We start from the raw sequence: 72,089 nt of genomic DNA, 5'->3' as shown, positions 1-72,089 counted from the left end.
GGTTGAAAGCTATAGAAGAAGAATTAGATTAGATTGAGAAAAATAACACATGGACCTTGGTTCCCCAAAAAATAAAAATGTTATTGGAACTAAATGGGTTTTTAGGAATAAATTGAATGAGGATGGTCAAGTTATAAGGAATAAGGCTAGATTGGTTTGTAAAGGATATTTTCAGAAAGAAGGAATTGATTATGGAGAGACTTTTTCACCTGTAGCTAGGATTGAAGTTGTAAGATTATTTCTTGCCTATGCTTCTTATAAAAACTACAAGGTTTATCAGATGGATGTTAAATGTGCATTTTTGAATGGGGATCTTGATGAGGAAGATTATATTGAGCAACCTGATGGTTTTTCACTATCAGATGATACATATATGGTTTGCAAGTTAAGGAAAGCTTTATATAGATTGAAAGAAGCACCTAGAGCTTGGTATCCAAGGTTGGATAAATATCTTTTGAAGCTTGGTTTTACTAAGGGCAGTGCTAACAATTTTTTATATTATAAGATCATTGATGATGATATACTGATTATTGAAGTATTTGTTGATGACATTATTTTTGGAGGTGAAGATAAGTTATGCATAGAATTTTCTAAGAATATGGAGAAAGAATTCGAGATGTCTATGATTGGTGAGATGAAATTTTTCTTAGGTTTGCAGATTACTCAGACTGACAAAGGTATTTTCACCTATCAAACTAAACATGCTAAGGAATTGTTGAAGAAATTTGGTATGGGAGATTCTAAACTGGTAGGTACTCCTATGGTTACAATGAGAAATTAACAAGAAAATATATTTTTGCACCGATAAATCCCACAAGATATAAATCTATTATTGGAGGTCTGCTTTATTTGACTCAGACTAGGCCTGGCAATATGGATGTTGTTTGTATTGTTTCAAGATTTCAGAGTGATCCTAGAGAAAATCATGAGATGGCAATGAAAAGGATTTTTAGATACCTGCAAGGTACATTAGAATATGTCTTGTGGTACCCTAAAGATGATAACTTTACTTTATGTGCATATACAGATGTTGATTGGGCTAGAGATGCTGATGACCGAAAAAAGCACTTTCGGTGGACCTTTCTTTCTTGAAAAGAAGTTGGTCTCATGGATCAACAAGAATCAATCATGTACTTCTTTATCTATTTTTGAAGCTGAGTATGTTGGTGTTGCTACTAGCTATACACAAGTTTTATGGATGAAGCAAATTTTGAAGGATATAAAGGTGGATTGTGATGCACCGATAGTTATTCACTGTGATAACTCTGCTGCTATTGATATATCAAAGAATCTGGTATTTCATTCTAAAACAAAGCACATATATATCAAGTATAACTTTTTGAAGGAAAAGGTGGAAGCAAATGAAGTTAGACTGGTTTATGTGAACACTAAAGAGCATATTGCAAATATTTTCACTAAATCTTTGTCCAAGGAATCATTTTCATACCTAAGAGACAGATTGGTAATTTCTGCCCCTCCGGTAGAGACTTGATTGATGTGGTTTGACATCAGACCAGCATGCATTATCAGAAATACTATTCATTTCGAGACTAATGTGGGATGCTATTGCATAGGGGGAGTAGTCTACTTTGTGATTTAGTGGTTTATGTTTTTGCTTTGATATTTCTATCATATTTTTGACATTAATGTCAAAGGGGGAGTGATATTGATGTGAAAAAGAAAGAGAAATTTAGAACTTTACAGAGATACTATTCACAGGGGGAGAGATATTGATATTCAAAGCTGTATGTGAGAGATTGTTGGTTGTCCTCCATTGGGGGAGACTTGTTTGGCATTTCTTGGTACTTAGATGTTTTTCACATCTAGTGTTTCCATCAATGCCAAAGGGGGAGATTGTTGGCCATTTGGTTGAATTGATTATGTGTTGCATTGATGTTTTGTCATTGATGCCAACACTAGCTATTTGGATGCTTTATCGACACCCTTCTAGTCTCGGTAGGTTGAGTGGTTTCTGGTTAACTTGGATCCAGCATGGTTCATTAGGCTCCGGTATGGTTTGGTGATGGAATTGTCTTGTTCATGATACTCTTGCTCATATTTGGACAGTTGGTTTTGGTCTGGTGATCAAATGCTATCTTTCTTGCATAGAAGCTTATTTTCTAGTTCCGAGGAGAGTTTCACCGGCAGAGCTTTTGGTGGAGATCTTTGATGAATTTCATAAGTGGTGTTGGTGCACCTTCTAGTGGAGTTTTAGGATGCTGATGATGATCATGTTCAAGACTTGGCAGATGGAGATCGTTTTTGTAGCGCGTGGACCTATACTGGGTCCCGGTTGATCTAGGTTATGGACCGACTTTAATGTAACATGTGGATAGGACCTATTGATGTATTTTCAAGATGTCTTATGTGTTGATATTATTTGTTAGGTCTAACGTTGACATGGTTTATAATTATGTAATTGGTTTATGGTTGAAGGTTTGTATATATAGGTGTAAGATCTCATTGTAGATTATCATGCTTATTGTTAGAGGTCATGGTCAGGGAATGTAATATCATTCAGGCAGAGGAGTTGGTCGATCTTTGAAGATCAAATTGGGTTTATATAAGAGGATTTAGTTCTCCGGTATTGAGCTTAAATCGGAACTATACTCAGGCATAAGAGATGCTATCTTTTGCAGTTCAACACTTCTCTGGATTGTAGTATGGATTTATATGTAGTCAGTGAGGCTCCTTTTGTGATGAGTAGTGCACTCTAGGTTGTTGGCCTTCCTACAAGTGTAGGCCCCTCAATTGTAATTCACATACTTACTGCAAAAGTATTATCTGACTGTGGGTAGGCTTCCCACTGTGGTTTTCCCCTTTATCGGGTTTTCCATGTGCAAATCTTGGTGTTATGTGAATGGTATTTATTCTGTGATTATTGTTTATGCTTAATTAGTTTAATTGTTATTCTGGTATTAAAATTTTGGGTTATGATATTAAAGTTTAAATTAATAATGGTTTCGATAATCATTGACAACTGATTCACCCCCCCTCTCAGTTGTCTTTTGGTTATTTGAACTGTCTAACGACATCTACTTAATTTAATGATTTTGTTCCTTCTAGTACTCCTAATTCTTCTACTCAATTGGAATCTCCTCCCAAGGATATCATTTCTCCCAAAGAAGTTCTCACAAATGATGATTGGGGATCTCTAAACTTTACCCCTACTTTTATAGGATAATATAGGGTACCTTGTAATGGATCTAAGATTGGGAATAAGAAATATAAGGAGGAACCTAAAGAGAAACCTACTTTGTCTAAACAACTAAGTAACCACTTTGTGGCAGCTTCTAATTTAAATGATTCTTCAAATCCTTCCTCTAATTCATATAGCACTGAGACCTATGAGGTATCACCATCTCCTTCTGATTTGGCATCCCTTTATGGTCCTGTTTTTCACATTTTAGCTAAGAGTGGCTATGATGGCAATGGTTGTGGCGAAAATGAACAAGGAATTAAAGTTCCTTTAGAACATAATACACATGAAGCTTCATTTGGACTTGGATATAATCCTTCTAAGCCCACCAAAACATCTAAAAGACCATCTCTCAATGTGAATGCTATATTTAGTAGTGACGATAAATTGACCTCAATTAAATCATCTTCTACTTCTTTCAACACTCATCCCCCTCATAAGGAAATCTTGGTGATGAACAAATCTCTTTATGAATCTCCTCAAAAGATTTCTAATTCCACTTATGAGATTTTATCTTCTACTCATTCTAAAATCTCTTCTTCTATGAATAAAGCTCTAATGAATTATACTTATTCCTTTCCCAATATTTCTTGTGTGCAAGAGAAGTATGACTTAGTGGCCTATTCTTCTCCTATAAACTTCTCTCTTTCTAAAGACTTTTTAACATTCGTCATCTTATACATGCTTCTAATCTACTTATAGTAGATCATTTAACATGTCATATTCAAATACCTCATTCAATTTATCATGTCTTTAAATAACATTAATGGTTATTATGTTGCTCATCATTATGTGACATTGGTAGCTCACTTACTGGGGGATAATTGTCATTCATGATGGTACAAAATTTCATGTGCAATCATACTTTTGGAAGCAACATAATAGCCTATTTCTATCCCATCTCTTCTCCCTGTATGTATGGAGGGCCAAGAGTGATTTCAAACATCTCTCCTTCTTAAGATTAAAATTTCCCCTTTGTGAAGTAGTGTCTTCTATAAGGATTTCTTATTGATTATAGAGGTGTATTCATACTTGAATTCCTTCTCTTGTATTGGAAAAATCATCCCTAATGGGGATCTTAAGTATATATCCTTAATTGGGACCTCCTCCTTGTTGTTGGAAGCCTTTGATCATTCATCAATTTCTTTTCTTCATTGAGTAGTATCTTTTATAATACACCCTTCTATTTTTTGCACATGCATATACCTGATGAGGATCTCTTGCCTTCTTTTAGAAGAGTGTTGTTATAAATAATCTCTCTTTGATGTCATCTCAATCCTCTGCTCTTTTCAAAACTCTTGCATTCATTCATTATAGAAGATGTTATATTTGTCTAAGACAACTCCTCTTGAAGGTAGATGTCTTTTTGAACAAATATCTCTTCTCCTCCAAGGATCTCCTTTGCACTTATATAGCAAGATATCTCTTTTAAACTATCTTATCCTTGCTTGAAGAGTATTCCCTCTCTTGCTTGGATTTATGACATTGTTGCATGATGGATATCTTCTTGGTGTCGAAGGTAGGTATCCTTGTTCTACTTGCATACAAGTGCATGAAGTTGAGTGGAACTAACGGTGTTCTCACTCTCCTCCCTTACATGGATCACCCAGACAGACTCTGGGGGCTAGTTTTCCATGTCCTTCTCTATTGGAAAATGCACACTCCAATGAGAAATTGTAGGTGATTGAAGGTTTTTTCATTGATGGCAACCTTGCAATCATATGATACCAACAATACAATTATACCGGCACCGGCACAGACAAACTCTACACTGGTACACAAAACACCGACAGTGAAAGAAAGGATGCCAGCACCCAAGCCGACAAGAATTTTATTTGTAATATATTTTGTAATTAATTATAAAATCATTGTAAGCCAACATGGAGAGTTGTAAGATGACTCATATATGTATGAGATCATTATAGAACATTTGAAGACGAATGAAGAGGTGAAATTAGGCAGACCTAATATGCGAATTTTAGGTTAAAGGTTTATGTATGCAGTAGAGCTAAAATCGGTACTGGATCTAGCATAGCAGATGCTATTTTGAAGTAGCACAAGACATCAGATTATTATAATCCATTTTTGTAAGTCAGTATGACTTCCTTTTGTAATTGAGCAGTGAGCTCTAGGCACTTGGCCTTCCTGCATGTGCATGCCCCTATTGTAGCAGTAATATTCCCTTATTGGCCAGTAAGTGAATATTGTGGGTCACAAATCCCACCGAGGTTTTTCCCACACCGGGTTTCCTCATTTAACTACTGTGTTATGGTGTGCTCTTCATGTGGTTATTGTTTTCTTGTTTACTGCATTACTTTTGATTTACCGGTACACAATATTGATATGCTTTACATGTTTTAAATCAAGTAAATTCATTAACCGGTAAGTTACTGATTCACCCCCCCCTTCTCAGTATCTTTGGGAATCCTAACATTCTCTCCATGGATCACCTAGTTTTAGAGGCGAGATGTCCATGGTTCCTTTTCTCTTCTCATGGATCACCAAATTGTTTATTCATGCTTTCTTCTTCCTTCTCCTTGCATTTGTTTCCATTTAAATCTTCCATCTTTTGTTAGAGAGCTCTCAAATACTCACACTCTTTGTTGTGTTGGAATTGAGGCTTAGTTCTCTTTCTTACCAAATGATTCTTCATTAATTTTTGATCCTGTATCAAATCTTTTTGTGAGCATTTGTCATCAATCTTCTTTCACAATTCAATGTGGTAAACATGATACCCTGTTTCAACTCACTAAAATTAGCAAGCCAAAATAGGGGGGCATAGAGCTACCCTTGAATTTTCATCACTCTCTTTAGTAAGAATTTATGTGGTTTTTTTATTTTATCTAACATGTGGTTTTGTAGAGGTGCGGATCCTAATTGTGTACTGCAGATGTCGTTGGGGGCTTCATCTGACAACTTGTGAATATATCATTTTTCATGAATGTTTACTTTTCTTTACTTTATCTTGCATATGCACGTAGTGTCATATGACCGCTAAAGTGGGGGATAAATGTAGTGTCGTAAATTGTAGACCCTTGCTAGGGTGGTACAATTTCACACTTAGGCTAGAACCCGCCTTAGTGTGTTTGCATCTTGCATTATCATTTCCCTTTAAGAATTTAATTAATTAATTTAATTAAATCTAAAGTCATGTTTCATCACTCCCTACATCATAAAATTGGGCCCTTTACCCTAAGTGTGCCCCTTTTATTTTATTCCTCCAATAAATCATTTAATCATAAACCCTAATTATGTCCTCTTTCGACCTTTAAAGCCCAATTTCACATATCAAAACACTTTGAAATCAGCTCTAACTTTGGGATTCACTCTAATATCATCATATCTAACAACCCTGAAAATTTGGTGAAAAGTTGGTCAGACCATGGTGGGAGTGCACATGGTCCTCGATTTTTTTCCTGAAATTTTGGGAGCATAATTATATGATATTATAATTCTTAACCCCAAAAGATTGGCAGGAAATTCAATTCCTAGGTTGTCCTAAAGGCGGAATTAAGTCAAAATTAAGATCTAGGGTTGCATACATAAGAGCTCTCTTTCTTCATTTGAAGAAAATGAAGATCTATCTAATTTAAGGGAGTTTTCAACAAAGCAAGCATAAGGAGCCTTCTATGTAGTGAAAGAGAAGCCTATGTGGAGTCTTCAACAACATTCAACAACATTCAACAATATTTCATCAAGCATTCATCATCAATTAGGAGCCTTGAAGACATTGAAGAGTAATAGGAGATCTAGTGACAATATCTCTCCCTTGAGGATTGGTATGATTTCATGTTATTTTCATGTCTTTGTATGAGCTTCTTTACATCAACTTTCATACTTACATTAATGATTTATATCACTTTGTATCATTGATTTACAGAAATTACTTTGTCAATTACAAGCATTTAGGGTTTACTCTTTAGGGTTGCTCTAGATTGTTTGCATTCACCTTAGGATCTTGCATACACACAAGGTTCTAGCACACACATTTTCAATACATTATAAACTATTTGTGGAGGTGTAAATCACCAACACAAGGGTTTGACTAAGGCAAAACCCTATATAGCCACCCAAACCTTCCCTTTTCAGTTGCAGGTATAGAAACGGGCATCCAGAGGTAGTTTCAGATCTGGAAAAGGCATCAACACCACTCAGAAGTCTTAGAAGTGTAGAAATATATCAAGGATAGGGGCGTGGCACCCTGTTCACTCTACTTTGCAATGATTTTTGGCAGGATACAACTTCAGGACCTCCAGTTTGTAGTGTCTCAGTTGCAACCTCTTGTCTGCAGAAACAGGACAGTGGCATGGAACCCTAGTCCAGGTAAGTTTTGTTTAGTTTGAAACATTGGGTACACATCCAAAATCCTCCCCCTTTCATGCTTTCAGTATCTTAGTTTCAAATCTGCAAGTTTCTTCAATTTCAAGTTCATTTGTGCTTCATTCTTGATCTCCTAGTCTAGTTGATCATTCAAACCCTAGTTTTTCTCATCATTTGCAACAAGAGGAATAGATAATCCTTGACTCTCTCTTTCCCACAAGAAGTAGCCAAAGTGATCTATCTCCCTAGGCTCTTTCATATTCTCAATGTGTAAGTAGGATTAGGTCCTAGTCACCCGATCTCGCTTTTCTCACCTCCACAATATCATGTTGATGAAGACATATATACCATGATGAGACTATCATAGAGACCTAGTTGTCATGCATATGATATATATAGACAAATTTTTTCTATGCATTATATCAACCTAAGTGTGCAACGTTAATCGACTCTTTGAGAGGTGTACCATCCATATAGGATAAATCATAAACACCCAAACCATAAACAGAGGTGAAAATGTATGGACCTAACCAATTTGGGCTAAACTTTCCTCTATGGTCGGGTGGCGTGCTAACATTTCTTTGATTCTCACAAAGAACTAGGTCACCTACCTGTAAAGTGGAAAATTGAACCCTAGTGATCCCCCACCTAGGAGAGAGAAAGGAATCACTAGGATGATTTTCACTTGGGAGATACTTTAAATTCAAAAGAGGGGTTGAATTCACTATATCCAAACCCTAGAGTGAATGAGGATCTGAATACTAAGTGAATTGCAAGGGTGCAATGCAATTTACCCTCTTTTGTAAGTAGAAGATTTGACTTGTTGACTATGCAAAAAAAAAGAAGATAAAATGGGTGAAATGAGGAGCTACTGGTTTGGGATCGCGTTGTAACTTTGGATCTAAGATATTTAGACTGATACTGATCTTCCCTGGAAATTTGGAGAAAAGTCATCAAGACCATGTTGAAAGTGCACATGGTCCTCTGAAAAATCCGTGAAACGAAAAGGGTTTTTCTATCTCTGCAAATGAAGCCCAAACCTACAATTACAGCTACACACCTGCAACCTACACACTGAAAAGAAGGGAAGAAGGGTTGTGGATAGGGGTTTGCCTTAGTCAAACCCTGGTTAAGGAATCAACCTTGAAAGAAAGTAATTGCAAATGCTTAAATATAAATGATGGAAATGTATACCTTGTAGATCTGCAACTTGTTGATGATGATTGTGTTAGGGTTTCAAGTAGATCCAAAGCAAATATGAACTAACAATTATATGCAGATCTAAATACAAAAGATAAAGGAATAAAACAGGACACAGATAACACAGAGATTTAACGTGGTTCACCCAGAATGGGTTACATCCACCATACACAATCGTCCAATCTTTCTTATTATCCAGCAAGAATAGTACATAAACCTCTCAATGCCCTAAGCATCTCAGTCACTTATAACTTTACTGATCAGTCGCCACATATCAACAATCTCCCACTTGGAGACTGATCAGGATTCACACCAAATAGATTGCTTTTCTTCTTTAATATAATCACAAGTGTTGCATGAAATGACTTGTAACATGACAAAACCCTAACACACACACATACTTTCAAATGAATGTTGTAATGTTGCTCCAATGGATGAATGAAGAAGACACATGAAGAAGGAGATGTTTGAAGACTTGAACACTTAACGCTTGATGATGTATATTTTTGCCTATGCTTGCTTATGATCAACTTCACTTATGCAAATGAGAGGACTAGATCCCCTTTTATACTTGCCTAGGAGAATTAATTTCATCTCACTGAAGGCCGATATCAGAGGATTTAAGTTCCCAAGAAGAAAATTAGGTCCAAGGGTCAGATGGACCCATCTTAGGGCCACCCTAAGAGGGAGGACAGGGGTGGCTTATCCTGCCCTATTTTGGGGCTTGAATAGGGTCTCAAGGTGATGCAGGAGTCGAAGCAGGACAAGATTTGGAAGAATGATGTAGAAAGGGGTCCCAATTGAGTAGGGAAATACAGTCGTAAATGTGAGGGCCTCAAATGTGATCAAAATTGCAAGGGTTGTAATTTTATGATGCTACATTTAGCCCCCACTTTAGCGAGAGTATGGATTACACCAATACTGTCGGTAAAGTAGAAGAAAGAGAGAGATAAAGATGAGAGATACAAAGCAAGATCACAAGGAGTATAATACGTCACTAATCTCGAGGAACCAAGCCCCTAATCTCAGGATCTTAACTCACTCAAACATATGCAAGAGAAGACAAAACAAAAGAACAAGTCAAACTAAACAAGATAAAGCACAAAAGACATACGACAAAACAAAACACACAAGACCACACATCAACTAGTCGTAGAGACCTTGATACAAATGTCTCAAACAACTAATTGAAACACAAAGACAAATGTCATCACATAAAAGAGAAAAGCTGACATCATCCATGAACCATCAATAGTAAAACTATGAGCTCATGAGAGGAAGGAGAGAGAGAACATGAATACACACTTTGGTGATCCATGAGAAGAAAGAAGAACAAGGGGAACAATAGACATCTCGCCCTTACAATTAGATGATCCATGGAGAAAAAGGACATGGAAAACTAGCCCCTAGAGTCTGTTTAGGTGATCCATGTAAGGGAGGAAGGTGAGAACATCACTAGTTTCACTCAACCTCATGTATGTGTGTGCAAGTGAGGTTTGAAGAACCTCATAGGAGTCTATGCCCGAGCATGCTAGAACCTATATAAGATGTAGAGTACAAATGTCAAGAAAGTGGCGACATCTCGCTCTAAGAGGTTGCCCTTTGGTTCCGAGAATGACCCACTGTATAAGAGAAAAGTGGCGACATCTCGTCCTAAGAGGTTGTGCTCTGGTTCTGAGAATGACTCATTGTATAAAAGAAAAGTGATGACATCTTTCTCTAAGAGGTTGTGCTCTGGTTCTGAGAATGACCCACTGTATAAGGGATACAATATGTGAGGGAAATATAATACAAAAGGAGTAGTGTGGGTGCCCCCCCCTTAAGATGTCAACATAGTTTAATGTTGATATCTTAAGGAAAGTAGAACAAGGATACCTACCTTCAACACAAAGAAGATATCCATTATGCAACAATGTCATAGATCCAAGAAAGAGAGGGAACACTCTTTAGGCAAGGATAAGATAGTTGAAAAGAGATATCTTGTTGTAAGTGTAAAGGAGATCCTTGGAGGAGAAGAGATATTTGCTCAAAAGACATCTACCTCCAAAAGGAGTTGTCTTAGACAAATACAACATCTTCTAGAATGAAGCACAAAAGAGAAAAAGAATTCAATCCTTCCTCCTATTTCTAAGTGAAAGGGATTCTTGATGAAGGATGACTCACTTTTAACCCAACGAGGATGGGTGAATTTATTATAGATGTACTTTACCAAGTGTGAAAGAGATTGTAGTCAAGTACTTACACCTCTTGTATAAGAGAGAACCCTTGAGTGAACAACAACAATTCCATACAAGGAATGACATCAAGTAATAAAACTCACACCATCCACAACATAGGAAAGAGTGGATCCTTAGAGAAAGAGAGAGGGAGAGAGATCATTGCCCCAAAAGTGTAGGACAATGAGAAGAATTACATAACTTCTAGAGAGATATTACTCATAAGAGACATACCGTTTCAAGCAAGGAATACATCCTAACCAAGGAATAGACATGCACTCGCATGAAGGATAATTCCATTCAAGAAAGGACATCAAGTTATGAATAACACAATAGAAGAGGTAATTTTCAAAGAGAGAGAAAGAAGAAGATTCACAAAAGTTCTTTGAGGACATATTGTTCATAATAGGCATACCATTTCAAGAAAGGAGAAGATCCCTCTCATGGAACAAACATGCACTCGCATGAAGGAAAACTCCATGCAAGAAAGGACATCAAGTTTATGAATAATTCCATAAAGAAAATAATGAAACCTTAGAAAGAGAAAAAAGGAATATTCTTTCCCCCCAAGCATAGAGGCAAAAATAAATAGACTATTACATTGCTCAGTAAGTATGATTGTACTTGAAATTGTACCAGCATGAATGACAAGGATCCCCCAATAGGTAGGCTAACTATGTCACATAGTGAGGAGCAACATAATAGGAACTTGAATGTTATTTTAAATGATCATGATGAATATGCCATTCATTATAAAATGTTATTATTAACATGCATGAATCAATGTAATGTTGTATTTGTGTTTTCAAAGCTTGACACTCATTAGTAGAATGGCCATGGGTTTGGTGATATTTAAAAAAAGAAGAATTTTGAGAATGTTGTTTATGTTTTCATCTTCGTTTAGGACAAAGAGGAGATATTAAGTTGGACTCTATAAGATTGGTCAACACATTTTCTTGTTGTAACTCAAAATTAGAACAAGAAGGTGTGGATTTATAAGACAATGGGGAAGAAGAAGTGGGCAAAGGAAAGTGTAATTTCTCATGATTTTCTCACTCACATTCAAACATTTGTCCATTGCATCCATGTGTATGTTAAAAAGAGGGTTCACTCTTAGGGGGAATTGGATTCAAGTTTAAAGAGGCCCAATCAATTTCAAGATTTGTGTTAAGAGAAAAATTTGGAATATGAAATTCAAGCATCTTAGACTTTCTAGAAAAGGTAGGAGTAAAATCTAAGGACCCCCAATCATCCTCTAAGAGTTCTTTTTAGGAACTTCTTTGGTAGGAGATGGCATATTTGATTGAATTGAAGAGAGGATTGTAGGAACTAAGAAAGAATATGATGCTTCACTTATGTTCTCATCAACTACCTCATTAGTATATGTGTAAGGCACAACATGATAATCAGGACGAAAATTTTGGTTTACTAGGAACATGAATGGAATTGATTTTATTTTTGTTAGGCTCTTGATTTTTGGGAGAGAGAGTATTATGATGAGAAATAATATCATCCCCTTGTTCTAAGGTATCTTTATGTTAAAGACACTCATTAGGAAAATGACTATCATATGTAATTAATGCTTAATCTTTAAAGGGAAGATCATGAAAAGAAGGTGTGGTATCACTAGGATAAGTAGCCATAATATCATCCTCTTGCACCAAATAATCCTTATGAGGGAGGTACTTTTTAGGAGAAGAAGGAACACAATTCTCCAAAGATTCATCTTTAGGAGGGAGATCTTTGAAAGAAGTGTCCATATTCCCTTTTTGCACCAATGTGCCCTCGTTAATGAGATCAATTTTGGGAGAGGGTAAATCATAGGTATGAATGAAAGGGAGAACTAAATTATCATCATATGCATGAAAGGGAACACCATGAACATCTTTAATGTAACTAGAAATTGAATTAGCAAAATAAGATAAGAACTCCATATGCACTTATGATCAAACAAGAAACTCATATGTCATTTAACCATAATAATGTTCACCTCACACATGCATAGATAATTGAATAAAGGAGGGAAAATAGAATTTAAATTGCAAATTTAAAATTTGAATTTGAAATTGTGAAATTTGAAATTTGAGACTTGCAAAATAATTGAATAATTCAAAATTCTAGGAAAAATGATTATTCAATTAAATGAACAAATTGATTAAAAGAATAATAATGCAACCTCCTAGGAAATTAAAATTTAAAATTAGGATTATGTAAAAAAAATAACCTCTTAATTTTAAAATTATCCAAAAGATTAAAATTAGGGCCTATTGAAAAAACCTCTTAATTTTAAAAAATTGAAAGTTGTTGAATTGAAATTTTGAAATTTAAAATTAGGGTTGTTCTTAATTAACCACTTAATTTTAAACTATATCTTGAAAATTGAAATGTTGAAAATGGAGATTGTTTTTTATTTTAGAGGGATCAAAATTCGACAAAATCAACCAATTTTATGGATTTAAGCAATTAAATACAGTCATAACAATCTCCCGAAATTTCAGGAAAAAAGCCAGGGACCGTGTTGAAAGTGCACACGATCCTCCCAACTTTTTCAGAAATTTTCAGGGATGAAAGCTACGATGATTTGAGAGCTAACCCCATAAAAATGATTGATTTTACGATCTCTAGATAGGTGAAATTAAGGCTTGAATGTTGAAATAGGACCTTATTAAGGTTTTGAAAAAGACATTAATTGAATTGTAATTTTGAAAAAGGTCAAACCTAATGAATAAGGCCACCTTAAATAATATTTAGAAGACTGAAATTGGTTAAGATTGATTGAAATTTGCACAAAATCCAATTAAATTTAAAAATGAGGGTTTTAGGACCTAAACACTGAATTTTGAAATTCTGAATTTTGGGAAAAGGAGGGAAATTGAAAATCTGAATTTTAGGCAAGAAGACAAGTCTGACAATAATGATAAATCTAAAAAATTGAAGTAAGATCCAAGTTTTGCACAAATTTAATTTCAAATCTAGATTTTTTATAAATTGCAAGAAAATCAAACATTCAATTTTGAATTTGTTTTCGACCTTAGAAGGTTTAAAATTTGATAAAATAAGCCAATTTCTTGGATTTAAACAGAAAAATACAGTCAATTCTGACTCTTGAATTTTTGGGAAAAAAGCTAGGGACCAGGTGCAAAGTGTACCTGGTTTGACCAACTTTTTCTGAAATTTTCACAGATTATAGAAATTATGATTTTATTGCAGAATCCAAAAAAAATCGCTGATTTGGGGATGTCTAGATAGGTCAAATTAGCAGTCAAAGGTGAAAACAAGAGATTTTTAAAAATAAGGGTTTTACTGTTTAACCACTTAATTTTCAAACTGAAAAGACAGATTTGAATTGCAAATTTGAAATAGAAATCAGATCTGAAACAAGTAACCAAAATGATATACTTCACAAGCTTAATTTCCTCAAAATAAAAAAATTGGGGTTTTTATGCAATTAACCTCTAAATTTTGCAAAAAGATCAAACTTGGAAATGAAATTTTAAAGTTCAAATTGCAATTATTCAGATCTAACAAATAAGAAATCAGAATTAAGATGTAGGACGTTGGGTTCACCAAAATGTAAAGTGAAAAATTGAACCCTAGTGATTCCCCACCTAAGAGAGAGAAAGGAAATCACTAGGATGATTTTCACTTGGGAGATACTTTACATTCAAAAGAGGGGTTGAATTCACTAGATCCAAACCCTAGAGTGAATAAGGATCTTAATACTAAGTGAATTGCAAGGGTGCAATGCAGTTTACCCTCTTTTGTAAGTAGAAGAGTTGACTTGTTGACTATGTTGAAAAGAGAGATAAAATAGGTGAAATGAGGAGCTACCAGTTCGGGATCGCACTGTAACTTTGGATCTAAGATATTTAGACTGATACAGATCTACCCAATAAATTTGGAGAGAAGTCATCGGGACCGTGTTGAAAGTGCACACGGTCCTTCGAAAAATCCGAGAAACGAAAAGGGTTTTTCCATCTCTGCATATGAAGCCCAAACCTGCAATTACAGTTGCACACCTACAACCTACAAACAAAAAGAAGGGAAGAAGGGTCATGGATAGGGGTTTGCCTCAGTCAAACCCCGATTGAGGAATCAACCTTGAAAGAAAGTAATTGCAAATGCTTAAATGTAAATGATGGAAATGTATACCTTGTGGATCTGCAACTTGTTGATGATGATTGTTTTGCTTCTTGAATGCAATCACAAGTGTTGCATGAAATGGCATGTAACATGACAAAACCCTAACACACACATGCTTGCAAATGAATGTTGTAATGTTGCTCCAATGGATGAATGAAGAAGGAGATGTTTGAAGACTTGAAGACTTGAATTCTTGATGATGTATATTTTCGCCTATGCTTGCTTATGATCAACTTCGCTTATGCAAATGAGAGGACTAGATCCCCTTTTATACTTGCCTAGGAGAATTAATTTCATCTCATTGAAGGCCAACATCAGAGGATTTAAGTTCCTGAGAAGCAAATTAGGTCCAAGGGTCAGATGGACCCATCTTAGGGCCACTCTAAGAGGGAGGACAGGGGCGCCATGCCCCTATCCAAGGGGGACAGGGGCACCACGCCCCTATCCTACCCTATTTTGGGGCCTTGTCAAGGTCTCAAGGTGATGCAGGGGCTAAAACAAGAGAAGATTTGGAAGAATGATGCAGAAAGGGGCCCCAATTGAGTAGGGAAATGTAGTCACAAAGGTGAGGGCCTAAAATGCAGTCAAAATTGCAAGGGTTGCAATTTTATGATGCTACACTATCTTAAAATCTTAAGATAGCACACTGTGATTATATTGCCGAGATAAATATTTTTGATAATCTTGAAGATGTTGAAGGGACTTCAAACGATGCTCATCCAACAACTCAAGTTGATTGAGATGAAGAGTACGATAAGAATCATCATCGATCACCCCTTTCAGGGAGATGCACAACAATGGGATCTCCAACTCAAGAGGCATGATAGCATCGACACCATACACGAGGTTGTAGGGTGTTGTCCCTATAGTCGTACAAACACTTGTGTGATAGGCCCATAATGCGCACACTAACTGAATATGCCAGTCTTTGCCATGCTTGGTAAAAGTCTTGTGAAAGATCTACTCAATGGTTTTGTTAGATGCTTTTGCTTGACCATTAGATTGAGGATAATAAAGTGTAGAAAAATGATGTTGGATGTGAAACTTGTCGAGGAATTTCTTAACCTCTTTTTTCTTAAATGACATACCATTGTCGAAAACTAGTGTAGCAGGTAAACCAAAATGAGATATAATGTTATCCATAATGAAACCACAAATCACGTTAGTAGAAGTGGATCTCAGTGGTATAGCTTTGACCCACTTTGTGAAATAATCTATATCAGTGATGATAAAAACATGACCCTTGGATGAAGGGGGAGATATCTTGCCAATGATATCCAATCCCCATGTTTGGAAAGGCCATGGAGAAATTTGAGCATGAAGCTCCTGTGCAGGATCTCAAATCAAGTTATTGTGTTGTTGACATTGGGGGAATTTCTTGACAAAGGCAAAGTAATCTTATTCCATTGTTTGCCAATAATACCCCATATGAATCAACTTATGGATTAAGGACTTTCCACCAAAATGCCCACCTCCAGATCCAAAATGGGCCTCTTGGAGGGCAAGGGGTATCTCATATTTTGTTATGCAACACAAAATAAGACCATTATATGATCTTTGATAAAAAAATAGATAAAAGGATATATTTAGTGGCTAGCTTCTGAATTCGCACATGTGAACTCTTGCTGGCATCATCAAGGAAACTTTTGATTTTTAGGCAATTATAGATGTGTGCAAACCATTATTCTGAATCAATATGAGCACACATGAAGTAGTTGAATTAAATTTGGTCAATCACACTGGAGAGCGAAGGACTTGTACCACGAAATGATACTCATTCTGTCCAAAGTCCGAGGCCACAAGGGAAGCAATGCTCACCATTGCATCTGCATGACAATTTTCTCTCGAGGAAATATTGTCGATTAAGTAGTGAAATGCCTCAGTATGGTTAAAACCATATCTTTATACTAAGACAATTTGAGCTGCTTTGCACGATAAGCGCCTATGACCTGATTTATAATAAGCTCAGAATCTCCATGGATGCAGATATTATTTACTCCCATGGCAATCGTGACATGCAACCCTATGATTAAGGCTTCGTACTTAACGATGTTGTTAGTAGAATGAAATTCCAAATGAAATGAGAGAGGGATCGGTTCTCCTTTAGGTGAGACCAAAACCACACCAGACTCCCAGACCGGTTTGACATCTCGATCTGTCAAAATACATGTCCCATATAGATTCTTGATCAATGGCCAACACATCTTCATTGGGAAAAAGGTCTAAAGTAGGAAAAGTCTTTTCAGATGGGGTATCGACCAACTGATATGCAATGACCTGCCCTTTTATTAACTTTTGAGTTTTGAACTTCAAGTCAAACTCAAAGAGAAACATCACCCACTTAGTTAGTCTTCCTAAATATCGGATTTCAACAAAAGATGTTTGAGATTGCCATTCTTAGCAATAACTCGTGTCTCTACATGAAGGATGTAATGCCTAAGCTTTTGCGTCACAAAGATGAGGGATAACCATTGATTTTTCATTGTTGAATATTGAGTCTTGTAGTCTATCAAAGTACGACTAATGTAATAGACTACTCTCTCCCAACCTTCATTGTCATGTTGGGCCAACAAAGCTACTAGTGTGTGAGATGAGGTAGAGATATATGGAAAGAAAGTTCTATCAGATATAGACAACATTAAAATAAGAGGATTAGCTAAGTAATTCTTGATAGAATCGAAAGTCTTTTGGCATTCTTCATTCCACTTAAAATAAACATCTTTCTTCAACAACCATGTAAAGAAAAGAGTATGATCAACCAATTGCACCACAAATTGGCAAATGGCTTGAATCTTCCCTTGCAAATTACGAAGTTGAGAGATCCTTCTAGGTGGAGGCATGTCCACAATTGCATCAATTTTATCAGTGTTTATTTTAATTCCTCGATGAGAGACAATGAATCCCAAAATTTTCCTGCTGTCCACACCAAAAATGCATTTAAGGGGATTTTGTCTCATCTTGTATAGTCAAAGCCTTTCAAAAACTAGACAAATATTTTCAATATGCACTTGGTAGGCAATAGATTTTGCCAAGATATCATTGACATAATCTTTCAAGATCTTATGGATAAAGTCATGGAATATTAAGGTCATGGCCTGTTGATAGGTTGCTCCTACATTTTTCAACCTAAACGACATGCCAACATAGCAAAAATTTCCCTAGGGGGTCATAAAGGCGATCTTATACTGATCTTCTGGGTTAATGCAAAACTGATTGTAACCCGAGAAACCATCCATGAAAGAAAGAAAAGCATAATTTGCGGTTGATTCTATGATCATGTCAATGTTTGAGAGTGGAAAGTCATCCTTGAGGGAGGCCTTATTCACATCCCAAAAATCAATGCAAATGTGAATTTGACCATCGGGATTACTCACCAGAACAATGTTCAATATCCAAGGTGAATAGTCAATGGGCTGGATAAAACTATTCTTCAAAAGATTTTCTATCTCTGTCTTGACTAATAAGGCCACCTTAGGATTCATTTTTTGAGTCTTTTGCTTCATGGGATTAACATAAGGACTGATCACAATATTATATACAATGATGGATTCATCAATGCCTAGAATTTCTTCATAAGACCAAGCAAAGATGTCAGGGAATTGATATAGAAGATCAGAGTGTTCCTTAAACTCCTCATAAGATAAGCACTTCCCAAATTTAATGACTTTTCCAGGAGTCTTATCACTCAAAATGACATTAGTAGTTTCTCCACTAAAACAGTGCACCATGGTCTTCTAGATGGGATGCGGGTATATTCTCTTCATTACAAGATAAAGATGCCCCATTTTCAACGGATTCCCCAAAGTATGCTTGATTATTCAAACAATAAGGGAATCGACATTTATGGTGATAAGAGGGTAAATTATCATACACGCCTTGAGAATCCTTCAAGGATTCTTCCGAAGGAAAGAGATCTAGGGGAATTTCATTAAGTGACGCAGTGTCATTAATGAGTTTTGGATGAACAAGCTTAAGAGAGAGAGGGTCGATCAAAATCATATTGAAAGTTAGCCATGGTTTAATTTTCTGACTCGTATAACGATACCCTAATCCAGTGTTGTGGTGATGAGGTTCGACTTCCAAAGGAATTCAAATACCTTGTTCATTAGGCCCACAACCTTTTCCATCATAGCCAAGTTGTGATACGATCTTATATCCAGAACCATAAATGTCTTGCAATTCTTTAGATGAAGGTGGTTTTGTGTAGAAAAGGTGATCAACATGATAAGCATCAGTTGGCTTTGTGGACACATTGTCATCTTTTGTAGCCGAAGTGAAATAAATTTTAGGAAAACTCAGATGGACAGGGTCAACCTTGTATTCTCCAGTTCATGAGAGTCAATAAAATCTAAAGAACCCCAATCATCACCTAAGAATGCATTTGTCTTTGATGGAGAAGGCGATTTAGTAGGAGAATTATTAACAATAGTACATTCCAGTGTTTGTACCTTGGGGAGATCTACCTTTAGGGAGTCCCTTTTCAAAGAATCCTCCTCCTTAGGTGATTTATCCTTCACAACATCCTATGTTCCAAGAAGTTCCCTTTTCTTTTGTGCTTCCTTTTTAGATGATATAACTCCCAAAACATGAAGCCATGGTCTGTCCAAAAGGAGATTATAGGACAGGGGACCTGGCATCATGTGCACAAGGGTCGAGATGGTAACAGGCCCAACCTTTAGGGACAATATGACGGTCCCCACAAAGGTTTACCATTGTTATCAAATCCCTGGATAAACAAGGAAGAGGTTACCAAAGAGTTTGGATCCACCTTGAGTTTTGGTAACAAACCAATGCCACAAACATTTAGCGCAGAGCCTATATTAAGAAATCATTGCCACAAACATTTAGCACAAAACCTGTATCAACAAGTGTTTGTATAATACCAACACCATTCACGTGAAGAATTACCATTAAAGGATCTGTCAAATTTCTCACTTTTGGAGGTGGAAGTTCATGGGGATAGAAATTAATATTCGACATCCACGAGAATATGATCTATCAACGCATTTACATCTGCTGGTCTCACAGAAGAAGGTAGCAAAATTTTTTGCAAAGCTTTCTGCAACATACCTTGATTCATTGGAGTAGTTTGAAGTAAATCCCATTGTGAGATCTTAGCGAGAGTAACCTTAAGTTGCTCGATAAGATCGTAGTCACTAGTTCACTTATCTGTCGATGAAGGTGCCTTAGGAAGATTTGGTTGGGAAGGTAGTAAAGAAACTTGTGGTTGATCAAGAGTCTGTTTATTCCTTCGAGTATTATGCGTGTGAGCAATGGCATTATAAGACGATTGCTTGGATTGCATAAATCTAGTATATAAATCAGAAGTCTCTCCTCTAAAAGGTTTTCCATTAATGGACTTAACTTTCTTAAGAGAAGGACTAGCTGTAGTCACGTGAATGTAAGGTCTTTTAGGCCTTTGAGGGGTCGTAGAGACAACAATAACAATCACAGACTTTTCATCTTCAAATGAGGGTGTCGTAGATGATGGCTCTCTCGTTACATCTCTTTTGGAGAGAGGTGCTTCTAAGAAGTCATCTAAAACTTCATCCAACATGTCGAAGTCATCCTTAGAGAATGATTTATCAAAAGCATCAAACTCTAAGAGAAATAGATCCAACATTAGGCATTCACGTCGAGTTCATAAAAGTGAAGGGGAGGAGATTTGTCACCTCCAAGATGATGAATCTCAGAGGACAAATCGATCTACTGCTACCTCACTTGAACTGGCGCTAAGATGATCCAGGGGATAACAAAACTAAAACTTATACTAAAATGGCAATAATTAACGAGTTAAAGCACGTAAATAATGAAATACAAAAAAATGAACTAACAAAGAAACACAAAACTCAAAACAGATTATACCACAGAGTTAGGAGGTTCTCGGGTTTTTGGATGCCAACGTGATGCATGGATTCCAACACGGTGCATTGTCGTCTGCACGATGGAAGAACACAAAACCCTCCTGAAAGTCCCTAGTGACTTCTTTCCAACGCGTGAAACCTGTTCGTCACATGCACACACAAAGACGAAGAAAAATGTTGGGGCTGTATAGGGGCCTACCTCAGTCAGACCCCACTCCATAGACGACTAGATAGATAGAAATTGGTATAAATATAATTGGTAAAAATGCAAATAGAAACTATACTTTGCTTAATGGAAGCAAACCCCTATTGCAAATAGATAAAATTGGTAGATTGGTAATATGAATGCACCTAGATAATAGATACACTCAAAGATGTAAAAAGATATATTGTATGCAATGATAAAATATAGATAAATGATAAAGAAAAGACAAGGCGTGCATCCAACCCCCCCCTTTTTGAGATGTGAGTGTGATGAAGCTCATGATACGTGCTTGTTTGTGAGATGGTTGTAAGGTAATTACAAGATTGCTATAGCTTGGTGGTGTTGGCAATATTGCTTTATAACAGACAAGAAGAAGGTTGGCATTCCAATTACAATGAGAGATTGTTGGCATTTCAATAAGGATATTGAGAAGGTTGTTGATGACTATGGATATAATTGATTAAGGATGATTACTGTCTTAATATTATTATTTTGTCATTGATGTCAAGAAATTGATTTTCTAATTCAGTATGATGTTGCCATATCTTAAGAAGTATGATTTGATGAGTATAAAGATGTCGGTAAAAGACACAGAAAGAATATGATGAATAAGGGGATAAGTTATTCAATGGGCAACTATTACCGAGTTATACAACGATGAGATCATGATGTTTAGATTGTTTTGATATCCTACATATGCTATTGTTTGAAAGGTTAATACTATACTATGTTACCGAGCAAAGAACCTAGTCGGTAAACCCTAAGGAACCTAGTCAGTAAACCCTAAGGTTATCGTTATCAGTTAATGAAGGCAGAATGTCTACCGAGTAAAGTTTAGTATTTACCGAGTTACAACTGAGCTATAACAAAATGCATTAAATGTTTACATGTGATATTTAATGAAGGAAACTGATGAGCTGGAGCAGATTAAATGATTGGTAAGCCATGTATAAAGATTGTTAAAGAATCTATGGTAAAGAAAGATCGACAGGGAGATCTACAGCTCAGATTGAACCGCAATACCCTAACACAAGTTCCAAGGTGAAAATGCAAGTTCCAAGGCGGGGTAAAACGTTTTCAGATCGAAGGATACATTGAACCTGGACAAGATTGTATATCTGATGGCTATGATTAATCATGGGAAATGTGATCAAGGAGATTAAGCGGTTAGAAGATTGTTTATAAATAGGAAACTATTGATAAACAATGTATGCAGACAAGTGAATGCACAAGGATGCTACATAGTGATTACCGAGCACAGAAGCTTGAAGACCTATTTTGATAACAGAGTATAGAGCCCAGCAGAGGGACAAGATAAGTCCTATGAATTGATAGTATTGAGAAAATTAGAATCTGCTTTAGCATTTTTAGATGTGAAGTTGAAGACATATTTTTATTACTGTTATTTTGAGAAGTAGCAGAAAATCTCTTAACCGAGTGGACTTAACAGTCTTATTTGTAAAATCCTCTAGCAAGGTGACATTCTTATTGAGTGTTTGAAATCCTTTAACAAGGTCACTTCTAACAAAGTGAAGATCCTAACAGATCTGAGGGAAATCCCTTAACTGGGTCACATCTAGCAATGTGTTTGTAATCTTTAACAAGATTTGCTTTTAACCAAGCATACTGTAGAAGAGTATATTTCTTAGTGGGTCCGAAATCCCATAGTCGTTTTTCCCTATTTAGGTTTCCACGTTAAATCTGGTGTTATGAGGTTTATATTGTTCATATGCTTTTGAGTTTGCATGTTTGACAGTTTTGGTTATATGACTGATATATATGTTACCGAGGTTGAATTTGATATTTTTATGGATGATTAAGTTTGTATGATTCACCCCCCCCCCCCCTCTCATCTTGTTGGCTATTGGATCTGTACTTACATTAAGTATCAAAACTATCAGGTGGTGTTGGTAGAGTGTTCAAGAGAACACCAAGAGAATCAAGAGAGCCAAGAGCATAGAACCTCAAAAGAGGAACCCCTCCAAATGAGCAAGGAAGATTTTTTAAACTCGAAAGAGGCACGAAGAGTCATTACAATTGAAAAAAAACCAAAAGACATGAGTCGACCAACGTCCGACTCGCTACTAGATTCGATATTTCCCGGGTTTATCGGGATGCTAGCACGACGCATGGATGTCCACGCGTCGCACTTACATCTTGCCAAAGATAACCCTAAAGAGGGTTTTAGGGCAAACAAAGACACTTTTTCTTCAGGACTCATGATGCCAAAATGATGAAATTTTGATCATGAGTTTGTCATTAATGCACCGGGCACCATGTATAAGTGTCATAAATGCACTAGGCACGATTTAGGACAGTACACCCTTACTCCACAAAAATAGTTCTAAAATAATTCTATGGCTGGTAATTAATGTAAATTCTATTTTATTTTAAAAAATCACTATACAATTTTTCACATGAGCATGACATGACATAGAAAAAAGTATTGGATCTCCTTTGAAAAGATCCAAAAGGAGTATATCAATTTTTTTTTCAAAAGTCTCCATTACAACCTATTATTTCCTTGAACTTGTTAGGAAAAATGATGTCTCAACCTTGCAATTATAACATATTAATATATTGATCATGGAGGGTTGCAAGGAGTACCCTCTTGTGCAATCTAGGGACTACTCCCTTATGCATTCCAGGGAGGATCGCCCCCCAACAGGGGTCGAGGGGATGCATCTCAATGGGGCTTGGGAGCAACACCACTGAAAGCCAAGTTTTATGTATATTTGATCATTTTAAATCTAAATTGTTTATCATTAGGTTTAAAATTTGATGACAAAAATTATGTTGGCTTTGCTTGCACCCTAAAAGGTAATCATATTTTATGAGGGCATCATATTGGGACTGGGTATTGTGATGTACTATAAGAGTATGATAGCTATTTAATTGCCTCTAGATCTTTGGTTGGTGATACTCATGTGAGAAGATTTCTTTACAAGTATATTGCAATCTTATTGATTTATGAATAGTATATTGGGTGACTTTTTGAGTGTGGAATTTTTCTCTTGAAATGGTTTTGCCCCTTGTAAATCACTATGATGTGGTATAAATGCAACTTGTGTTTATTTTTGTTTAATTTATGTAACTATTGTAAAGATCTAAACCAATTTCGCATAACCCTCCTCTCATGATTAGTGTAGGAATTTGTTTTGCCACTTTAGCTTCCTTACAAAACTTAGCTATTATGTAGTTTAATTATATATTTATAAAATTAATCAACCATCTATTATCATTTATCATCATTTAGCATTTAGCATTTACCATCTATTGATTTATATTATTAAATATTCATCACATCACATATTAGTTATTAATTAATAATCATTCATTCATTTAATTAAATTAGAGTTAATTATTCATATTTTAGATAAAATTTCCATTTTCATATCATTAGTTAATTTTATTTTCCCTCATTAGTCAACTCCATCTTACTTTAAAATCTCCTTCATCCCTCATCACTAATTTTGCCTTGTTTTAGGAACTTCTTCATCGCTCACCAATTGACTTCATCTTCAAATAGAAATTTATTCCTCATTTATCAATTTATTAAATTAAACAATCTATTTTTATCTTTTCATGGGTTTGAAATGACACTTTCTATTTATTAGTTGAGTTGATTCCTCAACCTTTAAGTTAATTCAAGTCTTAGTTCTTATCTTCATCTTCCATTTGATTTTTCATGAATAATCTATAAATTTTATCATTCCTTCACGATTTTAATCAATCACTCTTTATGCAAATCCATTTTGTTGGTATACTTGTTGATCAAATCAAAATATTATGTTGCCAAGTCCATCTACATTCAAAAGAATCAACATTTATCTCAAGTGAGGTTTATAGTGATGTTGTTAGATATAAATTTAATTTGATTTTTGTTTATACTTACATGTCTTTATATTTATTGTTTCCAATTTCATTGCAATACATTATATAGCCAAAATAAACTCATGGATGATATAAAATCATTCATAAAAAATACAATATTGATAAGAATATAAAAACTATCAATAAATGATATGTGGCCACAAAATTTTAGAAAGCAGATGGGGAACCTTTCACCCACCTAAAATAGGTTGTGGTCCCATGAATGGGCTTTTTAAAATATCTGAGTGGATGTTGTTGAGATTTTTTAAGAGCTTTTATTAGCATGGAGTCCCATGAATTTTTTAATAATTGATAAGTTTAAAACTTTAATTTCATAAAAATTTAAGAAACCAGGGAAATTTTCTACTCCGCCCTAAACACACCCACTTAAATTTAAAATATAAAAAATAAAAGCTCTATTTTATTTTACAAGATTTTGCAATAGTTTTTCCATCCCATAAAATGCCTATTCCATAAAAGTAGTTTCTTTAATGGTTTCATGGGACCCTTCCTTACACCTCCTTACATCAAAATTTTGAAGTCCATGCGGTTGCTTAAGTCCATTTTCAGCAGTTGGAGTGTTCCCATGCAAATTTAAAATTGTTGGAAAAAGATAATTTAGAATCTTTTGCTATTTTAGTGGAGCGGCTATTATTTAGGAATTGAAAATAAGTTGTGGGAAAATAGGGGGGCTGGAAATAAGAAGCAACTAAATGCCATGTAGCTCCACAAATTTATTTCTCTTTTTTTTTAACATTTTATTTCTATTTTTTCTTGTGCACAAATTATTACTGATATTATTAATATCAATTTTAACATTTGGCTTCAAAATAAGCAATGCTCCTGTGGCCACAAGCTCCACAAATATTCTTTAGCCAAAATATGCTAAGCAGCGGCATTGGAAGATACCCAATATATGAGATTCCTATTTTCTTGTTACACAAGATTCCAGATTATCCATTAGCATAAAATTTTCCAATTCTATATGCGGCATGTCCCGACATAAAAATAAAATATTGGATCTCCTTGGAAAAGACAGAAAAGGACCGTATGAAACTTTTTTCAAAAATCTCCGTTACAACCCATTGTTTACTATAACTTAGCTGTTAAGCAATTTAAAATATCATAGGTAGACTCGTATTCTTTCCTGTATTTGACTGTCATTCCAACTTCACATGGTTTTTTCAACGGTCCAATGATCCGTGGAACCCAAACAGCCGCGCATTCTAGTGTAAGTAACAAAAATTGTTACGCTGGAATATTTTCTATAACACTGTTATACAACAAACCATAATATCCTACTCATTTCCCATGAACTTCTGGTGACTGATGCAAAGATTGTTGTCATTGGGTTCACAAGGACTTATTGCTGATTCAGTATCAGTCTTGTTTTCATTTCGCCATCGATTTTTCACGCACTTTTATTCAAATAATGCACCTCCTTTAGCAATTGGGTACGTTGCACAATCTTTTTCAGTAAAGATTAATTTTTTCTAAGCGATCGTTTGATGTTTTAGTGCTTATCAGAGAAGATATGTATACCAATCTTGCCGTTTTAAAGTGTTACTGTTAAGCTTTTAGTGAGTCGGACCCACGCAGGCTCGGAATTGCTTGGAAACCCAAATATGGAAACTGTGTTGGTGCCGACCATTAAGGAGGACGTGTAGATCACTTTCATAATAACTTAGGTTTTCAATAAAGTGTGAGGGTTTTGAGACATGATGATGGATATGATTATATTACCTGTGTAGGGCGGATTCTGTGTCATGATAAGTTTAGATAATCATTCCAGACCATGGTAGTATTGTTTTAAACAGTTGAGGCTAAAGCTTACCTAGGTTGCAAGCTCTTCAGATTTCTTGGTAAGTCTTTTACATCTTCAATTAGCCACGGTATCCTTAGGATTTTGTATTATTTTACTGTTATTGATTTTAATCCAAGCTTTTAAGCCAGGTCTAGGATTGGAATTGCACTGTAGATGCTAATGGATAACATTTTATATTACTGTATTTCCATGGCCTTGTTTTAGTATAGTGATCGGATTGTTGATCTGACACACTCTAGTTTGAAGGTACTTTCAAATCACAGGGGTATGCAAGCCTCTGAGTGCTCTAGGCATGCCCATTAGGGGTTTTGCTATGGTTGACTATGCAGATGACTTTAGCAGTTATTACTTGTTTGATGGATTCAAATCAGATTAGCCCCTGAAACATTCTTCCCTGTTAGTTGTGATTTATCTACCTATTTATGGGCAATGGTAAATACTATGAATGGCAATCGTTGTGTTCTGTTAATTTGTAGTACTGAATTATTCATAGGGCATGTTCCAGGCAGAGTTTTATTTAAGATCATCTTCCTGACAGGCTCACCCCATATTTCATGCTTGGATTTGGTGAACTGCCTTTGTGAGGTAACCTTCAGCTTAGCTGACCCAACAGAGATGTACGTCTTCTGTCAAATGGCTCTGGGACTTGCACCCAGCCTCATCTATTCGGGACAGAACACTGAATATGATGGATGTGGCTTGTACTCCAGACCAACACTCCAGAATAAATTTGAATTTGAAGTTCCTCTTTGCAAGTCCCAACACTTTTAACACATGAGCTCATTTTTTGATGGCTTTGGTTTTGCAGTCACTTTTTCAATATGCAGCACAAAATGAGAAGGGATTTTAGAAGTTTTAAAGTTTTCGGTGAGTGCAACTTTAGTGATGCATGACATTTTTGTCATGACCCAACTTTGATGACTCTATATCAATAAGCTCTTCAGATGCCTATACTGTTTTGCTAATCTTAAATTACTCTCGTTTTCACCATTTTTCAGGAAACAAATAGAAACAGTTGAATGGGGCAGAGAATATTGCTTTAGTATGCCCACTTAAGAGTGTTTCAAGTACACAAGTTGTCGCACAATTTTTGTTTTCCTAAACCCTAAGTCATAATGACCAGTCTATCACCCAACTAAATAAGAGTATAGCATTTTTCTTGATTGTTCCTTTTAACTTCTCAAGCCTTCATGCCTTGCAATCCACCAGATGAAATTGAATCTCGTATCTCTTAACCATTCCTCCAAATTTTGTATGTAGGGTGCTTTCTCATAATAGAGATCATCTACTTCTATGCTCTTTCCGACCACTTTTATTCCGGATTTCTATGGCTTACAGGAGAAATGGTATCCCTAAGTTTATCCCCACTATGCACCACATGGCATATATTTTAACATGAATTCAACATACTTAAAAAAGACAGTAACTGTGAGGTGAATTTCTCCTGTCTTCATTCGTCCAAGCACAGAAGCTTTCAGAACAAGAAGTCCTCTGCCAATCGTAACATTGTACCTAGTGTACATGAGGATATTTTGATTACAAATCAATTTATCAGCACCTAGCAAAAATTAACATCAAAAGGAGAGATGTTCCTCTTAAACTTTTTCAGTGAAAAACAAGATCTTTCAGATGTTTGGAATGGATAATCCAAATGCCGGTTTATGTTCATCTAAAACAACTTCATGTCATTGTATGTTTTGATGTGGTCAATTTTTATAAATGTTTCGCTTAGTTGAGAATATACTATTGTAGATGGTTTTTGCTATCCAACAGGTCCTTTTGGTAACCATTCTCTCCGTTTCTACTAACAAGTTCTCTATTCAGTTTGTAATGATAACTGCTATGTAATTGCTAGCATCAATCTAGATATGTTTGAGACAGCGCGCTTTCCAAAGGTTGACCATGCTAACTAATTTATTTATTTGTAAAGGTATAGCGAGAGAGGAGGCCATAATCTTATGCTCAAAATTTGGAGTCCCTACTGATTATAAGAGATATTCTGCGTTATTATTGTTGGGAAGGCTGACTTCGGCGGGTACTCTGTCTTTCTCTTTGGGATTAGCAGGGGATTTATGGTATGTAAGTTGATTTCTTACCGCAGATTTATATTAGCATTATTCTGTTTTTGCTGTCTTCCTGCTGAAGAATGCTCTGCCTCCTGGGACCTTATGTTGACATTAATTTTCTACGTTAGCTCAGCAATCACTATTGTAGAAGTTAAATAGCAGGCCTCTTGATCTTGCATTTTGAGCCTTGCATAAAGTATGCTTTGCTTCCCTAAAATAATATTTAATGGAATTCTGGAAATTGTTTCAAAGTTCTCTGTTACTGCAAGAGGGGATCTTATGTAACATGTCATTGCCTGCTTGCTAAATGCATGATAACTCAATATTTGTTTAGCAACATTCTATATACAGGCCTTGTAAGAATTCAGTGTAATTATTTTTTATGGTCGTTTAACATTATTCATTGGTAGGTGATATGGATGAGGTCTTTTGGGTATGTGCCAGTTTTCTGTATAAACTGTTTATAGTTTTCTTTGTAAATGAAAATGTTTCTTTTTCAAGAGCATAAAGAAATAGTTATAACTTATTTGTTTGTCATTTTTCTGTATGCAACCTCCCACTTTTGTAGTGTTTAATCACTGCCTTGGAATATCTTTTGGGACTTTTATTTGAACTGGGATTGGATTTGCGGGAGACTCCTACATATAGAGCATTGCTTGATTCCTAAGAAGGTTTACCTCCTAGAATGTATGCCAAATTTTAACTTTGTTGATGGTCCTAGTGCTATATCCAAGTGATGTCCTTGTAGCTTGTTTGCCTTTTTGTTTGTTTCAGAGTCTTGTTGACGTGTTTTTTAGGACTACACCGAACACAAAATAAAGTTTCCAACGGTCATTTCACTCTCTCGTTTAAAATTAGACCGTATGCTAAGATTGCAAAGAAAGATCAAACGACTAATCTCAAGGTTCCTTTCACACGTGGACGTGACTCAATTAGTTGATGGGTTTGCTGTTAACCCAAGGGGCCTTACGTATGCTCATAGAAGATCTAAACAAACTTTCGGGTTCAAGGATTTCTATGTGAATGATTTGCAATGGAAGCTCTATTTTTGGATTTTTTGGATTTAAAATGTGCAGAAAGTAAATGAGTGAAGGGTTTAGAAAACTAAGCTAAGACTAATCTAATCCTACGAACAAGGAGACGAGATTACTTATGCAAAATACAACCACGCTTCGCTTTGCCAGCAGAGCACAACTACATGAAGGTGGTGCAATCTTTAGAGGGTGTGTTAAGGATTTTCAAATCACTAATGGAAACCATCAAATCGAACAATCTCCACTGATAATTGAAGTTAAACATAAACATATAACAGAGGCTCAGGCTAACTTTGCATAGTATGCAACAATCAGCTGCACACCAAAAGTATGAGCATGGACTTTGCAACAAGCAACCCTATCAAATCTAGTTCATTTAACAACATGAAAGTAAATCTCATCTATGAAGAGAGTGAGACCATGTGAGCTTCAAAACAACACAAGAACACACCAACAATGGAACAATGTATTAAGTGTTTGCTTCAAAAACTCTTAGCAACAATCTTAGACAACAATCTCTCCTCGCTTACAAATGAGGGGGGTCACCCCTTTATATAGGCTTCTGGCCTTGGCTACATGCAAACCCTAATTAGGGTTTCACCCTAAAAGATTCTCCACTCAAGATGCAACAAGGTGGGAATCAACAATTAATACCCATCATGCCCATAGACAATTAATTCAGTAAGCCCAAAAATGGCATCCATTCATGCATTAAATGCACCCCATTACATCAAACTTGCCCAAAATACAACAAATATTCCCATGCAAGAAATAAATGCCCATCATTCTTCATGCTAAAAGAATCTGTCATAAAACCATTAATAAGACGGTTGCATGCAAAAAAATTCCTCATGCATTGACCGGGCCACCACTAAGTCAAAATATTCCAGCAGTAAATGCACCACCACTACTCAGTCAAAAGATTCTCGTCCAGGAATGGACGACCATTATCCCACTCATTAATTGCATATGCAATGAATTTACTGATGATGGCCTCCAGCTCTCCGATGGAGACACTTCGCACATTTTCAATATCAAACTCCATCAAGGTAATTTCCTCCTCGCTCTTGGAAAAGAAGCTTTCCCACTCCACCATGATTTGCTGTGTCTTCTTCATCGTACTGGAAAATGAAGAAACATTTGCAAAATGTTCCTTAGTGAATGAACCTACAAAGAACTCTGCAACTGGGATTTCAGGGAGTTCGTTGTTACTCCATCCTCGTTGAGCTTCTTTGCAAACAGTGCTTCAATTGCATTGATGACTTCTTCCTGCACCCTTCTGATTGAGTCTTTCAAAGTTAAAGACTCCATGCTGAATTTGTCAAAGGTGTTCTTTCTTGAGCAAACAGCGCAAAACCACTGGGGAAAGTCATAAACCTTGTTCTCCTGAATTACTTTCCCATCAATTAGTGTTTGCTTTAGAATCTTCATTGGAGCTCTAAGCCGCGGAATGGTTAAGTCCTGATATATGTGAACATCTTCCCACAATCCTTCCGGTACCTCCAATTTGTTCAGAAGGGCCATGAACCTAGAATGAAGCTAAGCCAAGTCCTCAATGAACTTTCCTGCTGCAATGTAGACATCCTCTACCCATTCCTTGGAATTTTGTGCCATTGCTCTGATTACCTCTGTGTCATCAACAACTTCCTTAGGGAGGGAAGAAGGAGGAATGAATGAGGGACTTGCTTCCCTAGGTAGCCATTTAAGACTTCTAATGTACTCGCATAAGTCTCTATTTTCTTCCCTTAGCCTCTTACATTTTGCCTTTGTTTTCTGCATCTTTTCCTTCAAGGCTAAGGAAGATCCTTCGAAGTCTTCAATTACTTGTTTTGTGTAAGCATGACCAAGATCAACCTGTCTGATAACATAATCTTCCGGCCTAATTTCATTCCTGTCCTTATCTACTGCAGGCCTAGCTATGTGCAAGGTCCGAGATCCAGATTCATCCCTCACGACCTTGGAAAATTTCCGGGGAGCCTTCTTTTCCGTTGGCTGATCCATCCTTTTCAACAACTCTTCTAATTCTCGGGCTGGATCAATTTCTTTTTACGGCTCCCTCCTTAGTCTATCCATCAACCAATTAGGAGCGGGAATGGAGTGACTATGGATTTCCATGTGCTCTTGCTCCTATGATTCTTCCTCCATTTTGTCGAGGATGGCTTCTATGAAACTATCCCGACGAGTCTCTTCCTGGTGCGAAGGACTTTCCTGTCTTTGACTTCTTGGCTGATTGGGTCCGTGTGAAACATTGATGTTGAGTATATCTGGTGCTGGAGTATTGCCTGGAGGCGGATCCGTTGGATTTTCCTGTGCGAACATCTTGTTGATGTGTTTTTCACGCACATGCGAACACAGAATAAAATACCAAGGTATCTTATCCTCTCTTGAACAAAGTTTCCCCGAATGCTGAAGATTTCGCCTAAGGATCAATCGAGGCAACTCCAAGGTTCTGGTATGTAGGGTCTCTACGTGTGGATAAGCTCTATTTGGTATGATGTGATTATGCTGGAATCACAAGGGGACTTACATTCGATTGCCTGAGCGTTTGATTTGTTGGAACTCAAGTCCTATCTACTAGCTGGAAGATAAAGAAACATCAAAAGATACAGGGTTTGGAGAATCTAATCTAAAACCTAGAATGTCAGAAGATAGATGAACGACTAGGTGGAGTCCTACTGGGCTGGGTCTCACCATCAGGTTGAACAATCTGACACCAACTCAGTGTGATCTTCTAAGGGATGCTTCAAATATATTCAAATCGTTACACCATCAAAAATTGATCACCATTCAAGTTAATGCATGAACAATAGACGCATAACAATTCGAGATTAAGCTCATTCAATGCTAGTTGACCACGCAGGGCACCCTTATAATCAGCAAGAGGCTAGTGGTTTGGACTAGACGGATTCCACGCGATTGCATTCAGTAACTTCCTTCATTCATTCTAATCATTTACCATCTAAAATGAAGATTCAACAAGAGACCATGCATATTGCAAAGAAACAACACACTTCACCATAACTTCAATGAAAATGGAGTTCATTTACAATTTAGGCAACAATTTCTTGCCTCCTCCTCCTAATCTACTCTAATTGCTATTCTATTCACTATTGTAGCTACTAACTCCTAGCTATTAACCTCTATTAACCAACTATTAACCCTTACAAATGAAGAGCCAAAGCTTTATATAGGGAGCCCTTCACAATTCAACAACTTTGATTGATTTATAATCAATGGCTAGGATTACAAGATGAAAACCCTGATTAGGGTTTGTTATAACAAACTTTCCTCAGCCAATGAGAAAATTACATTTCATAAAAATGGACCAATAGATGTCAGAGGTAGGTGCCTCGAAGTTTGTGCCATCATTGGTGATTCAAATACATTGAAAATGGACATGCTGATGTGGACCAAATTGACTGGAGGAACCATGACTAGGATGCCACCTTGTCTGGTGTTTGTGCTTTGGTTGATCTTCTTTTGTCCTTGGTGTACTTGATGGATGGCGTACCTCCATGACTCTTTTGTGTTTGATGAGGCCTTTGAGGATAGCCTGGTCCGTCACGTGCAACTCTTTGAACACTTGAAGTCTTTAACACTTTGAGTCTTCTTTTATGCGCTTGAAGTATCCTTGATGAATGATGGAACTGGAAAAGGTCGCCCCTGTCCTGGCTTGATCTCCCTCGAACTTGATTTTGTTGTTCTGCAAAATAAACAAAAGATGATTAAGTATACATAATATATTCATTCTAACATAGCATTTCTCATCTTAAATCATCAATAGGAAGGCATTAGAATCAATATCGCTTTAGACCCTCTGGAAGGACAGGACCTATAATAAAATGCGCTCTGGATCCTCTCCAGGGACAGGACCTATAATGAGATTTTCGCTCTGGATCCTTCTCTCATGAAGACATCACATATTTGACCCTCAAAATGGCCTAAAAGAAGGATTTCGCTTTGGACTTTGGCCAAGGACAGGACCTATAAGGAATTTCGCTCTGGACCCTTTGGAAGGGTCAAGAGGAAAATTCGACATTTCTGGACAAATCCTTCACATTTTGTGATCACAACTCACTCAAATGCATGCCTAGGGATACCTCTAAGTTCAATCAACCTCCATCAATGTTAGGCTTGACACAAAATTGGGAGCAAAAGAGATTTCAAGAAAATTCGCTCTGGACCCTTTGGAAGGGTCAGGAGCGAAATTTGTGATTTAGTCTTAATTCTATCATTTTCTTTGCTCCAAATCACTTCTCAATGCAAGACTTAACAATTCTCTCCCAACAATGCCTTAAGATCTTGATCTCAAACATGAGCAAAAATAGAGGTTTTAGGAATTTCGCTCTAGACCCTTTGGAAGGGTCAGGAGCTTGGAAAAATTTTGCTCTCGCTTTGGACCCTTTGGAAGGGTCAAGAGTGAATTTTGTCTTTTACCCTCAAATCCATCATTGCTTTCACTTCTATTCAGTTCTTAAGGCAAGAATATATCAGTCTTCCCTCAACTATGCCTTAGGAACTAAGATCTTGACCTCAAACAAGGATAAAATAGGTGTTTTAAGAAATTTCACTCTGGACCCTTTGGAAGGGTCAAGAGTGAAATTTGCCATTTAGCTTTAATTCCATCATTTCCTTTGCTCCAATCCACCTTGCAAGGCAAATGTGCATCAATCATCCCTCAACTACGCCATAGGGATAAGTTTCTTGGTTTGAACAAGGAGGAAAATAGTGTTTTTAAGAAATTTCGCTCTGGACCCTTTGGAAGGGTCAGGAGCGAAATCCTTCCTTAGGCTCAATTCACACTTCTTTTCTCCTTTCTTTGCCTTGTATTTAACTTGTCAAACCTCCTCCTACCACCATCAAGTCAATTTGCCATCAATTTAGCTTAAATAAGGTTCTTTTAGTGCATTAGGCGAAATTGGGGAGTCCTTCTAGGAATTTTGCTCTGGACCCTTTGGAAGGGTCAGGAGTGAAATTTACATTTCTAAGCTCAATTCATATCCAATTTGTCTTGGACTTGCCCATTCTCCTTTATCCTATCATATTCAAGCCATCTTGTTCTCAAAGTGGTGTACATTTCAACGCTTTGGCAAGGATTTAGGCTATCCCAAGGATTTTGCTCTGGACCCTTTGGAAGGGTCAGGAGAGAAATTTGCAAGATAGGTCTTGTCCTTAAGAAATCTTTCTCCTAGCTTGCTTGTTTAGCTTCAAACTATCTTAGGAAAATACCTTGAGGGCAATTTGCTTTAAAATTGTGAGGAAAATCCATGTTTTTGAGAAATTCGCTATGGACCCTTTGGAAGGGTCAAGGGTCAGCAGCTTGAAAAAATTTCACTCTGGACCCTTTCAGAGGGTCAGGAGCGAAATTTGCAATTATGTTCAAATTCCTTACTTTTTATCACTTCACTTTGTTTCACACATCAATTCTCTCTTCACTACGCCATAAGGATAAGGTTTATGAGGCAAATTAAGACTAGGAAGGGAGATATTAGGAAATTTGCTTTGGACCCTCTGGAAGGGTCAAGAGCAAAATTGAAATTCACTCTGGACCGTTTGGAAGGGTCAGGAGCAAAATTTGACATGTTAGTCTCTCCGTCAGGATTCATATATGGAATATAACATTTAAGTATAAGAAATACTTTAAGTTATATTCCATATATATTGTCAGGATGTTTGAGAGTGGTTTCGGACCTCTAAGAGTTATAATGCAAAATTTAGTTTTTGGAGGATTCTTCAATTTTCCAGACTTAGTCAAATTTCAGGATCAGGATGACATTCCAAACTTCTTAAGGCAAATTCGCTCCGTCCTTGATGTAAGGGATGGGACCTAGGAGGACATTATGCATTCAGCCAAGGTTTGATTTAGCAACTTGAAGTGCGATCGGATAGTACACAAAAAACACCCTAGGAATGATCTAAATAACCCCTAATCACTCAATTGACCTGACCTCTTGAGGAGATCCACCTGACTCAATCCCTTCAATGCAAAGGCTAAGACACTAAAACGACTAACAACAAAACCAAAAGGGCTAACCCCAGAAAGAAAAAAGTGGGGGTCCCCATTTGCAATGGGGTGATGTGTGAAAACGTCACAACACATCTCTACCTCCCGTACACTGGAAGAACTTGCTGGTGATTGCATCCTTTCAACCCTTGCTCTCTTTTGTAGAGTTTCTCCCTATTGCCTTTCTTGCTGAACTTCCTGATGAACTTCTTGATGGATTTCCTGCTGGGCCTCATGATGAACTCCTTGCTGAATATCCTTCTTCCTTGCCGTCCTTGGCCTCTTCAGAGCACTTTTCCCTTTATCAAGCCAGACTTCTCCTTCTGCCTGGGCCTGCAAAGATCCTTCAGTTGGTTCACTATGGGAGGCTAGACTTACCATCAATTGATAGGTCAAGTGAACATTTCCTTCAACTTCCTTATCTGTCAATCAACCCAGTGTTTAGTGAATTTCAACACAGGTCTAGCCAGGATATTCAAATCATCAATTTCGGGCTCCGACCAGTCTGGCAGCTGAATGGGCTAATCTTTCACTTTCTCAGATTCAGGTTGCGTCAAGTTTGAATCTTCTTTCACTTGATCTGGCACTTGGAAAATTTCACTTATCCTGATGGTGTCAAGGGGCAGTCTGGAATACATTTTCTTCTGGATTTCAAGGTCATCCTTGCCCAATAATCCTCTAAGTGAAATTTGTGTATGAATTTCACTCCAACAACCTTTCTGATTTGGCGATAAGGATCATACTGAGCTCTGGATGTATAATATGCCAGGTGATAGAATGCTAATTACTCTGCTGCTTTCTTAGTTGCTTCCAAACCCGGACACACCTCCACGAAATCACCTAGGACAACTGGAAATTCAATAGACTGCTTCTTCTTCTTCTTTTGTAGTTGATCATAGGCTGTTAACTGCCTCATGAGTTCAAGCAGTACCAATTTGTCGTATGGATACCTTGACAATTTGTATGATTGGAATGAGAATCCCTGCGTCCTGATATAGGTGAATTTCAAAAATTGTAAAAACGTGGTTCCATACTTTTGAACCAAGGCCCTAGCTTGTGGTGACACCCTTGTGTGCAATTCTTTTTGCATAAGTCTTGTTAGGTACATAGTAAAGGTGTCATTCGCGAGCTTATAAGAACTAACATTGTGAAGATGGAGATGAGGATAACACTCATGCACTTTCAGCTGCGCTGGTCCGCAACCAATCATTCCATTTGCTGGCAGACCATCAAATCCTCCCCTTCTTGCAAGCATATAAATTACGTAGGAGCTCATGAAGAAGGATTGGGACTTCCTTTCTTTCAAGTCCCTCAGTTGTTCGTGCAAGTAATGGCCGATCAATCTAGCCCAATCTACTAACCCATTTGCATTCATGATCTCGTCGATGTAGAAGAACATCCATGTTATGTGAACATCCCATTACACTGCTCAACATCTTTATCAGGTCCACATATTCCTGTTTGAATTCAAAGATAGTGAGTCTTTGGCATTTTGGAGACATGTGGCCTAGGCTTCAGCAACCATTGCTTGCTGATTATATCTGCACACCTAGCAAGACCCACATTATACACTTCTTGAGCTCCGCTAATGGTCCTGTAGGTCATGGAATGGTGTGAAGGAATTCTGAAAGCTTCACCAATTGACTCCGGAGTCAATGTCGCCAACAGCCTGCCATTTGAGGTTGAATTTGTCTTTTGCTCCAGATTGTAATGCTTTGCACATTCCAAAATCAAATCTGGACACTGAATAGTGGGAGGAAAACCAGTTGCCGCGACAATTCCGCTCTTGACAAACTTGACAGCTATTGGGGATGGATTATATCCTGTTGTTTCGAACATTCTCATCTTGAAGGCAGCCAGGTTGAATGTGCCCAAATTTGTATCGCTAATCTCCTTCCTCCTAGAATTTATCTAGGGAACCGTAAGAAAGCCCTTCATCTCCGCTTTTATTTGTGCCTGCCTGGTGATGGTAGCCGCCTTGTTTGATTCCGCCATCTTGAAAAGCTTTTTGAAAATGATGAAAAATTCACCAAGTATGACTTTTACTTCTTCTCCAACTCTTCTTGCTTGAAACTCACACGTGAGAAATGAAATATGTCTCCATGCTTATATATAATCTCTCAAATTGTGCTGCTAAGTTGGGTGGCATCAATTTTGGCAATTGCATTCATTATGCATCATACTTTCCCATTAATCTTCCTTGTTGTGGAGTTCAAATTTGGAAATTTCTCTAAATGCACTAAGTCATGCATCATACTTAGAATATTCCTTCACCAACTCATTAACTTTCCATTCTTTCAAATTTTTGGAGGGTAATTGGAATATTCTTGAAGATTCACCTGATTTATCATCCTGGCTTGACTTTTCTTGCTCCGGAGGGAATTTTCCACGCTTCTCCAACGTCTCCTATTTTTTAGGGATCTCCCTAAAATTTAAGACCTAGGTCCATTAGAGAGAGAAATCTCTCACAATTCCAAATTTGTAAAAAATTTTGGATTCTGATAAGATTTGGTGTTTAAAAATGGAAATTTCTGCTTTTCATTCCTCCTTGACCCTTGGATTTTCATGCCTCAGACAAATTTTTCAGTTTTCCAACTTAGGCGTGGAATTCACTCTTCATGGTGGAATTCATCATTTCATCCTTGCCTTAGCCATTTTAATACCTTTCCTTGATCAAGGCGTTGATTCTTCCCTGCCATGGAATTTCAAACTTTCTCCATTTTTCCATGCCTTGTGTGTTTTGGCACCCTCCTTCACTGCTAGGCGCTATAATCACTATGTAGTGGATTTCTTTATTTTTACGAATTTGTTGGGGACCTCATTTCAACGCCCTATTCATGCCTTGGGCGCCAATTTGCTTAAGGCAAGGAATTCATTGACCTTTAATTCCTCCATGCCCCCTCCTTCCTAGCGCCTTGATCATGCCTTGGGCGCTAATGCTCCATGGAGGAGGAATTCCATTCCTTGTCTATTTTCCTTGAGCACACCCTTTTGGCGCCCTCTTGTGGAGTAGGGAAGATTTTTCCATGTGTGAAGGAATTTCACTCCTTTTGCATTTTCCTTGCTCCCTTGACTTTAGCGCCCTCCATTGTCTTTATTCCATACTTGTGGAGGAATTTGGTGATTTCCACTCTTTCCATGATGTTTGTCATTTGGCACCCTATGTACTACTTGGGCGGATTTTTGCATTGATGGGGAAATTCATCATTTTCATTGAATTCCATGGCCACTTGGGTTTAGCGCCCTATCTTGAGCATAGGCGCAAATTGGCATGGGTGAAGGAATTTCATTTGTTTTGGATTCTCCATGACTTACTAATTTTGGCACCCTCCATCTAGCTTGGGTGATGGAATGCTTGAGGGAAGGAAATTCATTGTTTGTTGCTTTCCAGACAAATGATGTTTGAGCTTTCCATTTCAGTACTTGATGACAACACTTAGCCATTTTGACTCACTCTGTCTGCTTTCTGCCTTTCCGGAATTGGAAGTAGTCATGAATGCTTGATCTTCATCGCCTGCCTGAATGGCCCTGTCAGAAATAAACTTTCCAAAAATAGAAACTTCTCAGAACATCAGTGTTAGACCCCGAAATAGGACATAGGATGACTTACTATAAATAGAAACTTACTAAAAAAATAGAAATTACTAAAAATAGTAAGTTTGATTTTTGGCAAAATGAAGACAATCCGGTTCGATTTCACTCAAATTTTATTGGGATGTTCCTGATTCCAATTCTACGATCAGTTTTTCCAAAACCCTAGTAGAAACCCCTAAAATCTAGGACTAAAGGTAGAAACTCAAACGAAAAGCAGACTCAATCAATTTGACCCTCGGACATCTGCAAAGCAAGGAGACTGACGAGACTGCCACCAAAAGAGCCCAAAAACCAAAACAAAAGACCGAGAGGGCCTAAAAAGCAGGGGGTCCCCATCTGGGATGGGGTGATGTGTGATTAGGTCACAACAAGTCTGACTTCAGCTTTATTAAACATTGCTCAGCACAGAGATCCATATAGCTGTTTGGAAGCTACAATTTATAAAATAAGCAGAAATAATTGTTTATCTTATGTTCCACTATGAAACTGTTAGAAGGCATCATTTCTTGCATTCCATTTATGTTCTCTTCCTCAGCATGGAGAAAATGATGGAAGTAAATGTGGGTTCTTAAAGTGCCTCTTTAGGAGCTAATCCTCCATTCCCACATTTCAACAAAAAGGATTTCTTAGATCTCATTTTCATTTGAATTTTATCCCTATAATTTAATTTTGAATAGGGACAAAGGAAGCACCTATAGGAAAAATTCCATCCAGAGAATTATAATTATTTGGATTTTGGATGGATAATATATCCATGACCTTTTTAATTTGTAATTAATACTATAATTTACATTTAGATTAGGGACATAGGAAGTGACTATAGGAACAATCCCATAGTAGGAATTCTAATTATTTGGATTTTGGATAATATATCCATGGCCTTTTCAATTTGTAACATCTAAGGAACTTGATTTTTATATGCTAGCTATATGTTGTGCAGAACCAATTGTTCTTATAGGAGGTGGTACCATGATATCTTGAGCAGTTAGTTTTGTTGGTCCAACAATATGGATATATTCTTTATACATCACTTCTAAGTATAACATCTTTTAGAGGACATACTTGTGTTGTGACGTATTCACACATCGCCTCATTATAAATGGGGACCCCTGCTTTTTTGCTTTCTAGGGTTTTCTTTCTTGGTCTTTTTGGGTTTTTGCCTGTTAGCCTTTGCATGATGAGTGCTGTCAGGGGGATTGCTAGATATCAGGCTCTGCTTGAGCTAGGTTGAGTCAATAGATGTTCGAGGTTAGGGTTTCTTTGAAAGTCTTCCTTGGGGCCTAGTTTTGCTCTTGTTGCTAATTGTGTCTTGCTTGGTGAGTGAGTATCATCCTTGAAGGTCCGAGCCAGGTCAAGTTGGTAAGTCTGGAATGTCATCCTGATCTTCAAATGCCCTGAAATTTGGCTAAGTTTGGAATGTCCTGATCCTGAAATTTGACTAAGTATGGAAAACTAAGGAATCCTCCAAAAACTAGAATTTGCATTATAACTCTTGGAGGTCCGAAACCACTCTCAAACATCCTGACAGTATATATGGAATATAACTTAAAGTATAAGTTTCTTATACTTAAATGTTATATTCCATAAAATGATTTTGACGGAGAGACCAAAATGTCAAATTTCACTCCTGACCCTTCCAAAGGGTCCAAAGCGAATTTCGCTCCCGACCCTTCTAAAGGGTCTAGAGCAAAATTCTCCATAAGACATTCTACATTTACCAAAACCTAGAACTAACGCATTCCTAGGCTTGAATGAAGGTAAAAATGCTTGTTTGAACGAGGAAATGTGAAAATGAAGTCAGGATTTGAGCCCAAGGATGATTTTCGCTCTTGACTAGCGAAATTCACTTTTCTCCACTTTGCTCTTTGATATGACCAAGTTTGTTGACTTCTGGGGCGTGAGGGGAAGGTTTTGATGCACATTTGTCTTTGAGAGGAGATTTGAGGTGACAAAATGATAGAAATTAGCCTAAAGTAAGAATTTCGCTCTTGACCCTTCCAAAGGGTCTAGAGCGAAATTCTTGAAAACCTCATTTTCTCCCTTGTTTGGACCAACATTCTAGTTTTGAGGTGATGGGATGTGAATATGTGAAGGATTTTGGCCAAGATTAGGAATTTCGCTCTTGACGCTTCCAGAGGGTCCAGAGCGAAAATCCTTATACACCTAAATTTCTCACTTGTCAAGACCAAATTCCTAGTTTTTAAGGCATGTATGGAAGTATTTTGACTTGTTCTAAGCCTTAGGAGGTGAGTAAAGGTGGATGAGGTGAAGATTTTAGCCAAGAAAGAGAATTTCGCTCTTGACCCTTCCAAAGGGTCCAGAGTGAAATTCTTGAAAACACTCATTTTTCCTTCAGCCAAAGTCAGGACCAAGGTGGAAATGAAAGGAAAGTAGTCTATGTTTGCCTCCCAAGGAAGATTAGAGTTTGAAAAATCAAGAATCAAGGTCAAAACATGATTTTCGCTCCTGACCCTTCCAAAGGGTCCAGAGCGAAAATCCTTATATCTCTTGTTTTCTTCCTTGTTTTGGCTAGGCGTTGGCATGATGAAGGAGGAATTAGTATGTTCTTGCCCTGAGAGGGAGTGGGATGCTTTAGAAAATCAAGTTTTTGCCTAGGAGATGAATTTCGCTCCTAACCCTTCCAAAGGGTCTAGAGCGAAATTCATTATATACTTCATTTGCTCCCTTGTTTTAGCTTGAAACCTTGCTCCTTAGATGAAGAATGATCTATGTTTGCTCCCAAATGAGATTGAAAGTTTGAAAATTGAACAAACAAGCCCAAATCATGATTTTCGCTCCTGACCCTTCGAAAGGGTCCAGAGCGAAAATCTTCTTAGACCTCATTCCCTTCCTTGTTTGACCAAATTTTGATTTGCAAGGTATCTTGAAAGGAAGAATGGACATGTTTGGCCTTTGGAAATGTTTGAAAGCATTGAAAAATGAAGGATTTTAGCCAAGAGGGTGAATTTCGCTCTTGACCCTTCCAAAGGGTCCAGAGCGAAATTCTTGGAAACTCATATTTTCTTCTTGGAGATGGTCAAATTCTTGAGTTTTATGGCATGGTTAGAAGGACTTTGATGTGTTCTTGCCTTTGGATATTGGATTGAGGTAATGGAGTAGTCAAAACAAGCTCAAAATAGGAAATTCGCTCCTGACCCTTCCAAAGGGTCCAGAGCGAAATTCCTAAAATCCCTTATTTTCCTAGCAAAGTCAAGTCAAACTTGGGTTTTTGTAGCTTGGATGGGTGAGGAGAAGTGTTTTCTTTCCTTTTAAGGTGGATTCAAGTTGAAATGATGTAGGAATAAGCCTTAAACAAGATTTTCGCTCCTGAACCTCCCAAAGGGTCCAAAGCGAAAATCCTAAAACCCATCATTTTCTCCAAAATTTGTGCCAAGCCATGCCTAGACTAAGGTGAGGGATGCCCTTGAGATTGCCCTTGAATTGATTGTTGTCTCCAAAAATGATGATTTTGGGCTAGAGGAAGAATTTCGCTCCTGACCCTTCCAAACGGTCCAGGGCGAAATTTATTATAGGTCCTGTCCCTGTCCATGATTTCTAGCAAAATTCTCTTTTCTAGTCATTTTGAGGTCAAGCAAAATGTTGCAAGCATGGGGGAGGGATCCAAGGATGAGAGTCCAAGTAAACAAAGTGAAAAGAATGGAATTGAATGAGGATAAACAAGCAAATCATGAAATTTGCTCTTGACCCTTCCAAAGGGTCCAGGGCGAAATTGTGCAAAACCTATCCTTTCCCTCAATTTTATGCCAAATCTAGTGTGGATCAAGATCAAAGAAGGCCTTAGGAATGACTTCAAATTGCAAATAATTATCAAGTTTGAAGGAATTGAGCCAAATGATGAAAATTGCTCCTGACCCTTCCAAAGGGTCCAGGGCGAAATTCACAAAATGTCCTTTTTCCTTCAAGTTTGAGCTAAGCCAAGACAATGATCAAGGCAAATTGGACCTAAAGATGGCCATAGGCATGTGTTTCAATAGGTTTTGAGCCCAAGAGGTAAGGATTTTGAGCTAAAGAGTGGATTTCGCTCCTGACCCTTCCAAAGGGTCTAGAGCGAAATTCCCAAAATCACCTAGTTTGCCCACGAGGAAGGTCAAGTTGTGGATTCCTAGCCTTTGGTGAGGAGAAGGATAACGTATGCTTGCCTTGGAAGGCATTTTGGAGTAGAGACATGATGGAATTTGTCCAAAAATGCAAAATTCGCTCCTGACCCTTCCAGAGGGTCCAGGGCGAAATCCTTTGAAACTACTATTTTTCACCTTGTTTGGGCCAGGTGAAGAGCTAATTGTGAAATAATGTTGAAGAGAGGTCTAAATTGGGCAAAATAGCAAATTTCGCTCCTGACCCTTCCAAAGGGTCCAGGGCGAAATTCTTATAGGGCCTGTCTCTGGGGAGAATCTAGAACAAGCTTTATTTTTTTATATCTTCTTGTTGATGATCTAAGTGGAAAATGCTATGTTATATGACCTTAATCATCTTTTGGTTTGTTCTGCAGATGAAAGAAGACCAGGCCAGGGCAAGGATGACCTTCTCCGGTCTAGCATCATCAAGGACGACCTCTTCCAGTCCAGCATTTCAAGGAAAGGTACACCATCCATCCTGCACATCAAAGACAAAGGAGGTTAAAGCAAGGGTCCGTTGGAGAAGCAGATAGTTTCATAAGAGTTAATTAAAGTTAGCTTCTCAACATCACCAAATTGAACATCAACCAAGTGTCAGACAAGGTGGCGTCCCAGTAATCATTCCTCCAGTTGGATTGGTCCACCTCAGCGTGTCCAGATTCAATGTACCTGACTCGTCAGGGATGACACAAACTTCGATGTACCTACCTTGGTTATCCATTGGTCAAAGATTCCAGAGAAGACATGTGTCCAAATAATGCAATTATTTCATTGGCTAGAATTGAGTTTGTTGTAACAAACCCTAATTAGGGTTTTCATTGTAAAATCTCGGCCATTGATCTCAAATTGATCTAAGCCATTGAATTGTATTGAGGGCGCTATATAAGCCCTGGCTACTCATTTGTAAAGGCTAATAGTTAGTCAATAGTGAATAGTCAGCTGATAGAATAGCAATTAGAGTAAATTAGGAGGACAAGGCAAGAAATTGTTGCCAGTGATTGTAAACAAACTCCATTTTCATTGAAGTTATGGTGAAGTGTGTTGTTTCGTTGCAATATGCATGGTCTCTTGTTGAATCTTCATTTTAGATGATAGATAATTAAATTGAATGAAAGAAGTTGTTGAATGCACCTGTGTGGAATCCGTCTAGTCCATACCACTAGCCTCTTACTGATTGTAAGTGCGCCCTGCGTGGTCAACTGACATAAAATGAGCTTAATCTTAAGTCGTTACACATCTATTGTTCATGCATTATCTTGAATGGTGATCAGTGTCTGATGGCATACGATTTGAACGTATTGGAAGCATCCCTTAGAAGATCGCACTGAGTTGGTGTCGGACTGTTCAAGCCTGATGGTGAGACCCAGCCCAGTAGGACTCCACCTAGTCGTTCATCCATCTTCTCGCATTCTAGGTAGTAGAGTAGACTTCTTGAACCCTGCATCTTTTACCATTTGTTTGTCCCAGTTAGTAAATAGGACTTGTGATTCCAGCAAATCACATCATACCACGAAGAGCTTATCCACGAGTAGAGATCCTACATAACGGAACCTTGGAGTTACTCTGATTGATCCTTCGGCGAAATCTTCAGCAGTCGGGAACTTTGTTCAAGAGAGGATAAGGTACCTTAGGTATTTTATTTTGTGTTTGCATGTGCATAAAAAACACATCAACAACTTGCCTATTGTTTGCTTCTATCCATGTTGCTTTAGCTTATGTTTCTCTAACTCAATGATTCTAAGTATCTTGCAAAATTATTTATGATTATTGGTGCCTGTTTGCAGAACTTACTCTGTCTGCTACAATGATATTCTAAATTTACACTAGTGGTAGTTGGATCAATGCATATTATGAAATTTAGAAATCCTAGGAATTGTATTCAGAAAACTAAGATTGTGGGAATGGAATTGTCTTCTCAAAAAGACAATGTTCTTTAGTCAAAGAACATGAAACAACTTGAAGTATTGATTATCTAATGTATTGTTCTCTGGACAAAAAGACACAGATATGGGAGTCTTATGTTGAATTTCAGTTTCAATATTAACTGGTATGCCATCGGGGGCACTTGAGTATGTGATGGAGAATATCCCACACTTAGGTTTCCATTATAATTGGTTCTGACAACTATTATCAACATTCAGCAATTCAATGTAATCTCTATTAAATATTAAAGGTGAGAATATGATCCAGAGAATCCATTAGCACATACATGATCACCTAGATGAATGTTACTAACTAGCATACCAAGTGGATGCTTTACATTTTTGTATGTTTCAAGCTGAAAGTTTTGGGCTGCAAAGGAACTTGTCACAAATGGTCAGAGCCTACTTTGGCTTCGCAACCTCAACTGGCAACCAAATGAAGAAAATGATAAATAAAGTGTGTGCTTCTAAATATGTGTTTAGGAATCGAAAGAGCAGTGACAATGCAAGTAGAGTAAAGTAGAATGTAAATGAGAGTGAAATAATTAAGGGAATGAGATCCCAAGGAGCCAAGGGTACTACAAAAGGATTCTATAGTAGCATATGAAATAACTGAGAAGCGAGAACAAATAAACTATACACAATCACTTCACAAACTTGTTGAAGATGAGAGAGGCAAGGATGTAGATGGAAAATGTTGTCAAACTTCCCAAGAGTGCAATAGTATTCTGTAGAGCTCACATGAAGACCATAAAATGTTGGTATGAAGTTTAGAAAATGTTCTAAGAGTATAAAAATTGAAAGATTGAGTGATAGAATGAAAAGATAAGTGATAGGAATTCAAAAATGAGATGAACGGAGGGAGATAAGGGAGTTAGTTAGCCATTTGAAATTATTCTAGGTGCTTACCACTGACTTGGACAGGTAGTAGGGGGCAAAATGCTTGAGAATGATAATTGAACAAAAAAATGTCATGGGATGTTCGCATGCTAGTTTCCCAACAATTCTAGCTTTGGGAAAGGCCAAACACTAGAAAATCACAAGACTAAGACAGTTCTAACATCAATTTTAACAAAAATGACTATGGGAGGCAAGGCCTTGGCACCATGGGCAGGGCAGAAAAAAGGTAAGGAAAGGGCTCAAATGGACCTAAAAACAAGCTAGGGAAGATGGACACCAAAGTGAGCCCAAAATGCAATGCAAAATTGCAAGGGTATGCAATTTCCAACCTTATAGGAAACAACAGAATAATGAATTTTGCTTTATTAGAAACAAAAGCTTAAGTAGCCCACAATGAGAAAATCAGCGAAATTTCCAAGGGGCTGTGCTGGGTTAGAAAATATAGAAAGGAGAAAACACTTCATGACTAAAAATTTTTGACCTTGATTCCATTTAGCTGCTATGCAAATTGGAGGTACTTCTCAAGCATGATTTTAGAAGTGATTTTGCAACTAAATATCATATTAAAACCAACTTTTCTAGCCTTTTACAAGCAGAATCAAAATCATACATTTGCAAAATAATATTAAGAGAAACTTGCTCAGGGTAAATTCCATTACCCAATGCAAGACTTTCTGGACAATCTTGTCGGCTTTCTTTGGCAGCATAGTCATTGCTAGGTCTAGTCATAGTTGATAAATGCATTCAAACTAGCTCTTTCTCAGTGAGATAGAATTATTCATGGTGTGAAAAGTTGCAGAGAGGCACTCAACCTTACCATATACCTAAAGGTAACCCTAGCAGAGAAAACCTCTGGAAGAGAATATTTCAAATACATGAATTTTATATCTGGTTGAAATTGGTTGCTTCATTGCAAATCTTTTCACAACTCAAAAATCTAAAGAACTGGCTTGAATTTTGGATGTGATGTATGAATCTGATACAGACTGTCTTTATGTTTGTTGGCATAGTTTGCTGGATGATAGCAGGATGGATAACTTTCACAAGGGCTTTAACAATGGCGAAGCCTAGCTTGTCAAATGAATTCCTTCAGATTGTGAAATTAAAACTTCTTGGATTTGCTTCTTTCTCCATCTCCTAGTTTCAGACTTACATTACTCCAGTTTATGAACTTTTGGGTAAATTTGTCCTTATTTGATGGTTTGCTGAGACTGTTACTATGTTCATGAGATTGCATTGTTGTTTACGCAGACATTTTGCAGCTGAAGATGAGATGTGTATAAATGCCCTTTGATATAAAGTTTATATGGCTCAAGTTTGAGTTCATAATGAAAAGGAATTAGTTCATGCCAAATAAAAGTTTTTAATCATCGAGATGTCAGAGTAATTTGAAATGTGAGTCTGGATATAGGTTATGTTAGAAATATTTTTGAACAATCAGTTAGTGCCAAGAACCAATTAAGGTATTGCTTGTCAGTTAAATCAAATTCTTCTGAACTTTGTTTGTGTTTAAAATAACACCTTGTTGGAATGCAAGTGCATTGCATCATCATTTCTAGCTTTTTTTTTCATTCTTGCTTCTCCATCACGGTGTTTTTGTTTTTTAAACTCAATCTAGAAATATAAGGTGATCTAAATGTGCCAGTCCTCACCATATACAAATTGATGCAAATTTAGATCCCTTATACCAGTCATGAACATTAAACCAGTGCTCATATGGGTAAGGTGTGGCTCATGCAGAGCATCCCATGACACTGACACTATTGATGTTTTCTAAAGGCATTGAAGAATTACTGGACTGGCAAAACCTCACCTTGCATGGTGAGTTATTATTAAGCATGTTTCAGATATTCGGAAGTAAACTACTGTAGATTTATATTTTTAACAGCAGTGCTCTACATTGAGCCAATGCCTGCATGCATGTTACCTGAAACCCTTAGGTCATTGGAACTGAAAATGAGACATGTACTACCTTTCCAGCTCTTGCCTATCCTCGAAACATGCTAGAATATGGTTACATAACAAGAGTGGTGCTTGCAAGGGAACACTCAGTTTCACTAATTCAATGGTCAAAAATAATAAAATGTTATAGTTGGGAACATGCACTTCCTATCTTAAGTCAGCTGATTCGTGCTGTAATTGTAGGATTGTCATTTGTGTATGAATTGAAACTAGCAGTAAACAATGAGTTTGAGTGATCAGAATGATTCTCCAAATAGAATTTTGTAGCAACTCAGAAACTTTGCATTATCGAATAGGTCATATGATAAGCATCGACTTAGAGCAAGTATTTATGGTCCACTATTATATCTATAAATCTATTGTAAACCTTAGTAGTTATGTGGAAATTGGTTTCACTTTTCTATTACTATAATGAAGCCTAAAATTCAGTTTCATACGAAGAACTTACAATCTGTCTTTTGCACGCTACATAAAATTCAGTTCCATTCTATTTATACGTTTTCTATACGTTTCCCTGTGGATTCTCAAATTTTAGTTACAATTCAGTAGAGTTAATTTATATACTTCCAAACTGACAGTAAATATGTTGGTGTGTGTGTAAAACAGCCCTCAGCATGGAGTTTGAAGTGTGCGCCTGCTTTATATTGATTTGGTAGCTTCCGAAGTGCTTGAAAAATAAAATATGCGAAATGATTTAGCAGATTTGTGGGAGTTAATCATATGAGATACGAAAAATAAAACAGAGATGCTCAAAGAAGTCTCTTTTCATCGAGGGCTTTTAACCTAAAGGGGAAAACCATTCAGACAAAATTTCTACTATTGATTCTTGTGAAGCAAAATTGACCTCCCTTCTCTGGAAGCAAAATTTGCAGAAAATCTCTAACAAATACAGAAGTTTTAACATCTGAAAAATGCAGCTATATCACCATCCTTACTCATTAGATAGTCAGAAGGTGCGGCTCGCTCTGGAGGAGAAAGATGTAGATTACTGGTCCTATAGATTGAATCCTCTGAAGGCCAGGAACCTAGATTCAAATTTTTTTCGCATGAACCCAACCGGAAAAATACCTGTACTTACGAATGGCGAACATGTCATTAAGGATACACTTTCAATCATTCAGTAAGTAATTGTATACTATTCCAACTCAAGCTGTTTATTTTTCATAATACTAGAATACGATTGAAAACTTGAAATATGTCAAGATCCTTGAAGTACCTTTCTATTTTTTGCTACTTATTTATTATTGTAGATAATGGATTCGGCCGACTGATCTTAATTTTTACTTTTTTAGGATCTGACATTTTGAGAAGTTTAACATTCAGAACATGTTACTTACAGTAGCCTCTGTTGCATTACAGGTATATTGATAGTCTCAAAGATCCCTTAGGGGGAGATGCCGTGGATCGGGAGAAAATGCTGGAGTGGATGAAGTGGATAGACACATGGAATCCAAAGCTTTTTACTCTTAGCCATATTCCTCATAAATACCGCCTGTTCTTTTCAAGATTCCAGCGGAGAGCTATAGTAACACGAATGGCTGAATCCTCTGATCTTATTGATAAGTACCGTTCGAAGCTTCAAAATGCCTATATAACAGAGGAGCAATTGAAAGATAAGGATCTGATTAACAATACCGAAGAACAGCTTATAAAGATTCTTGATGCCGCTGAAAACCAGCTTGTTTCTCAGACCTTTTTGGCTGGTGGAGCATTTTCAATGGCTGACTGCATGTTTGTTCCAATTTTAGCTCGTATTGAGCTATTGAATTTGAGTGAGGAGTATATTAGCCCAAGAAAGCAGCTTTCAGATTACTGGAGCCGTGTGAAGGAACGCCGAAGCTATCGTACTGTTATTGGAAAGTATTTTTCAGGATGGAGAAAATATAAAACTTTATATGGCACCTACAGCTCAGTCTGGCTGAGAAACTTCTTTAGAAGGTACTGAATTTAAGGGTAAAGAAGCTATGGAATATAAATTTTTTTGTGGGTTGTATAGATGGTTGGTGTTACAAAAAGCCAGGTGCCTTATTTATGAGATCTATGGCGGATTATATGTATGGGTGCCTGTAATTACTGACCTGTTAGTACAGTTCCACCATTGTGATATTGTACAATGTAATTCTTGATTGAAAAGACAATAAAGTTGCTATAAATTTGTATATTTGATTTCCAGCAAACTCTCAAGATGCACCTGTGATACTAGGTTGGGATTTTACTATATCTTTGATTTTCGTTTAAGCACTCCGAACATTTTGGCATGTTTTCAAATTCACTGATGGTAGGTTTAACATAAGTTGAAGCATTTAGATTAGCACCTGGTTGGTTTTATGTGATGATTGAAAAGATGATTAGCTCAGAATTCTTCCGAGGAAGAAAGAATCATGGCATGGTGTTCTGAAGAGACATGACCCCTACTTTTTTGGGCTATTCCAGATGTTTTGTACAAGGAGGGGTGGGGACAGGCCTCTCTTTCGGCTAAATCTTTTACTGCCCCCTTTGAATGTTCATGATTTTATATTAGAGTGGACGGCCTAGATTTGACGTCCGACACTGTCTTTCGAGCAAAGTTTTGATGCCCGTCATGTATTTGAAGTTGTCCTCTAAATATTGAAAAAAAAATTATTTTAAAAAATATATATACTAGGGCTTGTATCTGAATGAGGGGTAATAGTTATGTCAATAGTAATTTATTTAATTATAAATTTGGTAGAAGGCTTATAATTAAATGTAGATATACTTTATCAAAAATAGGTTGTAATTTATCCTAAAAGTATAAATTCCCTATCAAGTTCTTCCAGAGTCACATTAGAAGAAATATGCTTACAAGAAGCATTGTCATTGAGATTACACACATCCAAAAACTAGAGATGATTTATGTTTTTAAGGAGTTGTATGCATTACTTATGAAAAATTCTTGTGTGAGAAAGAGATATAAAAGCAACTACCAATTTGAAGGCTCTGCAACATCATAATAGAAGTAAAAGCCTGTGTCGTTCTTTCGAAAATAACTTTGTTTAATATTTGCACATTGAAAGATGGGGAGTTGTTGTAGGTGAGTTGTGCCTGCATTATGAAAATTCGTGAATAGTTAATAGAATTTATGCAAGTGTGATAGAGATCGGGCTTGGAATTACGTACCTTATTTTTTTAGAGTGGCCATTGTTGTAATCGAGCTTCTTTTTTCCTTATAATCGTGTATGGATTGTTTTGCATTTTAGAGTACTTCTCAAAGGAGAATGTTGGTTCAATGCAGAGGACATCTAATGATTTGACTCTGGATATTGCAGTAAATGTCAATCCTTGTTTTTCTATTTTTTCAATATCAATTGTTATATTTTGGAGTGTTAAGCGTTGGGATTTGTGTATGGTAATAGCCCATGCCATTGTCAGTGTTTCCTATGGTTGCCTAGCGATACAAGTAGTATTGGTGTAGCTTTCAAATCATTTGGATTCCATGGTGGTCTATTGTAGTTATCAATTCTTGCAACGATGTGCATTGGAGCGTTGACCATATACAATATCAATAGCTTCACCAAGAATTGCATTTACAAGTCTTGCTTGTGTCCATATGTTGGTTGTCAACATGATTCATTGGCCCCTAGATAAGAGTACTTGTTTCTCAAGTTCATCATCAATGTCAATATTTGTTTTGCTTCTAGAGCTTGGTGCAATACTTCTTGCAATTTGGACGATTTAATTGTTTTAACATTCTCCTATTGTGTAGTCTTACTAGGTCATTAGTAGCAAATAGGTAGATTCAAATTGTTCATTTTCACTTGGTGTTAATTGTTTTTCTTGTGTGTCTTTAACAATTGTCAATCTTCTTGTGTTGGTTATGTTTAGCAATGTTTGACAAAATTGTGCTTGTGTTGGAGTTTCGCCTTGTTGATGAAACATTGTTTGTAAGGTGATAATTGTTGTAAATTGGTTCCAAAGTGTTATGGCATTTGAGTGTGATGTGTAGATTGGCTTGTCCATTACAAATGACAATTGTGCGAGGTCACCAATTAGATTTATGGATACCCCAGCAAAGTGTACATGTTGGCAGTGGGTGAAAGCTTCAAGTAGTCATTTGTCTATTTTCAATAGTAGTTTAGGGCCTATGAAAATCATCTCATCAGTGAGGATGTATCTTATGTGCTTCATCTCTTCTTGGAGCGGTGTGTATGTCCATGCAATGGGTTGCATTTCTTTGATAGGAATCCTAATTGTTGAATGTATAGTTGATGCATGAATGTTAAATGCAACAATTTCAATAGGAGCTAGTGTGAGTATTTGGCTCTTTTGTTGCGATGAGCTATTCTAAAGTATATTTCTTATGCAACTAATTAGGTATCTGTTTCTTGAATTATCATGTGTAATGGTTTGTCTATGTCACCCTTATTGTGGTTTGTGACTATTGAGAGTGCTAATTTTTGCTCTAGTGATAGTGTGTAGTTGGGATGTTCTGTGTAATTGGTACATGTTCCACTTGGGTATATGTTGTCTTTGTGTTTATGAATTGTGTTTTGCCATGTGATTTTTGGGCTATTGCAACTTCATCCCATTTATAGTTGTTATCAAATTCACTTTGATCAAGAAATTCAAGGTTATCCAGGTTACCACTATTTGTAAGTCCCATTCATGAAAGTAATTCTCACTCGTTCATTTCTATTGTATCCCTTGTATCCATGTCATCTTCACTGTCTTCTTCTTCTTCTTCGAGGTCTCATCCACTTCAGTGTTGCGATTGATGTGCTAGACGTCATATTTGTTTGCACTCATTTGATTTCAATATGTGATTATTATGTCTCTAATAAGTCCTATGTTGATTTCTATGTTTTGGAAGTGTTTATAGAGGAGTAACTCACTCCAACAGAATGTTTCAAAATGAACTAAATCTTCCTTTGGCTTGTTGTAGAATTTTGAGAAAACATTGACAATGGTGTTTACCTTTCTCTCTTTCCATTTACATCCTTTACAACTTGCAACATATGAGAAAGATCTTTGCAGATTCAAGTAGTGTTATTATTTCTAATTCTGGAGGGTGGTTCATATAGGAGTCTAAGTAGCTAGTTTCCAATTGAATTTCATTGTTTGCTCTTGTTAACCCATGTACCACTTTTTGTTTGACATTCAAAGTTGTGAAAGGTCTATTACAAACAACAAGGGGCAATTTTTGAAGCATATGACATGTTTCTTGTGCACCTATATCATGTTCTACTATAACTTATGTTATGAATTTTTTGTACTTTGTTAGGGTTGGGTCATACGTTCTTTGGTTTGTGGATATTCTTGTTAGCATATTAGTACAACTCTCATATGTTCTCTTTTCTTTTGATGCATATTTCCAGGCAATGTATTTTAGAACAACTGCCCATGAGACGACAAGGTGGAATTCTATGTTGGCTCTCCATATTGAAATCATCTTTGGGTTGTGTATGCTTAACTTGTCATCATTTCTTGTTAGTTCACATTCCTTCATACTAGTGTTGCCACATGATAAGGTAGAGCTAATTTATTCTTTCCATGGAACTTTGTATCAACATTCTAGTTTTTTCCCATTCTTGCATGAACATGCTCCTCTTTGCATTTTGTGTTTCTTTGAACATGATTAATTATCTCTTCGTAGTCATCAAAGGGATTTGTGGCTGATATCTCTGGTGTAGACAAGGTAGGGAGATCCAATGAAGGACATCCCCTCCTTGCAGCCTATAACACAAAACACCATGCAAGATACCGACAACCGGTAACACAACACAAGATATAACTGGTAAGCAGATAAAGAGCAACCTAACTGGTAGAAGTAACACATGATATAACCGGTAACCAGATAAATCAATCATTATAACCATTTAAGGAATTACATATGCCTTCAACGGCTACACATGCTGGACCGCAACCCAGGATTACAAAAAAATCCATACAACATAGATCTAAGATCCATAGATCTTCTGCTCAACAAATAAGCCTCTGGTAGCAGTGTGCACTGTTTTGCACTGATCCGGACCTCAGTCCATCCGGACTTTAGTCCCCCCCGGACCAAAATCTCTCCAAAAACTACATCTTTGCTCAATATTTTTCTCATCCCACCTCTATCCTTTAAAATGATTCTCAAAACATCCCTTTATACCATCCTCCAGTAATAACAACTCGATCAAGTCAGCCAAAGACCAACCGGTTCATGATGAAACGTGTAAACAATAACATGTTGGCCCAAATCACCAAGAACATCTTCAAATGCATAAAACTTCACACGGTTCTCCAGAAACATTGAACAAGGCCCAAAACAACATCGCTCAACGATCCACAAGTTACGAAAATCACCTGCAACCTGATTCATCTTCGCTCCATACATTGCAAGTCCAACTGGTAAGAACATACCAATACAGGGATCGATGTCTCACCGGAAACAAATCCAAATGTCAGTTTGAACTACTTCGGTGCTCCTACATCAGACTCTCGGGGTTAATTAAAAAGTGAGTCCCATCACTTGATCTGGTTCAACGATTTGTCAGTAGGTACTTGTAATTGCCTCATGGGTTCGGTGGTCTACTTGCAAGCCTTGTACTGCCTCACGTTCAACAATCTGAACAAGTCTACAAGCTACCTCAACTTCCTTTCCAACCAACCAGTTCACAACAGGTCTTCTTCGATCAACAGGTTCACAAACTAGCTTCGATACCACTTGGTGCAGTCATGGTAGGGCGATCCAATGAAGGACATCCCCACCTTGCTGCCTATAACACAAAACAGCATGCAAAATATCAGCAATCGGTAACACAACATGAGATATAACTGGTAAGCAAATAAAGAGAAACCTAACTGATAGAAGTAACACATGATATAACTGGTAACCAGATAAATCAATCATTATAACCATTTAAGGAATTACATATGCCTTCAGCGGCTACACATGCTGGACCGCAACCCAGGATTACAAAACAATCCATATAACACAAATCTAATATCCGCAGATCTTCTGCTCGACAAATAAGCCTCAGGTAATAGTTTGCACTATTATGCACTAATCTGGACCTTAGTCCATCCGGATTTTAGTCCCCCCAAACCAAAATCTCTACGGAAACTACATCTTCGCTCGATCTTTTCTTCCTTCGACCTCTGTCCTTTAAAATGATTCTCAAAACTTCCCTTTATACCATCCGCAAGTAATAACAACTCGATCAAGTCGGCCAAAGACCAATCGGTTCATGATGAAACATGTAAACAATAACATGTCGGCCCAAATCACCAAGAACATCTTCAAATGCATATAACTTCATGCGGTCCTCCAAAAACATCGGACAAGGCCCAAAACAACATCGCTCAACGAACCATACACTGCAAGACCACCCGGTAAGAACATACCAATACGAGACTAATACTGGGATCGATGTCTCACCGGAAACAAATCCAAATGCCGGTTTGAACTACTTCGGTGCTCCTGCATCAATCTGAATCATGTTTAGTAAGCATTGATCATCATGTGCAAATTGATATATTATATTGTTCCTATGTGATGCATCACAAGGTTTCCAAGCACTGACATACATGTTGAAAAATCTTCTTTCTTTTTAAACATCTCCATTATTTGCCCAATCAATTTTGTCCATGTCTAGTGAATTCTAAAGCCAAACGAATATCTGTACATGTGTAGTTCCTCAATGTTGCCATTCATATCTATACCAATAATCCTTTGCACCAAGGAGATTCTCAATGACTTCTTCATCAAAGATTGTGAATCGTTGATGTAGGTATAACATTATTGTATGGGGGGTATTAATTACATCTAAATGGTGCTTATTTGATTGCATTGTGACGACTATGTCATTTGAGAGGAGTTTTTGTAGATATAGTTACTGTCTATTTCACTTAGTGCGAAGAATACAGTGGATGACCCTATTTGGTTAATCATATTTAATATTTCAATACACTTGTTGCAATATGATCTTGCACCTCTCATGGAAGACCCAAAGTGCACAAGCTCCTTAGCCAATTGTGCGTCAAGGAGATCTTTTAGGTGTTCACATAGATTTTCAATAGTGGTTGGTATGTTCTTTATTACAATTTTCAAAATGAAAACTATTGCAATCAATTGGCTACGATGGCACATCATAAGATTGAAGATGAAATATGAAAACCTTGGATCTCTTCCAAATATTTGGTCATGAAATCTCATCAGATGTAATATATATTCATGCATTTGTACCTCCCTAATTCTTGGTTGCATTTGTAGTCCACTTCCATTTGGAAAGAGCGTGGGAAATGTCATATCAAGTAGGCCCTCAATATTATATTCATTAATTGGAGATGAGTTAACTTATGTCCAATCAACAATGTCATTTGTGTTGTCCTCAAGCTCTAGTGTTTTAATGATCTCTAGTTCACAGTGTTTGCTTGGTAATTCAACAACAAATGATGATGTGGTGATTGCAATACTTTCGGTTTGATCTTCATCAGTGGCCTCTTCACTATTTTGCACCACTCTTTCGTCGTTAGTTTCAATGATGTGAAGCATGTTTGAAATCTATGTTCTTCCTTCAAGGATTTGTGTTAAGCTATCAAAATCTATAGCAACGTCTTTATATTATGGGTCATATCTAACTTTGTATTCCAATGCATCCCTAACATGGCTCCTTCTTACATAACATTCATAACATTGTCCCTAAGTATGTAGTCTTCAGACTATGAGCACATCTGTATTTCCTATTCTACGTGGGAGCACTTTTGCAATGTTTTTTATGTCTTGTGAGAAATTAATTGTGTTCCCACTATACTTGTATTGGCCCCCAACAATGTCGGTGACTTGTAATATGGGGTTTACTCTAGCAATGAGCATTTCTTCTACTTGGGTCAGTTTTTTCAGGACAATAGGTTTTTCTCTTGGGTCCATATTATTGAGTGGTTAGAATCAATGAATGCCTTTTTCATTAAAGCATCTTTTGCAAGTAGCATTAGGATATGATGAGTGTAGGAGCATGCCTAGGTACGACTCCTTGCATATATTACACGTTTATATATTAGTGTGTCTATTCTTTTTCTAAATATTTTCAATGTTGTCAAGAAATTAGCATTGTTACTGAATATTAGCATGTGTTCTGTTTGATGTTGTTTTTGGATATCTTGTTCCTTTTGGGCTCTATGATTTTGCACCCCTCGAGTTTTTTTTATTTTATAGGAGGCTAGTTTCACTTTGTTCTATTTTATAAGGCACCTATGTGTAGCTATTTGGTCTTTATGGCAGGCATAGTAGGGTCATCTTCTTTTTGGGTCTGCTCTCTTTTATGTTCTATTTGCTTGGGGTCAACCTGGCTCTCCCCAACGCAAGAGTCTGCCATCTGTCGTAGGACATAGCAGGCTAAATTACTAAAGATCATATGATAGAAGTATTGAAGCAAAAGTAAATATCACCAACACAATATAAATGGAACAATGAATGCTGAAAGCAAAAAAAAGGTATATATCTTGACATAAATATAATGTATGCAAATCATGTTAACTGCATGTTTGACATATACATGGTAGTTTACATATATGTTTCTATTAACAATTGTGAGCATTTATTTGTCGAGCACAATATGGTCAACTGGCTCTAAAATTGGTCATTCCTATCATTACACATATCTTTAATTTTTTTAAATAACATATTGCTCTCTACGATAAAATCTATTTTCATGGCCTTAGTGATAGTTGCCTTAAACCATTCTTCATTATTGTATATGTCATTAGACTAAGGAGGAATCGTCTGTTCAACACATCTCTTATCACCTCTTCGTTACTTCTTTCTACGTACTTGTCAAATTGTAGCATATATAATGTTTCTACAAACATGCCCATGAGCTGTGTTGTTGATTCATCAAACACAATCGGCCATATTGTATCACGGTGGTCCTATAGTTTTATTTGGATTATGTACCTATAATTACATTTAGAAAGTGTTATGTTACACTTCGAACAGTACCAATTTTTATTTTCATTTTGGACCAATCTTTTCTTACACAGTTTTTCATTTATCTAGATGGTGCAAGATGGATATCAGAATGAGTCAAATTAAATGTGTTGTGTTGTTGCCGTTGGAATGCATTGGAAGGGCTTCACTGAATGTGGTGCTCATTCCCGTATATCACTGATTGTCATTCTCGGAATAGGTGGAGAGGTCGCAACAAAACTTTACAAAAATGCCTGAACATCATCAACATTTTGTTCAAACCAATTTATGTTTCGTCTATAGTAGGGTCTTGGAGAGAGGCTTGTAGTCATTGATGTACTTATCACTTTTTCGTTGTATTCACACATGACCACTCCTGATAGCGAGAACAATTGTTTCTTGCAAGTAATATTTTTGTTGGAGTTCAGCACCTATTTTGTTGTTGCCCCTCATAGTGTGTAACATCTATAGTTGATCGAGATAGGTCCAACAACTTTATGGTACATATAGGAACCTCTATGCCATCTCTTCTCCTTATCTTTGAGATTGGTTCCACACTAATGGCAATTCCAATAAAATTAATGATCGAACTGTTATTCTTGTCAGCAATTTCATCAATAGGCATGAAAGAGAATCAATGACTTGTAATAGAGGAATCATCTTCACAAAGGGATAACTTTTGATTCATCCAACAAAGTTATTTCTAATCTACAATTTAGTTTGTTGTAAATTCTATTAACCATCTTTATTTCTCTCCCAAATAATGTGTATGTCATGCCAACTAGAATATTCTCATAATGAATGTTTGCTACTTCATTGAAGCAAGTAACACACGTTTCAATTCGTTCATTGTCTACAATAACGAAGTTGAACACCTCGTCACTTCCTTTCCTATGTGTTGTATCAATGGATTTCCTTCTTCACAGTTACAAAACCCCTGATAGTCCACCTTGGTTGGAAGGGGTTCAAGTTTTTTATACGAGTAAATAGTGACCGATGTGTTGTTTGTACTTTGAGGTGGCTTACCAAATAGTATTCTTTTTCGATCCAAGCTCCTGGATTCTCTAATTGTGTTTGAGTCTACATATGAATCAAATGTAGTTGGCGTGACTTTTTCTACCTACTCTTCATGTTCTACATAAAGGAAGAATGGATCTCCAACTATAGCTTGGTTTGTGTAATGGTGAAAATATTAGGGTTTCACCCAATGATGTAGTAAAACCACTAATATTTTGCTTAGAGACCATCACATTAAAGAGGGGTAAACCCAATAGATCTAGCCTCAAATCAACAAATATAGGGCTGAGAATTCCTAATGGATACATTGGATTAAGGATTTGATTCCCTCTTTTAAGTTGAATTGTGAAAATGCTAAAATTAGGGTAATTATGCTGAAATTGAAGCAATTATGCATAAACAGTGAGCTACAGTCGTCAAACAAAGCCACGAACTTGGATCTGAGCAATATGTAAGTGTCCAGATTTGTTCCCAAAAGGTCATCTTGAAATGTCAGGACCAGAATGCTCGTAGCTCTAGTCCTCAACACTTTTTTTAATCAAAAGGGGAACCTGTTCGTCTTTGTGAATAAAGTCAATCTCGATAATTACAGCTTCGTACCTGTTCCTATGCACAATAGAGAAGGGAAAATGGGTGGGAATAGGGGTTTGCCTTAGGTCAAACCCCAATTTTGGAATTAACCATGAAATATAAATGAAATGCAATTGAATTTTTGTAATGGAAATGATTTCCTTTTGAGGGAAATGCTGAATAATGTCTGAAACACTAATGTTATACCTTTTTATGGAGTTTTGTTTCTCTTCACAAGGAATTAGGGTTTCATGTAGTCTTCATAAACATAGAACATGAATTTCAACTCCAATGCTTGAATCTTAACCTTACTTCTACTCCAATGCTTGAAAAAAAACTGATTGCTTGCTCACTTGAATGTAGATCTAAATTTTTCTCTCTTGAGTGGATATGAATTTGAATTGGCTATTAAAATGAGAGGGGTAGACCTCCTTTTATACATGCTTGTCAAAAAATAACTTATTTTTATGACATGAGCCAACACGAGATCTAGGTTCTTGTCCAAATCATGTTACCGTTAGGAGGCCCCAAAATGGGCCTTGATTGGGACGACCAATCAGGGACACAAGAAGTTGCGGAAGAAAGTGTGCATGATGAAAATTTTAAGTTTAGTGCATGGTGTGAGCAGAACCAGGGCTCTAATCAGGCCTCAGGACATGAACGCCAAGGTGAGGGCCCAAACGAGGACAAAATTGTAAGGGAGTACAATTTAGGATGCTACATTTAGCCCCCACTTTAGCGAGAGTATAAGACTAAGAATACTCTCGATAAAGTATAAATTTTTGCATGAAAAATATTTCATCAAGACATCAAAGAGGCAAGATATGTTGAGCCTTTAGTGGACTTTAGGATCTTACTACTTCAATTTCAAGATAAAAGGGACATCATAAGAGAAAGAGAGAAAATCATGATTGTTAACCTAGTAAGGTTTGCTTACTATGAGTCATGAAAAAGAAAAATACCAAAATTACAAAACAAAAGGCTCAGTTTGCAAAGTAACTTGAGTATTGAAACATGTGAAAAAAGTGAAACATTGAGTGGAGTGTATGCCCCCACGTTAAAGCAATTACATATGCCTCACTGGGAGTAATTTCCTTAAGGTAGCACGCATCTGAAAGACAGGCACGTTGCCACAATGATATGCCCCTAAGAAAGGATAATGATCACAAAACACATAAGGGTTCTACTAATTTTAGGGTTGGTATGCTATTATGATGAATAATATATATCATGAAATATATTTACATTGAATTGACCTCATCCACCAAAGAAAGTAGAACCACAATGGAAGAAGGGCACATGCATCTTTTGAGTCAACATGGAAGAGACCAAAAGAGATCTCAATTCTTTTCATCATCCTCACAAGGGACAACAAATAGAAGAATTTAGATACAAATAGAAGAATGTCACAAACAAGCAAGAGAGGAGAACGAGAGAGAATTTACAACAGGAATGAAGCTAATCAAGGAGTTCATTTACCTCCCAATCTTGTTGAACATTGTTTTGGGAAAGTGGACAATATGCAAGAGGAGAAACTTTGAGCACGGTAGATGGAGCTATTGCAAGTTCCAAACAAGGACCATTATCTAATGATGAGTCACTTTGTCTATTACAAAGAGCTAGGATTAATGCTTTTGAAAATTGCTGAGATAAATCATTGTCAATATCATCAAGCTCGTATTCATTGTTAGAATCATTAGCACCAACATTGTTAGCATGAACATCATTTTCATCCATTTCTTCATCAAGACTAATAAAAATAGGAGCTCTAATTTACGAATAGAACATGAACCAATATCTTTCTTAAGCATTTTTATCTTGGCGATTAGGGTTGAACTTCCTCCCTAGGATTAAGTGAAGGCTGGACAAATGAGATCATGTCAACCTTTGGGGTCTTCGGTGAGGAAATAGGTTGAGAAGAAAGTTCACGAGCCTTAGCACGACGTCTTTGTCGATGTTCTCTCACACAATGGTTTCTTTTAGTTTTAGCCGAGGGTTGTGAAGTTTTAGGATCAATGGACATATGCTTCCTCTCTTCCTTTAGAGGGGGAATGGGAGAAGGTCTACTAGGTTGAAAAATAGGAGATGTCAGACACTTCCCTTTGCAAGATGTAGGAGGTGGGACTGCAATATATATTAGAGGAGGAATAGAAGGTGTAGGAAGGAGACTGGGTCCATCATGAGGAGGAATAGGTCTAGGATCTCTAGGCTTACTCAAAGATAGGATCATCTCATTCTTCCACTTTTGATAAGATTGAAAAAGAGAATCACTTCGAGGCTTAATAGGTTCAAATTGTTTAGGCCAAAATTAATCAAGGTTAACATCTCCGCACCTCACAGTTAGTTGGTACATGCTATGATTAATTTTTATGATTTTGTCATTATGAGGGAATTTTAAGAATTTATGAATAGTCATGGAAGAGAGCCAAGGATGTCCCAACCTCACACAAAATTGATCAGATGTAGGAATGATAGCAAAAATGACATCTAAGAACTTAGTACCAACCTCAACGGGAAGAGTAATAGAACCAATAGTAGGGCAAGAGTAACCATCATACACCTTAACCACTATATCAAATTTATCATATTTTACGTGATGCAATTGTAAAGTATAAAGATATACTTCAATTATAACATTCACCATACATGTTGGATCAATGAGCACCCCTCATGAGAGTTTGTCTTTGATCTTCACAGTGATATTGTTATCCTCAATTTCGGCTCGCTCAAATTGTGGGATAACCCCTATGAAAATTGCCTGTTTCATAGCCCACACCCTCTAAGTATGCATGTCGAGGTGCTTTTCAAACCCCCTCATGTGTAGTTAGGCTCTCGAGAAATCATCTTGATTTGAGTCTCCATTTGTCAATCTAAAAATATGACAAATTGTCTTTTTAGAAGTTAGTTTTTTTTTTTTTTTGGTGTAAATCGGGTTTATAAACCCAAATTGCACCAAAGTCACCCTTTTGGTGTAAATCGAGTTTATAACCCCAAATTGCACCAAAGTCACCCCTGTTGGTGTAAATCGGGTTTATAGCCCCTAATTACACCAAAGTAACCCCTATTTGTAATTTTTGGTCTTTTGTCGAATTCTGGGAATTCTTCAAATCAGTACTACACTCCACTCTAGATGCCAGTTTTCACGCACTATGACGAGATGACTCTGAAGTATAGGCTACCTTTCAACAATATTAGGATTTCCTAAAGAAAAATGGGTATGATGATGTTCAAGATGGAGATCTAGACACTTAGTCATTTTTATACATTTCTAGTTTAGTGTCGTTTTGTTATTCCAATCGACACTTCAGGTGCCATTTTGTATATACAGTTTTGCATGTAGGATTTCACAAGTCCTAAGTCAAATTGAGCTCTAATTTTGACATAGTCATAGTTAGTTGAGTTTTTTCCTTATTTTACTCATTGCCCCTCTCCTATATATATGAGGGTGCTCATTGTAATTTTCATCTTTTATTTATATGCAACTAGACTCTGTTGAAGTGAAGAGAAAAGTGAAACATTGAGTTCATTTGTGATTTTTGCTAATCCAATCAATAAAGAAAGCATCTTTCACACTCAAACTTTGTGTTGAGTTAATTGTGTTCTACAGTGAAAGTGTTCTTACGTCATTCTTGTTATGGTAATTAAATTGATTGAGTAAAAGCAATTTATAGGGATATTATGAAAGAGTAGAATAAATTTGGTTGACTTTGTGCTACATTTTGAAATTGATGGAGTAGAATTTGTCGGAGGATAACATCATAAATACTTTGAGCTTTATATTGTTACCTTGGAGTAAGTATATCTTATGATTTTGTATAAAAATACCATCATAAATACTTTGAGCTTTATTTTGATATTTAAAGAAACTTGCTTGGGTTAAAGAAGTTATTATAAAAAGGTAGATAGGATAATAGTGAGATGAAGACTTTGAGCTTCACCATTATTTTCCCATCCCAACAAGCAATGGAATACTTTGTGCTTTTATATAAACTTTGTTTCTTACTTGTGAATCTCTTATATATGCTCCTAAGTTGTTTCTTAGGAATTTTGAAGTTGTTTAACTCATTGCTGCTCTAAATTGTGATATCCTTTCTGAAAATAGAGAAAAGGGTAAACATCTATTCTAAATAAAGAGAATGAGATGGTGTAACACCCAAGATTAGAATAGGCTTAGTAGTTAGAATTTTGTTTAAGTTAGAGTAATAAGCAAAAGGGGGAGCCTTCCCTTATAATTAGGAGATATTTTAATCTGACACACTCTGGCTGAAGCCACAATTTTGTAAATCTCACAAGTTTGCAAAATTTTCAACCAACAGCTTTTGGTGACTCCATTAGGGAAATCCGATACACATCTAAAGGCCTCATGCTTTTGGTTGAAGTATAACAGTATCCTATTCATTGTAATTTATTTTCTTGTAATTTTTCAAGCTTTCACCAAGGACATGTTAAATGGTTGCCCAAGGTCCTTGGTGGAATGCTTTTGGTCCATTGAATCTGACTCCACTTCTACATGCTCTTCCTAATGGCTTGCAAAATAATGTTACCAAGTTCTATGGGGATGGAAAACAACATCTGGATGAATGTCTTGCTTCTTTTTACATTGCATGTGGTGCGCTTGGTGTGAAACATGAAGATGTTTTAATAAGACTATTTATTGAAATACTTCATGGTGTTGCTGCTAATTGGTTCTACTATCTTACACCACAAACCATCACCAATTAGAAAATACTTAGAACAATGTTTGAAGAGAGGTTATGTTGGTATTATGGATGTGTTGCATTGGTTTTTTCATTGATGTCAACACTTGTCAATACTTATTCTTCTGGAGATCTTTGGTTATGTTCACCAGCATGTTCAGTGACATGCACACTCACCGGTATCTGGTTAACTGGCAGGTTATATTGTTCATCGACACTGAGGATGATCTGTTATCATCTAAAGATTACTTGGTTATGTCGAAGACATTGTTTGGACACTTGGTTTTGGTGATTTGATTAATGGTACAATTGAGTTTGCATATTTGCTGTTACCGACAAATAGGTCTAGGTTATGGATCAACAAGCATTATCTATTCCAGATCAGCACATGTTGTGGAGATGTTTTATTGATTGGTTATTATTGTAAATGCATTGAGCTAACATCATGCATCGCATATTGATTCATTTGTAATTGATTTTATTGTAATATCTTTGTGAGCCGACCTACACATTTGGTCTTAGGTTTTGGTATATATGTAAGATCTCATTTGTGAGATTAATAGGATTGAGGAAGGGAATTATAACAAGGTATATGCGAATATAAGCAGAGCTATACACATAGACATCATTTCAAGATTCAAGGAAGGTATGAAGAAGATAATCAGAGCTTAACTGATACTGAATCCAGCATATGAAGATGCTATTTTGAGCAGTATATTATCATTGGATTTAACTATCCAATTGTAGTCAGTGTGACTCCTATTTTGTGATTGACCAGTGAGCTCTAGGCAGTTAGCCTTTCTGCATGTGCAGACCCCATTTGTACACACATACTATCTGCAGTAGTATCATCTAATTGTGGGTAAGGTTTCCCACCGTGGTTTTTCCCCTTACAGGGTTTCCAAGTACAAATAACTATGTTATGTGTTGTGTATGTTATTTGTCTTTTGTTTCATGCATTAAACTTTATCGATACTGTTATTAACTGCTAAACTGTCTACCGACATTAAGTTTGGTTTACCGGTATTATGCATTAAGTTTGGTCAAGTTATATTTGGGTTGAAATTAATAGATAACTGATTCACCCCTTCTCTCAGTCCTAACAATTGGTATCAGAGCCTAGTCCTCTTTTTGGAGAAGTTTAACAGCTTGAGGAGATTCTATGGTAACTAACTATTTCAGGAAGGACAGTCTGAAGCTTGATGGAACTAACTATGGTATATGGAAGATCAGAATGGAGACACATTTGAATTGCATTGGAAAAGACATATGGGATGTTACTGAGAATGCCTATGTTGGTCCTACATAGAGTCAACCTAATCCACCAACCTTGGCTAAAGATCAGGAGAATGATTGCAAAGCAAGAGAAGCACTTTTGAGCACATTGTCAGATCAGCAAATCATGGGATTATCAGACCGATCTACTGCTAAAGCTATTTGGGATAAATTGGAGACATTTAATGAAGGTGATACCATTGTCAAAATTGCAAAACTGGAATGCTTCCGGGTCAGGTATGAAAATCTGAAAATGGAAGAAGATGAAAGGATTTCTACTTTTATGGAAAGAGTTAATGAAATTTTTTAGGTAAACAATATTGTGGAGGATCCTTAAGTGAAGATGAAATCATTTCTAAAGTTTTAAGAGCATTGCCACCGACATACAAAATGAAAGTAACTGCTATTAATGAACTGAGAACAATGCCTAATGCATCAGTATCTAGAGATACTTTGGTTGGAAAACTTTCATCTTTTGAACTTGAGGAATTTGGTCCTATTGCTACAATTAATACAGATTTGGCTTTCAAAGCTTCATCATCAGCATCATCATCATCATCATCTGAAAAATCTGTTTGGAAAGCACTCTATGCTAGATAACTTGAAGAAATCAGAAGAGAGAAAGAAGAACTTGAAGAGCTTGAAGCACTATTTGCAAGGAAAATGCCTAAAGGTCCAGTTGGAAGTAAGTATGAAGGTAAAGCACCATTTAAATGTTTTAACTGCAATAAAATTGGTCATATGGCATCTAGGTGTCCAGATAGACATGCAAGATTGAAAGAAGAAGCTAAAAGAACATATAAGCCTAACCCTGAATATCAAAGATACAGATTTAAGAAGAATAGACACATATCATGTTACTATGCTAATGAAGGAGTTACTGATGATTCTGATGAAGAATCGACAGACAATGGATAAGCTTTTGTTGCAATAACAGAAGATCAACTGACACCTACTATTCAACCGATGGAACAGGCCTTGGCAGCTAAAATTGAAGAAAAGGATGAATGGATCATTGATTCTAGATGTTCACATCATATGACTGGTGATAAGAGTAAATTCTTAACTTTTCAGGAATACAATGGAGGTCTAGTAAGATTTGGAGATGACAAAGCTTGTTTGATAAGAGGAAAAGGCACTATACCTTTTGGTGGTAAGTACAATACTGATAATGTTTATTATTTTGAAGGTTTGAAGCATAATCTTTTGAGTGTTGGTCAATTAGTTGAAAAGGGATTTCAATTACAATTCAAGAATGGTAAATGAAAAATCATGAATAGAACTGGTTTGGAAATTGCAACCGGTAATTAGACTAGAGGTAATATCTTTCTTTTGAATAACAATGAGAAGACATGCTTGATTTCACATATTGATTAAAGTTGGTTATGGCATAAGAGACTTTGTCATGTAAATTTTGATTGCATTGTGAAAATCAGTACAACTACGGCAGTAAGGGATTTACCTAAGATTGTTAAACCTCACAATCCAGTATGTAAGAAATGTCAATTTAGAAAGCAAGTTACAACAACTTTTAAGAGTATTCTAGAAAAATCCAATAATGTTCTTGATTTAATTCATATTGATTTATGTGGTCCAACAAGAACTAGAAGTTTACAAGGAGATAGATATTTTATGCTAATCATTGATGATTATTCTAGAATGTGCTGGGTTACTTTTCTCAGGGAGAAATCAGAAGCTTTTGGGAAATTCAAACTATTCAAGGTCATGGTAGAGAATGAAACTGGTAAGAAAATCAAATGTTTGAGATCATATCAAGGAGGTGAGATCACATCTAAGGAATTTAATACATTCTGTGAAGTGAATGCAATCAGAAGACAATTATCAGCACCTCAGACACCCCAACAAAATGGAGTTGTGGAAAGGAAGAACATAACTATTTTGGATGCAGCTACAAGCATGATATCAGAAGAAAATCTACCTCATGTGTATTGGAGAGAAGCAGTCAATACAACTGTTTATACATTCAACAGAGTTCACATCAAAGGTGAAACCGGTAAGAGCCCTCATGAACTATGGTTTGGTAATACTCCTACTCTTAAATATTTTAGAATATTTGGAAGCAAATGTTATATTAGGAGAGATGATTATTTTGGCAAATTTAATCCTAGAAGTGACGAAGGAATATTTCTTGGTTATTCATCTAAGAGCAAGACATATAGATGTTTTAATAGGAGATTGCAAAAAATCATTGAAAGTGCAAAAGTGAAGATTGATGAACAATTTAGAAGGTCTATGGACTCTGAACCGACGGTTGAGATAATCACAAATGAACCTACAATGAGTACACCGGTACAGAATGTTGATCCAGTCACCGCGACATCATCTGAGAATTCCACAATGACTGAAGAACAACAGCAAGTGAATACACCCAGGTATGTAAGATTGAATCACTCTAAAAGTCAGATAATTGGGAATAAGTATCAAGGTGTTATGACTAGAGGAAGACTGGCAAATGAAGAGGTATGTTTAATTTCTTAAATTGAACCAGAATCAGTTAATGAGACATGTGAAGATAAACATTGGATTAAAGCTATAGAAGATGAATTGGAACAAATTGAAAAGAATAACACATGGACATTGGTTCCCCGGCCTAAAAACAAAAATGTAATTCGAACTAAATGGGTATTCAGAAATAAACTTAATGAAGATGGTAAAGTAATTAGAAACAAAGCAAGATTAGTGTGTAAGGGATATTCATAGAAAGAAGGAATTCATTATAATGAAACCTTTGCATCGGTAGCTAGAATTGAGGTAGTCAGATCATTCTTAGCTTTTGCAGTACACAAGAACTATAAAGTATATCAAATGGATGTAAAATGTGGATTTCTGAATGGTGATCTTGAAGAGGAAGTTTACATTGAACAACCTGATGGATTTTCTTTGACAGATGACAAAGATATGGTTTGTAGGTTAAGGAAAGCTTTATATGGACTAAAGCAAGCTCCTAGAGCTTAGTATGCTAGATTGGATAAATATATTTTGAAGCTTGGTTACATTAAAGGTAATGCTGACAACGACTTATATTACAAAGTGACTAATGATGACATCATGGTTATTGAAGTTTTTGTTGATGATATTATTTTTGGAGGAGAAGATAGATTGTGTAAAGACTTTTCTAATAAGATGCAGGAAGAATTTGAAATGTCTATGATTGGGGAGATAAAATTCTTTTTAGGATTGCAAATTTCACAAACTGATAAGGGTATATTCATAAATCAATCAAAGTACTTGAAGGAATTACTTAAGAAATTTGGCATGGAAAAATCTAAACTGGTAAGTACACCTATGACTACAACTGATAAACTATCATTGAAGGATGAATCAACACCTGTTAATCCGACAAGATACAAATCTATGATAGGAGATTTATTGCATTTGACACAAACAAGACCTGATATTATGAATGCAGTATGTATTGTTTCAATATTTCAGAGTAATCTTAAGGAAAGTCATGAATCAACAGTGAAAAGGATTTTCCAGTATCTACAAGGCCCAACAAATCTTGGTTTATGGTATCCTAAAGATGAAAATTTTGATTTATGTGCATACACAGATGCAAATTGGGCAGGAGATGTATATGACAAAAAAAAGCACCACCGACGGAGCATTTTTTCATGGCAACAGACTAATTTCATGGTTGAGCAAGAAACAAAGTTGTACATCACTATCAACAACAGAATCAGAATATGTTGCAGCAGCAATAATATGGCAACAATTGATATATCAAAGAATCTGGTATTTCACTCTAAAACTAAACATGTTTCTATCAAATTCAATTTTCTGAAAGAGAATGTTGAAGCAAAAGAAGTGAAATTGGTTTATGTGAATACTAAAGAGCAGATTGCATATATTTTTACCAAGCCTTTGCCTAATGAAACTTTTGAATATCTCAGAGAGAACCTTGGGGTTATACCCCCACTAGTAGAGACTTGGACAGTTCAAGCATGGCATCAGACTGGTAGAATTAATAGAGAAATATTTTTTCCAGCTTTGATGAAGGAGAGCTACTTCTCAGGGGGAGTAGATTGAATAAGTTTGGTTATAACAATTTGTAATAAGTTCTATGAACTGAGTATATTTGGTTTTGTATTGCTTTGGCATTTGATGTCAAAGGTGGAGAGATATCTATGGAAAAACACATTATCTTTTGGGGAGAGATTATTCATTGGGGGAGAGATTGTTACTCTCTGTATCTTTATTTTGATTTCTTGTTAATGATCTCTTTGGGAGATTGTTGGTTTTTGGTTTTTGGCATTTCTGCTTTGGCACTTAGATGGTTTTTCCATCTTGTGTTGCCATCAATACCAAAGGGGGAGATTGTTTGTATTATGGATGTGTTGCATTGGTTTTGTCATTGATGTCAACACTTGTCAATACTTATTCTTCTGGAGATCTTTGGTTATGTTCACTGGCATGTTTAGTGACTTATAAACAATCATCAGTATCTGGTTAACCGATAGGTTATATTGTTCACCAGCACTGAGGATGATCAATTATCATCTGAAGATTACTTGGTTATACATCAAAGACATTGTTTGGACACTTGGTTTTGGTGATTTGATTATTGGTACAATCGAGTTTGCATATTTGCTATTACCGACAAATAGGTCTAGGTTATAGACTAGCAAGCATTATCTATTCCTGATCAGTAGGGCACGTTGTGGAGATGTTTTATTGATTGGTTATTATTGTAAATGCATTGAGCCAACATCATGCATCGCATATTGATTCATTTGTAATTGATTTTATTGTAATATCTTAGTGAGCCGACCTACACATTTGGTTTTAGGTTTTGGTATATATGTAAGATCTCATTTGTGAGATTAATAGGATTGAGGAAGGGAATTGTAATAAGGTATATGCGAATATAAGAAGAGTTATACATGCAGACATCATTTGAAGATTCAAGGAAGGTATGAAGAAGACAATCAGAGCTTAACCAGTACTGAATCCAACATATGAAGATGCTATTTTGAGCAGTACATTATCATTAGATTTAACCATCCAATTGTAGTCATTGTGACTCCTATTTTGTGATTGACCAGTGAGCTCTAGGCAGTTGGCCTTTCTGCATGTGCAGACCCCATTTGTACACACATACTATCTGCAGTATGATTGTGGGTAAGGTTTCCCACCGTGGTTTTTCACCTTACAAGGTTTCCATGTACAAATAACTGTGTTATGTGTTGTGTATTTTATTTGTCTTTTGTTTCATGCATTAAACTTTACCAGTACTGTTATTAATTGCTAAACTGTCTACCGACATTAGGTTTGGTTTACCGGTATTATGCATTAAGTTTGGTTAAGTTATATTTGGGTTGAAATTAATAGAGAACTGATTCACCACCCCCTCCCAGTTGCCTCTGGGTCCTAACAGGTTCAAGCCTACAAAAGATGCTCATACATTGTTAGCACAATTGACTCAAATGAAAAATAACCACAGGGACCCATGCGAGAGTTTGTGGACAAATTTAACAAGTTTTCTAATAGAATTCCAATGTTGAATCAACCCACTGCTAAAAATTGTAAGTGCTTCTTCATCAATGCTCAGTTTCTTAAGGTGAGTTTCTTGTTGAGAAGGACAGTTCTGAGAGACCTTGCACTACATAAACCTTAGCAATTGATATTGAAGATGATCTTATCCTTGTAGGTAAGATAATGATAGAGCCAAATGGGTCCAGGGAAATTTTCTTTGGAATCATCTACTATCAGTAGAATAGATCCGATGGTGCAGAGGTTGGCTAATGATCTGCTTGCCCTCAAGAATCAAATAGCTCAGGGTGAACCCAATAGATCTAGCCTCAAATCAACAAGGATATGACTGAGAATTCCTATTGGATCCACTTGGTTAATGATTTGATTGCCTCTTTAAATTGAATGGTTAAAATGCTAAAATTAGGGTAAATGATTTGAAATTGAAGCAATTATGTGTAAATAGTGAGCTACAGTTGTCAAATAGAGCCACGAACCTATATCTGAGCAATATGTGAGTGTTCAAATCTATTCCGAGAAGGTCATCTTGAAATGTCAGGACTGGAATGCATGTCGCTTTGGTCCTCTGCACTTTTCACCATCCAAAGGGGAACCTATTCATCTCTATGAATAAAGCCAATCTTGATAATTGCAGCTCCGTACTTGT

General features: G+C 36.6%; 1 protein-coding gene across 6 annotated transcripts; it reads left to right on the top strand.

The window, feature by feature from the left end:
* The first annotated feature begins 26,107 nt into the window (after nt 1-26,107).
* LOC131039160 (glutathione S-transferase TCHQD) lies at nt 26,108-50,624 on the top strand. Of its 6 annotated transcripts, none has more exons than XM_057971833.2 (4): nt 26,108-26,251; nt 28,776-28,920; nt 49,070-49,583; nt 49,823-50,624. In XM_057971833.2, the coding sequence occupies exons 3-4, from the start codon at nt 49,375-49,377 to the stop codon at nt 50,406-50,408; spliced, it is 795 nt and encodes a 264-aa protein (XP_057827816.1). In that variant the 5' UTR covers nt 26,108-26,251; nt 28,776-28,920; nt 49,070-49,374; the 3' UTR covers nt 50,409-50,624. The 6 variants fall into 6 exon arrangements, with proteins under 6 accessions (XP_057827816.1, XP_057827821.1, XP_057827820.1 ...); XM_057971838.2 differs by having other exon boundaries at nt 26,163-26,251; nt 28,782-28,920; XM_057971837.2 differs by lacking the exon at nt 26,108-26,251 and adding an exon at nt 26,271-26,474 and having other exon boundaries at nt 28,782-28,920.
* Nucleotides 50,625-72,089: the final 21,465 nt, after the last annotated feature.

This window comes from Cryptomeria japonica, chromosome 1 (genome assembly GCF_030272615.1).
Source record: "Cryptomeria japonica chromosome 1, Sugi_1.0, whole genome shotgun sequence".
NCBI lineage: Eukaryota > Viridiplantae > Streptophyta > Pinopsida > Cupressales > Cupressaceae > Cryptomeria > Cryptomeria japonica.
This window is presented reverse-complemented; position numbering and strand designations above follow the sequence as displayed.

Excerpts from the sequence above, each read along its gene's own strand:
- LOC131039160 (XM_057971833.2), top strand. The coding sequence starts at position 49,375 with ATGCAGCTATATCACCATCCTTACTCATTAGATAGTCAGAAGGTGCGG. Across the intron at positions 49,584-49,822 it reads GATACACTTTCAATCATTCA|GTATATTGATAGTCTCAAAG; the intron begins GTAAGTAATTGT and ends GTTGCATTACAG.